Source organism: Rhinopithecus bieti, unplaced genomic scaffold (assembly GCF_001698545.2).
Source record: "Rhinopithecus bieti isolate Rb0 unplaced genomic scaffold, ASM169854v2 scaffold_27010, whole genome shotgun sequence".
Lineage (NCBI taxonomy): Eukaryota > Metazoa > Chordata > Mammalia > Primates > Cercopithecidae > Rhinopithecus > Rhinopithecus bieti.
Genome location: NW_016812757.1, coordinates 3,594,163 through 3,653,638, shown reverse-complemented (window position 1 = coordinate 3,653,638; position 59,476 = coordinate 3,594,163). Strand labels below are relative to the sequence as shown.

The 59,476-nt window shown below is 40.7% G+C and overlaps 1 long non-coding RNA gene across 3 annotated transcripts; it reads right to left on the bottom strand.

Annotated features, from left to right (window-relative positions):
* Positions 1-13,491: 13,491 nt before the first annotated feature.
* Positions 13,492-37,813, bottom strand: LOC108545156 (uncharacterized). Of its 3 annotated transcripts, none has more exons than XR_001890066.1 (4): positions 37,713-37,813; positions 28,665-28,799; positions 25,451-25,538; positions 13,492-13,528 (listed from the first exon to the last, which is right to left on the bottom strand). It is a non-coding gene; the product is annotated as an uncharacterized LOC108545156 (long non-coding RNA). The 3 variants fall into 3 exon arrangements; XR_001890065.1 differs by lacking the exon at positions 13,492-13,528 and adding an exon at positions 22,190-22,411; XR_001890064.1 differs by lacking the exon at positions 13,492-13,528 and having other exon boundaries at positions 22,190-25,538.
* Between the last annotated feature and the right edge of the window lie 21,663 nt (positions 37,814-59,476).

Here is a 59,476-nt window from a genome sequence, read left to right as displayed (position 1 = left end):
ATTACAGGCTTGAGCCACCACATCCGGCCAGACCTTATTAATAAACAGACGTACCATGTTCATGGATAGCACAACGGAATTTGTGTGTGCGTGTGTGCACTTAAAGGTGTGTCTGTTAACTTGACATGCTGATTCTAAAATTTATAGGAACATACGTTTTTGTATTGAGAGCTGTGAACCCACTAATCAAACATCCTTGCCATGTCAGAAGCCTCATGATTAATAGAAGAAGCAACAGAGCAATAGAGAGTATTGGAAAACTTCTTCCTTAAACTGCAGTGGTTTGGGTACCTACTTTAATTGATGGCTATTTGTGGTAAAACCCAGCATAAACACTGTGATCCTTTTAAAATTTGGAATTAATTTGAAAATTGGCCAGTGGAAGGTCTCACAGACAGTCAGTTCGGAGCTCTGAGTCATTTAAGGATCCGAGTCCTTGGTAGAAATGACTATCCAATGTTGTTCTTACTATTGTTTCCCTTCTCATATATTTCAGTGAAAATATAAAAAAAATTGCATTACATGAACATTGATTTCAAAACCTGGTTTTGCTTTTAATGTGGAAACTGGTGTTCAGGTTCTGTTACTAACTAGTCATAGAGTATTTAGCTAAAAACCTAGCAAAAGTTGGTATGTATGACTTTAATTATCCTTTTATTAGAGATTGATACTACACACAAGACAGCCCAACAATCAAGAGTGAAGGAAAAGTGTCTTCTATTGTTTTATGACAGCCAGCAAGCATAGGTGAAAAAAATGACAGTCCAGAATCCTCAGCCTAGTCCTGAGCTCTAGAACTAAATTGTCACCTGCTTCTTATCTCCATATGTAACTCATTGCCAAACCTTATTGTGTTTACCCCTAAAGTATGTCTCAAATCCGCCTGTCTCCCCATTCCCAAAGCTTCTATTCAAAATCCATCATCACTTTCTTAAATATTTGCAAGGACATCCTCTAAAGTCTCCTTGTTTCTAATGCCATTCTCCCATTCACCCATTTTCTACCCATAATTTAAAGTCATATTTGGAAAATTTTTATAAATCTACTTATAACCTCTGAGTAAATTCCCAATCCACTTCCAATTGAAACTCAAAAGCATGTAGGGCTACAAGACATACATGATCTAGCTACCATCTATCTTCCCATCTTCTACTCAGACTCCTTTGCTTTTGGGTCATTATATTCCAACTATACCAATATGTGTGTATTTCTTCAAACACGCCAAACTCTAAGGCCTGAAATTTTTTGCCTAACTACTATTCATCTTTCAGGTTCCAGCTCAAGTGTCACTTCCTCAAAAAGAATCTGCCTGAAATCCAAATGTTCTCTTTCATTATTTTTTCTTGTAGTACTCTGTTCTTTCTCTTTGTTGCACTTATCACAATTTGTAGCTACGTATTTATTTGTCTGATACTATATGAAATGTCTCTTTCTCACTGGTGTTGAAGGTCCCTGAGGACAGAACCACAAAATATTTATTTATTTTGCTTGCCACTGTATATCCAGTATACTTAGAAATAGTAGACAGTGAATAAATATTATTGAATTAATTAATAAGCAAAATCATATGATCTCAAGCAATTCATTTACTTTCCCTGCTATCTAGCTTATTCAAATGTATCCAATGACCTACTGTTTTACAGAGTATTAATGGGACAGCAATTGATAGCAGTGAGAAAATAAATGACATTATCTGACTTTGTTTATATAATATAATTTTCATCGCTGTTTGAAGAATAAGTTGTAGGGAGGCAGGAGAAAACAACGAATCTTAGGATGAATGTGGAGACAAAGATGTCATTAGATATGACACATGCTTTGATAAAAGAATCGATTAATTTTGCTAATAAGTTGGGTTTGGGAGTGAAGCCAAGGAAGTAATTAAGGATTCTGAATATTGACTTGAGCAACTGAGAGGCGATTTATTTTGACATGAATAATATGAGGATGAACACATTGAAGGACATATGACTTTTGAAATGACTTCTACACCACGTGGATACACCCAGTAAAGACTTGATGTTCTTCACATCTCCATTATCCTGAAATGTACGTCCTTTTCCTGGGATAGTTCTTCAACTTCATCTTGTATCACTCTGACCATACTGATCATGATTTGAGTAAAGCGAATATATTCCTCCTAAGGGTGTTCTCCCCCAGTGATTATCATTGGCTGGCTCCTTCTTAACATTCAGTTCACAGCTTCAATCTTCTGCACAGAGCAGCCTTCCTGGACCACAAAATGTAAAGTATCTAAAGCTTGTTGTCATCTCTACAGCAGCTCTCCACATGCCATCTCTCACTATCAGATGTGTTCCCCACTTGCTTATTTTTACCTATGACCATTCTTTCAAGTAATGTTTCCATGAAGGCAGAAACAATACTGGTTTAATATGGAAATAAACAAACACACAACCTGAAAACACCTGAGAGGTTGGCCAACCTTTCCAGGGAACCAGGTAAACTGTTCTTCCCAAGATGAGATAGCAGAAACCAGTGAACATTTTTACAGATGCGGGAGCAATGAACCAGAGTTTCTATGATTTATTTTGTAGCAGATGTTCTTTCTGTTCTCTGACCTCTGTCCTGGGGACGGCAATTTAGAAAATGAAGGGGTGGCAGCACATGATTATGTCACATACACTTATTTAATTGAAATGATCTCATTTTGTAATAGAGACTGAAAACTGAGAGAGAGCTCTGAATGGCAGCTGTTGCTGTCCTCCATGGGCCCTTCACCTGACTCTGGGCTCATGGATAATTCTTTATTAATCTCTTTTCTAGCATTCTTGGTCTTTTTTTCTCTCTACTTCTCCCATCCTCCATGCTTTCAAGACTACTTGTCTTCCTCTTCCAGCAGTTAAATTTTAGTTATCCCTTTCCTCAAAATCTCATGGTATAGAATTTGCTTTACTTACATAAATTCTGTTCAATCTCTAATTTCAGGCATCCTGTTACAGACTGTGCACAGAAACAACCTCAGCCCGTGCTCAGAATCTACCTCCCTTGTTGCTCACCAAAATCCTCCAGCTCTGTAAGTTCATGAACTAGGACTGAAGCTTCTGTGCCCTGCAGTGTGTTCTCCTTAGCCTAGATGTGCTATAAATTATTTGATAAAGTTGAAGATTTTGCCCTCTATCCCTTTCAGAATTTCTGTTTTTTGGGTCATTTGCTATTCTCCCATTATTTCTTATGCCTCTCTACAAAGCATCCCTGGACTACCAGCTAATGCGGAAGAATAAGAACGGTTAGCTTCTGCAGTGATTGTGAATTTCAGTCACAAACACAGATGTTCAGTTAATAACATTTTCTTTTCATGTATTCAAAGATGTTCAAGCACATAGTTTTTAGAGTCAAGTAGCTCTATAACGTTTATAACAAAAACAGCTAATTCTACCTTTCTCAAGTCTCTTACCATCTCAAAGAGGTGGCCACTTCCAACCCATCCAGCTGATTTTTCCTGTAGTAGAATATATTTACTATATATTGACTAATGTATTTCTATAAAGTATCCATATACTTCTATTTCTTAAGTCTTCAGTTTCAGATGGTACCAATGGCTTCCTAAGGTGTAAGATGAAGATTCAGCTTTCTCGTAACACCACTCCAATGCAGACATATGTGTACATGCCTGTATAGATGTGTCCCTTCCCCCTTTCCCAAAAGTGTATTGATTTGTGTCCATTATGATGATCATTTTCTTTCTTGTAGAATTTGTTTTCCCTTGGAACCAATGCTTTGTCTCTTTCTACCCGTTTAGATCTCTAATTACTGTTAATTAATGCATGGTCTACCTTCCTGACAGAAGGATAAACCTCCTCTTAACATATTGAGGTTTTTTCCTTGAAGACATCCACTAGGAGTCTTCTGTAATCCTCCTCGAATAAGCCAGGCCTGTGCATAGTTGTTCCCAGGGGAATTTTCTTTATAAACATACTGGAAATTTACTTATTCACATATTTTTGTATCTTTTGGGTTAGATATTTCTTTTCTGGTGTAAGAGCCAAGGAAAAGCTTTCACTTTCACACTATGAGGAGTCACTGAAAAATCACCTGACAAAAGGCCTATTCACTGGAGAAAAGTCATAAAAATGTATTAACATACATATGGGGGAGAACCACAGTGATTACCCTAACCCCCCAATGGGGTTCAGAAGCTTGTATACCATCCCGAGGTAGAAAGAATTGGGGTTGGGTCCTGACAAAAGTTATGAGAGAGAGAGAAGAGGAAGCCTGAAGAGCAAAGATGGTCCTGTTGTATAGGTGAAATCTCACAGATCACAGTTCTCAGAGAAAATAGATGGCAAATTTTGGGGGGGCCTTTAAAAATGCCAAACTCTTAGTCTTTCCTACATCTGGACAAGGGAAGGTGTCAGAGAAAACCTGACTGCATTGATGTAGATTCTCCCCAGATGCAAATCTCCTCCCAAGAGACAGATTTTGGGGGCTGATTCTGGTGGCTGGCTCTTTGAACACCCAACTCAAAATATGTCACAGAAGTTTATTTTGGGGTGAAACATTTTGATTTTCTTCACTGTAATCCATCCTTTCCTCTTTCTTGGTTTAATTCCTTATTTATTGTAGTCCATGTTCCATCAAAGATTTCATGGGAAGTAAAAATTTGAGAACTTGTTTGTCTGAAGGCATCATTATACCCTTTCACTTAATTGATGGTTTGAATGCAAATAGGATTGCAGGTGAAAAATAATTTTTCTCATTATAATGTTAAAGATGCTGCTCATTTTTTTCTAGATTCTTCTGTTGCTGTTGAAACCTCTTGTTTCGATTACTTCTTGCTAAGTAGCACATCATCTCAGATCTTAGTGTGTAAAACAATGATTTTTTTAAATTTTATTTTATGTTCAGGGGCACATGTACAGGTTGTACATAGGGAAACTCGTGTCATGGGGATTTGTTGTGCAGATTATTTCATCACCCAGGTATTAAGCCTAGTACTCTTTAGTTATTTTTCCTGATGCTCTACCTCCTCCCACCCTTCATCATCCACCCTCCACCCTCCAAAAGGCCTCGGTACGTTGTTCCCCTCTATCTGCCTATATGTTTTCATCACTTAGCTTCCACTTATAAGTGAGAAAATATGGTATTTGGATTTCTGTTCCTGTGTTAGTTTGTTAAGGCCTCCAGCTCCATTCATGTCCCTGCAAAGGACATGATCTTTGTTCTTTTTATGGCTGCACAATATGCCATGGTGTATATGTACCACATTTTCTTTATCCAGTCCATTGCTAAAACAATGATTTATTATCTCTTACGATTCTCTGGGTTGGCTGTCAGTCTTCTGGCCGGATTCACATGTGCTATCTAACATGACACACTCAGCTGAACTGGGCTGAACGGGGAGGGTGAGATGGTTGAGTCTTTCTCTGCCTGTGATACTTCATCCCTGAGGGGACTTGTCTGGGCTGGACCTCTTTCACATGCAGTCAGCAGTGCTCCAGAAAGGCAAGACCCCAAGCACAATAGCAGTTTTTTAATCGTCTGCTTACATCACATTTGCTGATGCCCCATTGGCCAGAACAATATCCATGGCCAAACCCAGCATCAGTTTGAGAGATGATTACACATGTGCATGGATACCGGGAGATGTGATTCACCTGGCAACTTTAGTGTAACAATCTGCAATAATCTAGCCTCTGGCCCCAACGGTACATGTTTCTCCATGTGCAAAACATACTCATGACCCTAAAAACTCATCAAACCACAGCATTGAGCTTAAAATCCACTGCTCTTATTACCTTCATCAGCCCAGGTGTGGATTAGGCTTCTCGCTTTGATTCAGAGATGCATGAATTTAAAAAAAAAAACATGCTATCGGCCTTCTACACATCTATACATGATGGTGAGACAAGGGCAGGATATGTGCAATAGACATTCCTATTAAAAAGGAGGAGGAACAAGAAGAACATAGAGGTCACTGGTCCATAGCATTTCTGAAATCCAGCTGATCACATATTGTAAGGAACCTGTGTCTGACCACAGAAATTTTTTCTTTATTAGGGTCAATTCTGTCCCTTGAAAGTAGTTCTCTGGTTAATGGTTTACCATGTTTCTTAAAGAAATCCTCTGGGATTCTTACCTCTGAAACATGTATTTCTTCCTATATAAAATAGGTCATATTTTCACCTGAAGAGCCTCCTTGTTTCCTGTGGAAAGTTGAGAGCTCAAGAGCATCTTTATTTTTTGAGTGATTTCTACCTCTTTTGTTCCAAACTTATACAACTCCTTTAGAAAGTTTGTGGGCATTTTATAAATCTGATTGTGATTCACTCCATGTCCCAAAAACCACACCCATGATTCTTTTGGGGAGAACCATAGGCCATATGTACAGCTGCAGTGAAATAACACTTTTAAGAGTCTTAGAATGATTTTTCTCTAGCTGAAGGAGTCTTCTAAGCAGAGGTCTTTTCAGGGTCTTAACAAAGGATCTTATGAACACATCCTTGATTTACTCTTTATCCAGAGGCCATTTCTTATTTTGAGAGTCTTTTGCCAGCTAGAGAGCCTGGAAATGTGAAACAGTTTGATTTTCCAACCCAGTAAGTCTGAATTGGAAATTCTTCTTGCATACTGAATAGTTCTCTCTTTAGCTCATATTTATCTTCCCATATCTTTTCATACGGAGCTAACAGAAGCCAATTGGCACTTTCAATACTCTGCCTAGAAATCTTATCTGCATGCATAGGTTAATTTGGTACATTTTCTATTTCCCAGGAGTTTTACCACTTCTTTCATAACTATAAAACACGGGTCATCATCTTTTAAGCTTTCTATCAGTTTCATTACTGCACCTCCAGCCTCCATTATCAAGCTCCTCACCGCGGTGTCAGCCTCCACCACTGCCCCTTCCCAAAGCCAAGAGTATATACATCTTAGGTCTTTGTGATAGCAATGCCCTATTTCCGGACCCCTTTCTGTTTTAGTTATTTATTGCTGCCAAACAAAGCACCCTAAAATGGAATAATGCATGTAACTATAAAAAGCTGCATACAAATGCGGGAAATAATATTAACACTATTATTTCAAAGAACATTTAATCTGAAGATACAAAAATTGTTCTGTTTTGTGTGAATGATAGACGAGAGTGGACACCAGGCTATTAGCATCGTTTACTGATTTTTGGAAATGTGATACTTGAAAAAGTCCAATTAGAAGCTTTCATCCTCTTCCATCTCAAACAAAAGGCATGCTGCAACTCAACCGAGTAAATGGCATTTTGTTGTGAGAGATGTTTTTAGTTAGAGAGCTGATTAAAACTGTGTTTGTCTGGAACTTAGAAAAGGTGAGTTGGTTTGCCTTTGCTCTTGTGAGTGCATTTTGGTAACAAACACCAAGCAGAGAGTTGGAAAGGCTGGTTCCCAATGCCGTTTCTGGCACTCAGGTGACCCTAGGCACCTCATTGCTCTAGCTGGGGTTCTCAGTGTTCTCATTTGTAATGTGACAAGCTTAGTCCATCCGCTCTTCATCATCTCCCCTAACCTTAACAGTCAATGACAGAATAATTTGAGGCTTTAAGTAAATCTTCTCCATCTGGAAATTGGACTTATCCTCAAAAGAAGTCATGGTGTCAGTACTGGAAATAACTTCTGAGATGATTTTTATAAAATACTTTGAGTTATTTTTGGTAAAGGACCATGACAATCCCAAGCTTTCATTTACTAACAAGTTTGATCCTAAGGTAAAAAAGTAGTGGTAAATCCTGTCCTTAAAATATATTGATCACTCCTCAGAGAATAAAGTGATTCAGATAATCAATCCAGCTTCAATTTAATTGCATTGAAGACCGAATGTAAAAATTGCCGGGTTAGTACTGAAGGAAATGTTTACCTAATAAGCATAGGTGCAAGTTTGCCCATAACAATCTGTGTGTCTATGCCTGTATCTTTATCTATTTAATACATTCTTTTTATTCTAGAGAATTTGAGCACAGACAAGCTATAAAACATGCAAAAGAACATACTCTACAGGGATTAAAGTATCTCCAAAGACATGAAAGTAGAAAGCATCCTTTCGACTACAAAATGAATTTGACTCTCTAAATTAACAGTGTTGACTGGGTGCTGTGCCTAACACCTGTAATCCCAGAACTCTAGGAGGTCGAAGCAAGAGGATCATTTGAGCCTAGGAGTTTGAGATTAGCCTGAGAAATATAATGAGACCCTTCTTTATATAAAAGTAAAATAAAATAAAATAGCTGTGTAATTTATTTTGAGTAGTTGAATTATTTATTAGATTATTGCAGCTTATCAGACAAAGATGCAAACTCAGAAATAAAAAAACTCATGCCACCTCTAAGATCTTACTAAATTCAACACCAATTTAAAAAATGACAGATATAACAGCTGAATTCTCTTTGGGGCTATAATACTGGAAAAATACGTAATTTTGGTCAAATAATTTTATTACATTAAGTTTTTATCTTAATAGATAAAAAGAAAGTGAAGATATTTGTAAATGAAAAACTACTATTAAAGTGTGGAGGGCTTAATTTCATTTACAGTGTTTTTTTTTATTGAAGACTTCTTAGTGGCGACAAAAAACTATAACAAATGTGAAGCAAGTTTTTTTAAAATTCCATATTCTATAAGTTATTTTGAATATTGATGAATATGAATATTATGTATTCCTAATATGTTTATATGGCATGTAATTTATATATAATATATCCATTATACTAACAAAATATATATTAGTTAAGTATATAAATATAACATAATATATGACATTTATAATAAAATATTCATGATATATCTATATATAATATAATCACATATGTTGTATATATAATATGGTCTATACGGAGAGATATTGTATTTTTTAAAAATTGCTATGTTGTTTAAATATTTTGTACATTTAATGTAATAATTCCTTGTGAACTTGACTTTAGGTGAGGTATAATAGTTAACTTCTCCGGTTCCGAAATTTTCATTACTTCTATTTTTACTATTTAATTGGTAATTATTTCTATTTGTTGTAATTTTAATGTATCTTTATTTTGCTTTTAAAATCATAAAAGATGTGGTATTAATAGTTTTTATGCACAAATTATTATCAACATCCTTTGGACTATTTTGATAGGATTCCTAGGAAGTTCCAGAGTTACTGGGCTAAAGTTTTGTTACTTGATAAAATTGACACTATTATTCTAAGAAAGATTGCGAATAGTTTGCTAAGATATGATGGTTTTCCAGCTGGCATCCATGCCCCTACAGAAAGAGACGGCAAACTCATTCCTTTTTTATGCTGCATAGTATTCCATCGGTGGTATATTGTGCCACATTTTCTTATCCAGTCTCGTCACAGATGGATCCATTTCGGTTGATTCAAGTCTTTGCTATTGTGAAATAGTGCGCAATAAACATTACGTGTACATGCTGTCTTTGTAGTAGAATAATTTATAATCCTTTGGTATATACCCAGTAGGGGATGGGCTGGGTCATATGGTACATTCTAGTTCTAGATCCTTGAGGAATTGCGCCGCATACTGTTTTCCCATATTATGGTTGAAACTAGGTTTAACAAATCCACCAAACAGTGTAAAAGTGTTCCTATTTCTCCACATCTCTCCAACACCTGTTGTTTCCTGACTTCTTAATGGATTGGCCATTTCTAACTGGTAGTGAGATTGTTCTCATTGTGGTTTATTTGCATTTCTCCTGATGGCGAGTGATGATGAGCATCTTTTTCATGTGTCTGTTGGCTGTTATGATAGCAAACTATCACATAGAACAGAAACCAAACACGCATTGTTCTCACTCATAGGTGGGACTGAAACAAGTGAGATCACTTGGACTCAGAGAAGGGGAACATCACGCACTGGGGGCCTATCATGGGGAGGGGGGATGGGGGTTAGGAGGGAGGATTGCGCCATTGGGAGTTATTACATGATATAAATGAGGATGATGGGTGCTGACGAGTTGATGGGTGCAGCACACCAACATGGCATAAGGTATTACATATGTAACAAACCTGCACTTATGCACATGTACCCTAAACTTAAGTATAATTAAAAAAAAAAAAAAAAAAAAAAAAAAGAAAGATTGCAAATGTGATACAGATTTGAGCTTTTACAGGTAAATGAGAGAATCTTTCACATTGTCATGCTCTCCAACATTAAGAGGTTTCCAAAGTTACTTCTAATTTGTAATGCAAAAACAGCTTTTATTACCTTAATTACAAGATTTTATCATTATAGAGTGGGCCTGTCCAAAGCTGTAGCCACCAGCCATATAATTTAATTTGAAATTCACTAACTTACATAGAATTAAAAAATTCAGCTCTTCAGCTGCACCAGCCACATTTCAAGTGCCCAGTAGCCACATGTGGCCACAGTGTTGAGCATCTCAGAACAGGACACTTCCATTGTTGCAAGCATTTCAGCTGGTATAGAGGCCAGATTTTAGCTTTATAAATTAATAGCTAGTTGTAATTACGTTCTTTCATTCGCAATTGACAGACACAGTCACATAACTCAAATCTGCTTAGAAAATAAAAATAAGGACAATTCTCTAGCTCATTTCATAGGCAGTCAGGGTGGATATGGATTTCCAGGCATGTTTTAGCGTGTTATTTTAAACAATGCTTCCATCTCTCTACAAAAATCAGTAACCTATTTTTTTTTTCCATTTTCTTCTATCACTCTCCATTTGGTTGCAAAGATGACAGCTTGTGGTTTATTTCATTCTCATAAATGTTCTGTCATTAGCAATTTGGTCTGACTTATTTTAATCACATAAATTAATTATGGAAGAATTTTTTTAAAGCTTGTTATAAAATTGTTTATAGTATTCAATTTTCCATTCAAACTATAATAAATCCCTGTGTATTATTTGTATTTTATAGATCATAGAAATATTTTGTTTTCGTATATTTTCTACATAAATCTTACAAAATTTATAGCTAGGTACTTCATGTTTCTATTACTATTTTGGATAGGGTCTTTTTTTTTCATTTTGTTTTCTAAAAGCTTACTGTTCATTTCTCAAAAAATTATTGAATAATCTGTATCTATATTTTATCTGTTTACTTTGCCTATCGAAGTTATTAAGTCTAATATTTTTTCAATTGATTTTCTTAGGCTATCTAAGGTATAATCTAAGTAAATTCTTTGAATTATAAATGGACTGTTTTTTAATTATTATTTCAAATAGTTCCAGTTATATTGGTTCTTGCCTTTTTTCATTCACTAGAACATTCAGAACTATTTTTTAAATTTGATTTTAGACATTAAGAATGCTTGTAGTTTTTTACTTTGAAAAATTCACCTTGAAAAGACTAAATACAAATTTTAAATGAGTTCTTTACATCTTTATTTGGTTGTATATAGAACAATGAAAGGTCTTTGTTGCCATTTTTTTAAGAAAAATCTTACTGCTAGAGTTTCACTTTTCCTTCTTCTTGTTGGATGACTAAACAGGAAGAGCGTAGAGCTGCCAAGCCAGCCTTTGCTCAGCTGCATCCTGCCCAGCCTCAGGCGCTCAGTGATCTCAGTAGGATCTGCTGCTCCTGTCTTCTAGCTATCTCGTGGGGGAGGGTTTCCCAGGCTCCTCAGCAGGCAGTTGAAGATGTAGCACCAGGGTACTCCTGTCCCTTGGTCACATCCCTTTTTTCAACGTGACCTTCTCACTCGGGTCCTCTCGAGGCTGTCTTTACTGAGGACAGGCCATGCAGATCCCTGGTCAACCTTGCTCTGCACTCAGGTTGTCAGCATCCTCAGGGTCCACATCTTTCTCCCCTGCACAGAGGGGCTGGAACCCCACTGTGGCTGGATATGGGAACAGCCATCCGCTGTGGTGGGAACAGATATCATAGGGCTGGCCTTCAGGAACTCTGGCTGAGCTCTCATTTCTCCCCACACTTTCACACTATTAGCTGTTCAGAGGCACTATACGGCTGCAGAGCATCTGTGACGGCTAAAACCGTCTGTTTTACTGGTTACATAGGGCCTGTTCCAGAGTCTGAATTTTAGTGGAACCTCCATGCTCTCTTGGCAGCCCCACAGCCTCTCCAACGCAGCATCACGACGTTTCTGGATGTGGATTGCTTTGTAAATGTCTTTAAATTCACTTTTCACTTTCAAAATACCAACACTTGAAATGTACATGATAGGTTACTTGTTCAACATGTAATGCACAATTATGATCAGTAGACATTTCAAAGAAAAGACCTTGGACCTATACTGAATTAATGATGAACAAATGTATTTTTGCATGTTTTAAAGTAACACAAAAATTTTAGCTTAATAGCCTACTTTTAATTCCCAGTGTTAAATTCTGCTGAAAAAGTTTAGTCTAAAGCTGCCTCCTTATATATTTTAAAATCAGCCTGAAGGTTTATTCATACATAGTGAACTGAAACCTAGCTAGATGTATAAACAGACTGGAACATACCCTTGTGCCCATTACTGAGTTTTGGCCAATCAAAGGCAGCCAACTGTCCAAACCAAGTTCAAGTAAGACACTGCCCAGCTGTAACCAATCTGGCTGTTTCTGACCTCACTTCTGTCTTTTGTACCTGGGATTTCCTTTCTCAGTCTTTTTTGTTTTAAGACAGAGTCTCACCCTCTCTCTCTCTCTTTTTTTTTTTTTTTTTTTTTTTTTAAGATGGAGTCTTGCTGTGTCGGCCAGGCTGGAATGTAGTTGCATGATCTCAGCTCACTGCAACCCAGCCTCCGCCTCCTGGGTTCAAGCAATTCTCTTGCTTCAGACTTGAGAATAGCAGGACTATAGGTGCCCACTGCCATGTCCCACTAATTTTTGTATTTTTAGTAGAGATGGGGTTTAACCATGTTGGCCAGGCTGGTCTCGAACTCCTGATCTCTGGTGATCTGCCCCCCTCGGCCTCTCAAAGTGCTGAGATTGCAGGTGTGAGCCACTGCACCTGGCCCTTTTTCAGTCCTTAAATCTTCCCCAATCACCCAACAGCACCAGAGTCTCTCTGGTTCAGGGAACTGTCCAATTTGCAAATCATTGTTTACTCAATTAACCTCCATGAAATTTAATTCGTCTAAGGCTTTTCTTTTCACAATTGTTATTTTTATGCATTCTCAAATCTTGATAGAAATCTTTTTGAAGTTTTATAAAATTAATTGGGTAGCAGTCCATGTGTTTGTGCTCTGGATTTTATTAAATATTTTACAATTAATCCTTTATTAAATTTTGAAACAAAAAAATCCATAGTGTTATCCTTGTTAGCATTCTACTCATTCTTTCTACTATTTTGGCAACTTAAAAATATCCAGGACAGGCATGGTGGCTCATGCCTGTAATCCTAGCATTTTGGGAGACCGAAACAGGAAGACTAAAGATTGCTTGAGCCCAGGAGTTCAAGACCAGCCTGGGCAACGAAGCAAGACCCAATTCCACAAAAAAAAAAAAAATAAAAGAATTACCTGGACATGGTGGCATGCTCCTGTAGTCCCAACTACTCAGGAGACTGAGGGTAGCTTGAGTCTAGGAGGTCAAGACTATGGTGATCCACTGCACTGCAGCCTGAGTGACAGAGCAAAATCCTATTAAAAAAAAAAAAAAAATAATATATATATATATAGTATACATATACTAAGTGCAGGAAAGTATCATATCAACAAGATTGTAAAAGAAAAGTAATTGGCATTTAACCCCGTATCTGACAGTCTTTCAGGTTTCAAACACTACTGTTATTACTCACTATTATTATATGAACTTTATGACTTCTAATACTTCTATTTTTCTGTGTCATAGATTTGCCCTTTCATTTTCATTATTTCAAAAGATTGATCCTTAAAATTTCTGATCTATTTTGCTATGTTCTATATTTTGACTAGTTTTATTCACTTTCAGTTCATTCTTTTGGTTTTCCTTAGAGTTGTCTTTTATTTTTCAAATTTTTCTGAAATCAATCTCTGTTTCATATCTATTTGTTATTCTGTGATAAATAGGGTAGTTTAGGATATGAATTTAACTCTGGGTATAAATTTGGCAGCACCCCTTATGGTGTATAACTGTAACGAGAGGCATTTTTTTAATTTTAATTTTTATTTAGTTTACGTATGCAGTTTCCATTTGTTTCAGAGCTACACGTGTGTTTCTCATCTCTGACTAGATGAGGGACCTCTCCTGGGTTTTAGCTATCCATGGACTAATGTCTTTCCTATATGATTCTAAGTTCAGATGGAAGTGCATAGCACTCCCTTAATTTATGTTTGGTTGAAGGATTTCATCAGTTTTATTTTGCTAGCTTGAGTTTGAATATTCCAATTGGTCATTGTTCGACTATAGGAGAGAGTTTGAAGCATCCTGCAATTCTTTTTTGAGCTGATTTTTACAAGAAAGTGAATACAAGCTGCATCCATTGCCTATGAGCTTTTTCTGCCACTGCCTAGTTCCTTAAGTTAACAAAAAAGAAAAAAACATTCTTCTTAGAAGGCCAGTATCCCAAGATGCAAGGCTACTCTGCTCATGCTCTTTTTCTTCCTTGTCTCATGGGCTGGGAGCCTGAATGGGAATAGACGGGGGGAACGTGAGCAGGCCTGGGACCCTGGGCCACTTAGGTAGCGTGTTCACTCAGCAAGAGGATCTCTGTCTCTGTTCATCAGTATTTGTTTTTGTTTACTTATTTTTTATTGTTTGGTTGTATCTTGGCTCATTTTACAGACACTACAAACCCTGAGATCCCTAAGAAGAGGCAGGCAACAGAAGAGTGTTCAAAAGTCTTTTCCTACCATTTTTGGAGCCATCTGGCTTATTTTGACATGCAGGATAGAAAGTGAGATATTTAGTCCAAGAATATATTTCTTGGTACCTACACACATAGAAGATATATGTAGGGGAAATATTGCCCCTTCTTGAGTCTATTGTCCATTTTTATCTTTAACCTACTGTGTTGATAGATTTCATTTCAATATGCCTTTATGGGTATTTTAATTAGATGGAAGGAACATTATCTGCCATTCTAAATGGAAGCTTCCTTTAATTCTTGAGTAACATGAAGAATTGGTAGAAACTTCTACTGATTGGAAGCATCTGTTTTGTCAGTATGAGATTCATTTCAGTCTTGGAGATAACCCTAAAAGCAGTATGAGAGAACAAGGAGGAAGAGAAATCACTGTTACTTTTGTAGCCCTAAGTCTATTGTTTTCCACAGTCTTGAAGCTGTTCTAGCAGTTTCTTTTGATCGGTACAGATATGAAAGTGGAGCAGTCCTTTCCTTGGGCTATGTGCCTGTGATTTATTTATTCAACAAGTATTTATTGTGTGCCAGGTTGCATACTCATCACTGAGTACAAAATGGTGAGAAAGACACTTGGCTCCTGCCTTTTTGGTTCCATATCTTAAAGAGGAGACACCAAGACCAAAACCAAAAACTCTGCAGCAGCAAGAGTAAAGAAAAGTCGACTGAATAAAACATTGGCAAGTTGCATTGTGTAATGAATAAAACGAGATAAGTTTTAAAATATTAAGTAGAAAGTCGTTTTCCTCTGGTCAGGGAAGTCCTCTTCAAGACAGTGATATTTAAACAGAGCCAAGCTTCGAGAATTAGAAGGGGTTAAATGAAAGGTAAACAGAAACCACTATCGGTATAGGTAACAGCATTTGTAAAGGCCCAGAGAAACGAAAAGAAAACAACGACAACAACAACAACCACAACAACAACCAAAACCATAAAGCTCTATGCTTGAGAGTCAGAAAGATAACCACTGTAACTGGGGGTTCTGACCAAACAGGAGTGTGGCAGGAAATGAAGTCAGTGAGACAGGCAGGGGCCAGATCTTGCCTGGAATCGTAAGCATGGTGAGTTTATGATAAGAAGGTCCTAGTGAGAACGTCATGGTAACAAGGTTGTCATAAGATGGTCATGGTGAGAAGGTCATGGTAAGGAGGATAAAAAAGTATTGGAAGGATTTATATAGGACAGTAATATGATATCATTTTGTAATTAACAAACATTACTTTTACTGCTGTTGTAGAACAAATTAGAGAAAAGTAAATTAGGAACACTGTTAGGATGCTGCTGCAATAATCCAGTGAGAGTTCATGGTGACCTCTGTTTTGACAGGCAAGGGAAAAGATGAATTGGTGCGTGTAGAGAGAGGTCATTGGCTTAGCGGTAGGCGTATAAGGGGTTTTGAGCCTGACGACCTCTATTTGGAATGATCATGAGGGTGCATGTGGATGGAGGGTAGAGGTCTGATTAACAAGAAGGTTTGAAAAACTAGTACAGGGAAAACATAATTTTTTTTTACTACTATATAGCATCAGTTAACGTTTGAGATCACGAGTTTAAAATGGATCCAAGCCAATTTAAAGTTATACCCAGCCATCAGAGAGCTTTAACGTGTGTTGACACAAGTCCTGGCCCTATTGCTACATCGGCTGCTAATTCCTGGGCTGGTGATAACTTTGCTGGCACTTTTTTTGTGCCCTGGGACAGCAGGGCTTGGCTATTTGGCATGCTTCTTTCAAGAAAATGCCAACCTTTACCCCAAAAGTTCCCAAATAAGACTGTCTGCAAAATAATGTCAGTGTCTACTGTCCCACTTCTCCAAGAAACCTTCAAAACTCCTGAAATCTGAACATCCTCTTCCCTTCCCCATGGTAGTTTTTGTGTCTTTCTACTAAAGCACTGTGACTTTGTGCCACTGTCTGGCCCCACCAACAATCCCTGAGCCATCTCATGCCGAACTGGCTTTCTCTCTGAGATTGCGCTGTTTCCTTTTGTCTTTGGTATATAACACATGTTGACCCTTTTTCTGAAAGTACTAACACCCACTTATTTTCTGGTTAAAATGCCCATGAAAAGATCTTTCTTAACACTTCCTACTAGTTTATGTACCCTCTGCATTCAAAAATATGTACCACTTTTCTCTGGGAGAGGACAATCCCTTCTCACCTATAGGTATCTCAGAGCTTAGTCATGTGACTCACCTTTTCCCAATGAGGTGTGAGTGGAAGAGACACTTGTCACTTCCAGGTGGAAACTTTCAGAGCTGGCGCTTTGTTTACATACTCTTTCCTCTCCAACCCCTGAGCTCTTAGATGCATATGTCAATGATGAGATAACCACCAGTACAGATCCTTTTTTGACTATGATGAACAGAATACCACTGTTTACGTGTAATGGGCATGTAATGTGGGAAATAAACTTTTTTTTTTTTTATCATTAAGTTGCTTGGTTTTTTGGATTGTGTAGTATTGGAGCAGAACAGTTGGTACCAAAGAAGGAATATATTCATAACAATAACACTAAACTATGTGACATTGACATTAGGATGGACAATGAGCAGAAAGAAAACTCTTAACATTTGTAAGGATGGTGATCCATATTAGGTTGTAGTGAAACACTTAGGAAAACTGCCATCCATGGTAAGTTGGAAGACAAATCAGTTTGTAATAAGAGCATAGTTTTAGGCAAATAGATGGGAAGAGAGACTTTGGTAACATGATTTGGTTGCTAATGGTTACATTGGACAAAGGTCAATGAAAAAGAGATGAGATCAGAAAAAAAAATTGTTCAATTTACAAGCAGGAAGAAAAGGAATGGAAAGTTCCTAATTCAATGACTTGAAGGCTTGAGAAATATAACCAATTCTCAGTCTCCAAGCTTTCAGACTCAGATTGATGAAAATTCAGTCTTGAGGCAAGGAACAAATCAAGAAGGTCATTATCCTCTTTGTTAAACTACCAACATTTTACTGAATTACTTTAATGAGACACAATGTTTCAGGTATAAAGAGAATTGGCTTGGTTCTTCCATGAAACTGATAGGCTCAAAATACTAGCAATTAACTTTAGTGAAACAAAAATGCATGTCTGAAAAATAATTTTGAATGTGACTACTGAAACAAAGTAGATTTGAAAGAGTTGTATTTTTGAAGATCCACCAGTGTGGTCTAAAAGCTACTGACCCTTCAGGACTTAAGTTGAGGCTTGGGCCCCCAACCTTCTCTAGGGAGAGAGCATGCTGGGAAACCTGTGCAGCCCTAAAGACAGATATTTCCTATTGACCTCCTCATATGTGGTCAATATGGTAATTAAAAAGAAGAAACAATTTGAACAATGGCTCAAGAAGTTGAACAGAATCTTAAAAAGCAATGTCTGTCAGCAGGATTTCAGAGTGTTCATTGAAATTATGTAGTCCTTCCATCACCGTGTTTTGCTTGTAGGGAAGAAAGTAGTTTTGTTTGTTTTGTTTTGCGTTTTGTTTCATTGGGTTTGTTTTGGTCAGTATATAGATCTCCAAAGCAAAAAGAGCTGTAGCCAGACCTGCCTGTAAAATAGTCATAAGCTCCTGGACTTTGAGCCTGACCCAGGAGTAGGCTTTGGATGGTTTCTTTTGGAGAAGGAGTGAAAGTATTTGCAAGTGGAAAATAAAAAGTGAATGTAGTATTTGTGACCAGTAAGGTCACTGTTGATAGCTGTCTGCTGTCCCTCATGCATGGTGGATGCTTCCTTCTTCATTGATGAAGGGCATGGCTGGGAAAGCGGCAACGCCTTCGCTGAGAAGTGCACAGAAATCACTTGAAGAATCAATGTGGTGATTCACTCTTTATCAGATACATGGTTTGCATTCGTTTTCTTCCATTCCCTAGGTTGCCTTTGTAACCTGATTGTTTCCTTTGCTGTGCAGAAACTTTTTAGTTGACCTAGCCCCACTTGTCTATTTTTAGTTGACCTTGTCCCACTTGTCGATTTTTAGTTGACCTTGTCCCACTCATCTATTTTTAGTTGACCTAGTCCCACTCGTCTATTTTAGGTTGACGTAGCCCCGCTCATCTATTTTTAGCTGACCTTGTCCCACTCGTCTATTTTTAGTTGACTTTGCCCCACTCGTCTATTTTAAGCTGACTTTGTCCCACTCATCTATTTTTAGTTGACCTTGCCCCAGTTGTCTATTTTTAGTTGACCTTGCCCCACTCGTCTATTTTTAGTTGACATAGCCCCACTTGTCTATTTTTAGCTGACCTTGTCCCACTCATCTATTTTTAGTTGACCTTGTCCCACTTGTCTATTTTTAGTTGACCTTGCCCCACTCGTCTATTTTTAGCTGACCCTGTCCCACTCGTCTATTTTTAGTTGACCCTGCCCCACTCGTCTATTTTTAGTTGACCGTGCCCCACTCGTCTATTTTTAGTTGACCCTGTCCCACTCGTCTATTTTTAGTTGACCCTGTCCCACTCGTCTATTTTTAGCTGACCCTGTCCCACTCGTCTATTTTTAGCTGACCTTGTCCCACTCGTCTATTTTTAGTTGACTTTGCCCCACTCGTCTATTTTAGTTGACTTTGTCCCACTCATCTATTTTAGTTGACGTAGCCCCACTTGTCTATTTTAGCTGACCTTGTCCCACTCATCTATTTTAGTTGACCTTATCCCACTTGTCTATTTTTAGTTGACGTAGCCCCACTTGTCTATTTTTACTTTTGTTGTCTGTGCTTTTGGTGTCATATCCAGGAAATCACTGCCAAAACTGATGTCATGGAGTTTTCTCCTATATTTTCTTCTAGACATTTTACAGTTTCAGGTTTTAAACATTTGTCTTTAATCCATTTTGAGTTTGTGTGTGTGTGTGTGTGTGTGTGTGTGTGTGTGTGTGTGTGTGGTGTAAGATATGGATCCAACCTTATTCTTTGGCATGTGGATATTTATTTTTCCCAATACCATTTCTTAAAGAGACTGTAATTCTCTCATTGTGTGCTCTTGGTACCCAGAGTTAAGGCAATTCCAGAGCAAAGACATGAAAATTCAAAATTTGAAATAGCCTTTAAAATAGGCAAAGTACCTGAATAGAGATTTATCAAAAGAAAACATACAAATAGGTAGCAGGTACCTGAAAAGGTGCTCAGCATCACTAATTATCAGGGAAATGCAAATTTAAAGCACACCTGTTAGAATGGCTATTATCGAAAAAAGCAAAATATAACAAGTTTTGGCAAAGAGGTGGAGAAAGGGAACCCTTATACACTGTTGATGGGAATGTATGATGGTACAGTCACTATGGAAAACAGTTTGTAGATTTTACAAAAAATTCAAAACTGAGTGACCATATGATCCAGCAATTCTACTTCTGTGTATACACCCAAAAGAAATCAGGATCTCAAGGACATCTCTATATTCCCATGTTTATTGCAGGATTATTAACAATAGTCAAGGTATGCAATAAACTCAAATGTTCATGAACAGATGAATGGATAAGAAATTTTCTATATACATATTATCGAATATAATTTAGCTTTCAAAAAAGAAGTGAATGCTGTCATCTGTGACAACACTGGATGATCCTGAAGGACATTGTACTAAGTGAAATAAACCAGGCACAGGAGGACAAATACTGCATGATTCCACTTATATGAGGTACCTAAAATAATCAAACTCAGAGAAGCAGAGAACATACAGTGGTTACCAGGGACCCGGGGGGAAGAGAAATGGGGGATTGCTGTTTAATTGGCATAAAGTTACAGCTATGCAGGCATTTTGAGCACTAGCGGTCTGCTGTACAGTGTCGTGCCCATACTCAACAGTGCTGTGTTATGCACCTGCAAATGTGTTAAGAAGGTAGATCTCATGTTAAGTGTTATAAACACACACACACACACACACACACACACACACACGGACCCAAGGAAGCTTTGGGGGATGATAGTTATGACTATTGCCTTGATTATGGTGGTAGATTCACAAGTATATGTATGTGTCCAAGCTCATCAAATTGTATACATTAAATATGTGCAATTTTTGTATGTCAATTATACCTCATAAAACTTTTTAAATTAAATTAAAGAAAGAAAGGGAAAAAAGAAAGAAAAAGCAAATGAATTAGTGTGTGGTGAGCTATGCTCTTTTTGCATCTCAGCTCTTGTGATTACAGAAGTGTGCATTGAGACAGCACCTCCAGGAGCCTGGATTCCTGAGTGACTAAAAGTGATCCTTACTGACCAGCAACACATATGGGGTGGGGTGGGGTTAAATAACTTTGCCACCCTCCAGCCAGGTCAGTTAGCTTCCGCTTGTCGGGTTCCCCTGTAGGTCCCATCCTATTCTAACTGATCCACCTTATTACCACTCATGACATCCTACACATTCTCTCACCAGTAAGTATATCATTAGTTTTGTAACTTTATACATATTGGGGTGAAAAACAGTATTACTTCATCACATAAATATGCTTCATGAAGGATGCTTTTTTTTTTTTGTTTTAGGAACTTGCACAGATCAGACACTTAGAGACAGCAGGTAGGGCCCTAAGAGCGTGAGTTGGAGGTACAAGAAGAGATGGAAAATATGGGTCATTATAAACCACAAGCTGGAATTGGGGGCTCATCGGGAGATGGGAGAGCACAGAGATGAGCAAAGCTCTTGAGTAATTTATCAGACCAAGCTGGAGATGCCAGAAAAGGAAGAGAACTGTTCCAACTACAGGGAGTTTAATGCTCAGCTCTAAGTCTCTTGGTTGTCTTTGGAATGGTAACAACGTCCTCTGCAGGGCAGCGTCAGAGGAGTTCTGTGAGAGGGGCCGTTCTTCCAGAAAGTATCAGGCCTGGGCTATATGTCCCTGCTTGCTTTCAGGGACATGTGAAAGAACAGGCCCCCAACAGAAAAGTAAAGAATAAGAACACCTTTAGAAATCAAAGGTGATGAGAAGAGCTAAAATTCCCAGGACTTACAGAGATCTTGAAAACAAAGGGCTTCTCATGGTTGATGAGATGTGCATTTGGGCAGGACTTCTCTGGATCTCAAGGGCGTGGTGATCCCAGCTGGTATCTATCTGGCTTACGTTTATTTGATATATATATCCCCTCCACTATTCTGCAAGCTCCCTGGGTGCAGGGCCGGGTCTGACTTGTTCGATGTGTTTGTTCCCATGCCTACTACAATCCCAGGCATAAAAGTAAGTGATGAATAAAAGGCTGAAGAAATGAACAAATGAATGAATTATTTATGTATAAATCTATCTTCTCCACTCGATTGGGAGTTTCAGAAAGGCAAAAGCCACATCCCATGTCTTTCAGCATCCTTCTAACCAGGAGAAGTGTCAGTGTTTGGGGATGTATCAGTCTGTTCTCACACTGCTGTAAAGACACTGGGACTGGGTAATTTAAAAATAAAAGAGATTCAATTGACTCACAGTTCCACATGGCTACGGACGCCTCAGAAAACTTACAATCGTGGCAGAAGGCAAAGGGGAACCACGGCACGTCTAACATGGAGGCAAGAGAGAGAGATTGAAAGAGCGAGGAAGTGCCGCACTTGAAACTATCAGCTCTCGTGAAAACTCCCTCACTCACATGAGAACAGCATGGGGAATCCTCCCCATAATCCAGTCATCTTCCACCAGGCCCCTCCCTCAACATTTGTCTGGTGAACTTCCTTGTGTCCTCAGAACTCAATGTCTTTGCCTGGAAACACGGATTGCTATCTCTGAAACGGAAAACAAAACAAAACAACAGCAACAACAAAAGAAGCAAAACACCAGTGAAATAGAAAATTATGGCTTTTGAGGTCAGATTGGGTTCAAATCCTAGCTCACCCCAATATAATCTCAGGAATGTTCCTTAACTGCCTCAAGGGATATCCCTTTAAAAGAAGCATAGTAATACCTGCACTGCAGTTTTGTTAGCACAATTAAATTAGACACTATGTTCAAAGCCCCCTGCAAAGTGTCTGATGCTTGGTAGATGTGCAATCCATTTTGGCATCTCAGTAAGGGCCTAATGCCACATCCAGAAATAAGAAAATCTCATCCCCAATTCCACACAACTTTGGCATAGTAAGTCCTCGTATTTGCAAGCCCTTGTTTGAAAACGCATTCTTTTCACTGCCGCTGGGAGAACATTCTTAATATGTTACTACTGCCATCTTGATTACTGCCAAGCAAAGGTAATTTAAGATTTCACAATTGTGATAGCATCCTTTACTCGGAGCAAATCATGGATTCTCAAACAGACAGGCAGACAGAAAGGGGAAAATAGATTGTAAGAAACTTGGAGCATTTTTGAAACCTGGACTCCACAAATCAAAACAAAGAAAAATACCCTCTCTATGGAAACTGTATTTATTTGTCTGAGTTCTGGATTTGGAGAGATAACATGGGGAGAGAATGAGAATGGGATGGTATTACCGTTCTATACTGTCTTTTGGAGTTCACAGCTGGTTTTAAAAAAAAATTCCAATTATGACATTTAGACTAAAATTTAATTACACATTAGATCTAAGACCAAGCATGATGGGTTCATTGCCATCCTAGACTAGGGCAGAGCTGAAACATTTAGTCACAGGTAGGTAACTAGGATTGTTGCAAACGATCATCAATCCCACAGAAACTTAATACCATGAGAAAGCTTGCAGTGTGATGCTGTGAAAATATTAAAGGCCTAGAATCCCAGCTCAGTGGCCTGTTCCCAGGGGAAGTCTAGTTGTGGGTCTGATATCACCAACCACAGGCTGCAAAACTTTTTCTTTCTTTGGGATCTGGGAACCTAACCAAATTAAGGCGATACCATGCAGGCTGTGGGATACCACAGAGAGCCAAGGGATTGGCTGCAGCCTAAAACAGGAAAGACACTTCACAGACACAGGTGGGAGGCCATTACTCACGACATCTGAGCTAGGAGCAGGAAGTGGTGGGTTCTCTAGAAACACAGTTATTCTCTTGTGGCTGTTAGCAAAGTTCAGAGATGAGGCTGTCTGCTAATTAAAGAAGTTAATAGGAAACCTGCCCCTTATTCCTTGTCAGATCCCCCAAAGTTTAGAAAGTGAGGCCCTTCAGGCAATGGGCTTCACTCTCTGGTGCGGTTTGCTGTACCTCTTGGCCTGACTCAGAGATAGGGGTAAATGAATGTTGGTTTTAAAAGAATGCATTTGGATTTAAGAAGACATCTTTGGTGTTCATATGGCATATTTTCTTTTGTTTAATCAGCAGCTTCATTATAATCCTGCCCCCATTGAAACCTTTAATTGGCTCTCCATTGACTGTAAGATGATGCCAACCTCCTTTCAGCTGATATATTCAAGCTCCTCCACGGGCTGGCCTCTGGCACCCCAGCCTCATTTCTCTCTGTGCTTTCTCTCAGATTCTCCATACATGACATGTGAAAGTGCTTGCATTTCATGGATCAAGGTGCTTCTGCACAGACCTGTATGTTTTCATTTGCAAAGATGCAAGCTTCTGCTCATCGTTCAAAACTGAACTGAGGAATCTCCCTCTCTGTGCTCCTTCCCTAACTTTCACACACAGAATCGATGCTTCCCCCTTAGGTAGTGACACTGTACCTGGTACATACCTCTAGAACAGCCCTTTGCATTGTATCATGGTCTATACATTACCTGCTTTCATGGCCTGTGGTTTATCTGAGGAGAAGGAATCAGTCCAGCTAATGATGAATACCATGACTGGAGCACTTAGGAATGCTTGTCTAGGGGCCTCCATCTCACTGTGAGACAGCAGGAATTCTAATGGCTGTCACAGGCACAGCTGTGGGGTGTTGTCCTTTGCAGCCAGGTACTCAGGACCCAAGAGGATGGAACCATACAGTGCTGCAACCCCTTTGCAGTTGCCCCTTTGTGCCTTGTGATTTCAGCAGAGATATATATTGACAATTGCTGGAGAAGAGTTTTCAACGGTCGCTTCAGACACTGAGTGAAAGGTTGTCAATGTACAGCCAGGACAGCCCCAAGTGTTAGAAATTAACAGACTCAGCAATCACTGGACGCAGTGGTTTTTGTGGAGACTGTCTTGCCCTGACAAAGATTATTGAAGCAAGATTGAAGATGCATAAATATTCCATTAATAAGGTCCTGACTGCAGGGGCCATTCCTGCAACACTGTCTATGATCCTGTTTTCCGGGTGCTTCTTTTCATGCTAAGCTTGCATCACCATCAGAGCCTTTGATGAAGAAGGGCAGGGAGCATTGACCTGGTGGAGACCTCCCAGAGAGACTCCTTTAGGGCTGCTCTGGCCCCTGCCAGATGCCCGGGTTGGTGTAAAGAACACACAGAAGGAGGAGCCCGCCCTGCTGTCCTTGGACGGAGCCTTGCGACTGGTGAAAGATGTCTCCATTTCTGTGGCCAAGAGAGAGGTGTTGACTGGAGATTCAGTCAGGATTTGCACTGTGACTGGGGAGGGTACCAGAGAGGAGACTGCTTCCCTGGGGAAGGCCTGGATCTGGCACTGTTATCACGAATCAATTCAGAACTGGTTAATTTTGTGCGTTGGCACTCTTGGATAAATTTGTTTATTGGAAAAGAAACCTGGGGAAAATGTTTATCTAATTGAGATAAATTAACCATCAAGTAAAGTATTAGGTTGGTGCAAAAGTAACTGTGGTTTTTGCAATTACTTTTAACATGTTTAATCCTTAACGAAGCTGAAATGTCACACAGAGTAAGAATAAAAGAAGAAAATGGCAATAGCAAAAGAACCAAGCAATGTACATCTAAGGCTAAGTGACCCTGCTTACCATTAAATCCTTATTCTAGGTTTCCAAATACTGTGGACATATTGCACAGAAACATCATTTCAAAAGCCAGTTTCATTTCTCCATTCATCTGAAATAGAGACCATAAAATCAGGTGGTCCAAGGGAAGACTGAGACAGGCATGACCTAGGATGAGCCACAGCCTGGGAGAGTTAACATAACAATCTAATAAAATGCTGTTTCCTTCCATCTGGGGACAAAGAAGTTCATCCTCACAGATATGAAAATCAGTCCCTCTGCAGCTGCATGGAGAGTCCAGGAAGAGGTTTCTCCTTAGCTCCCCTAGACCATTTGTTTTCTGTATTTTTTGAGACAGGATCTTACTGTCATTGCCCAGCCTGGAGTGCAGTGGCATGATCACGGCTCACTACAGCCTCAACATCCCCAGCTCAAGCTATCTGTCCACCTCAGCCTCCCAACTAGCTGGGACTACAAGAGTGCACCACCACGCCCAGCTAACTTTTTATATTTTTAATAGAGATGTGATCTCTCTATCCCCCTGACCATTTCTAAACAGCAGCTAGATTGCTTTTCTTTTCTCCTTCCAACATGTTTGATGGGCCATATGAACAGAATTACTCACAATGACCTCAGCAGCCTTCACTCACTCACTGTAATCATTGGGTTCTTTGTGTTGACTCTAGTTCTTTCCCTTTCAGAATCTGACCTGAATGGAAGCTCTCTGCAGCCTGACTTACAGGCATCGTCTCCACCTGCCCCCTGCAGAGGGGATTGCCAGGATTGCCCCTCACTCAGTTTTTGCAGAGTTGCCTTAACATTTTCAGATACTTTGTTTCAGGCACACGACATACATGAAGTGGCATTTCCTTACTTAATTCTTATTGAGTCAGAGGTATAGAGATGCAGCTGAGCTCATGAGCTGATCTACTGGTAAGCAGAGCAGTATACCCAGGCTTCTGACTCTGAAGTCCATTCTGCTTAAATACTGCACTTCCTTATTCTCTTTCTTCTGCTCCTGCTCCTTAAACTTCAGCTCTTCCATATGACAGTCACTGAGGCAGGACCAGTCCATAACCCCACCCCATAATATTTCTTAGCAAATACATAGCCCCAGAATCAAACACAATCAAACAACACTTTTCATAGTAGACAATATCTGGCAAATTTCACTCTTACCCCCTTAATACCATGCTGTTGCTCTTAACGTAACAATTGAATCACTTTTACTAACTTTTGACTAAGAAGTCTGCTTTATCTTTGCTAATATTAAAGCAATATTATGAAATCATGAAAATATTACTCAAAATCATAACAAAATATTGAAAATGCAGAAAAGAAGGAAAAATGTCCCCCTCAGAACACCGATCCAAAGTTAGTGACTATTTCACATAAATTACATGTTTTGTAGTCATGGCAGGCACAGATCTTTCTGTGTCAAGGTGGCCCATGGGCTCTAGGGGCTGTAGACCACCAAAGCCAGTCACCATCCACTGAGGACCCTGTTTTTCTCCTGCTTCAGTCTCCTTAAAAAATTAAGTGTGTACTATATAACACATGATTTAAAAGCCTACTTGTAGATTACGAATTCCATGCCATCAAAACATCTGACATAGATTTGCCTCCTGTGAAGTCCTCAGGAAATGCTGTCCCCATTACCCCATGTCAAGGACTAGGGTCACCCCCCAGACTGGACTGGACATGAGTGTTCACTTGGAAGATCTCTGAGAATCAGCAAACCAAACAATTTTTTTAAATGCCCACTCTCTCTCAAGTGTATTGACGAGGGATCTTAAGTTTTACGAGAAGAAGGATTGGGTTTCTCTTATTCGATGCTGTTTCTCTAAGGCCTAGGACTGTTTCAAATACACTAGAATCTTTAGAAAGCACAAGAATTTGGTCAGGCACAGTGGCTCACACCTGTAATCCCAGCACTTTGGGAGGCCGAGGTGGGTGGATCACGAAGTCAGGAGTTCGAGACCAGCCTGGCCAACCATGGTGAAACCCTGTCTCTACTGAAAATACAAAAATTAGCTGGGTGTGGTGGTGCTTGCCTGTAATCCCAGCTACTCAGGAGGCCGAGGCAGGAGAATCACTTGAACCCAGGAGGTGGAGGTTGCAGTGAGCTGAGCTCGCACCACTGCACTCCAGCCTGGGCGACAGAGCAAGACTCCGTCTCAAAAAAAAAAAAAGTACAAGAATTCATTGCATCTTGACCACAACAAATCCATAAGAGAAGCATTTCTAAAGGCATTAAAAGATCTGAAAACTAAGGCCTGTAAGAGTTCAGCAAGTTGCTCAAGGTTATATAGTATATGGCACAGTTGCCATTGAAAGTCTGTTTGATTTCAAAGCCCATCTTTTCTTGTACAATGCCATTCTGCTTTTTTCCCTGTCAGTGCCTTTGATATACTGATAAATGGTTTCACATACTCTGATGTCAGTCCTAGCAAAGAAAAAGCTATCATCAAAAAGGCCTTATTCTAGTCACCATTGATTCATCCCTTTCTCAATTTGTTGCCAATTTTCCTTACGTGCTGGATTTCCTGACCAAGCATTTTGTGTAGATAATAGTTTTTTCTTCCGGAATGTTCTAAACAGTACTCTTTATATTTAAAAAAATAAAATATGTAGTAGTTTCTGATTCTTCCATCTTTATCAAGTACTCTGTGCTTATCTTGTCTCTTACAGCCATTAAGCCACGTGAAGGGGTTTGAACTTGATCCTAAGAGTAATGAATTCCCAGGCAAATGCTAATGGATGAGTGACCTTATCACATTTGCTTTTAAAAATAACTATTTATTAGAGAGATGGAGAATGGATTGGAGAGAGGCAAGCCTGGAGTCAGAGAAACCAGTGGAAAGAATATTGTGTGACTCCATGTGAAAGACTAGGTGTTTTACGTAAGGAATCTACTCTTTCCAAAAAGAAGTCTGACACTTGTCATCAGGTCCTGGGAAGGAATCTCTAGGCTCTGGGAATACTGTGCCCAATAGGACCAATAGGAGGGTTTCTGTTTGTTTGGGGGCCTTGGCTCACACCTGGAGGATCTAACAATGTGATTTCAGGTGAGGTCTTTGGGTCACGAAGTCATCCCTCAAGGGACTAGAGACTGAGATCAATGAAAGGAGAGGCCAATTAGCTTCATGTGATTGAGTACAGTGAACACTCTGGACACCAAAGCTCAGGGGAACTTCCCTGGATGGCAATGCTCTCTGCATGTTATCACACGTCTTACCTGAGAACTAAGGCTGCCCACCATCCACCAGAGGGCACGCCAGCAGCTCCATGTTTGGAACCCCTCTGGACTGGTCCATGCACTGCTTCCTGTGGCTGACTTTCATCTGTGTTGGTTAGCTGTACTCACCTGTAACTAAGGGTATAACCACTTTCAGTGAGTTCTGTGAGTACTTGCAGTGAAGTACCAAAATGAAGAGTGGTCTTGGGAACTCCCAAACATGCAACTGGTGTTGAAGGTAGGGAAGCCTTAAGGACTGTTCCCTAATTTTGCAGTTGGTGTCAGAGGTGAGGGCAGACTTGGGATGTTCTCTCAAACTCCACAGGGGTCCAGACCAAAGGAGCAGAAGTGGAAATGGAGAGGAGCAGGGGAACCCAAGAGATATTGGTATTCAGAAGCTGCTACAGCAAGGTTCATGGATGACTGGATAGGTAAAGGGGAGGTGGAGGAAGATTCCTCAAGAACATCATTTAGATTTCTGACTTGGCCACTAGTTGAGTGGTTTGTGATACTCACTTGACTTGATTTATTTCTTCTAAGACATTTTACTCTTGATGCTTAGAAAAGCCTGGGACATTTTAGATAAAAAACAAATGTTGAATGAAGAATAGTCTAAGGCAGTGGAAAAGATCTTATTGATTAATAAGAACAGGAAATGATAGTTAATTGACAGTGGAACAGTAGTTGGAAGACAAACCCCCACTCTTAAAATCCATCTAGGAGAGCAGATTGTAGATTGAACGGATGCTTTGAATTAAAAGAAGGTCATCATCATTGTTGATTTGCCACATGTTTATAAAAAGGGAGTAAGGCAGTTTCTAAATAAATAAATTTGATCTTTTGAAAAGCTAATTCCATCAAGCTACGGTGGTGAATATTGTCCCACTTCAACTTTGGATTATGCTGTTCAAACAATAGATGTTGTTCCTTGACTCTCCCAACACCTGGGAATTAAGTAGAAATGATACTTTTGTTCTTTTTAAATGTTTCTGGCTTAGTTTTGATGTACCAGATACTGAGTAACAATAATAATTTGTTTCCTAGAAATAATAATTGCAAACATCATAGCAAGGTGCCAGTATTATTGCATCTCATTTAATTAGAAATGGAGAGACTGAAAGTAAAACTGGTAAGTCATATATTCAAGAGAGACATATTGTCCACGGCAGCGCTGCATGCTGAACCCAGGCACCTGACTCCACAGCTCTGTTGCTCAGCTTTGGCCTTTGGTAGTGTGACTCCAGCTTTTCTTGTTTCTCTTTGGTCCAGACATGACCACAGGAAAATCATTCCATAGCCAGTTTGAGATGTTAGATCACAGTTACTTTTGCATTTTCCAATTGTATTGAGAATGCCTACAGCATGTCATATAGCAGTCACATTGTTTTTGTCTCATAGATACTTCAGGGAGAACAATGCAATTTTGCTAACTTTTCCACTGAAAGCAGTCACCTCTGTGTGGAGAAAATTCAGGAATCCCAAACCCAGGACTGATGTCTTGGTGGAAAATTGAAATGTTTGGAATTGGAAATTCAGAGCAGAAATGCCCTCCTAAATTAAGAGAGGCTGCTCTTACAATGGCATTAATTATTTAAAAACAAGCAACAGAAAATAAAAAATATCTTAGGAAAATTGCATTCATACATGACACAGGAATGGTGCTGCCTTCTCATATGAAGTAGTTAGCAAAGGAACCCCTGTGAGAATTTGCATGCTGGGTATGAGGCCACCACTAGATCTGAGGTCAGCCAAGGGCCACAGCCAGTTTTATACATTGTTCTCTCCCATTTGACCAAAGGCTCAGGGAAGGGGTGGGACAAAACTGGGCTTTTCAAGCAGACTGCTTTGGTTTGGAATTCTGTCTCTAGTACTTGCTAACTATGGACATAGGGAAGTTCCTTAACTTTACTAAACCTCAACTTTCTCATCCATTTAATTGGGTTTAAGTAACAGCCATGCCACAGGTTATACAGACAATTCCCACAACATCTTTGCTGCTTCTGTTTCCATGCTAAGCCCACTGCACTGAGAGCTACTTGAGAAAAGGATCCTGGGTGTTGTTTCCTTCCTATTTTCCTAGTGCTTAGTGCATGGTAGACATTTAATACAAGGATGATACGCAGGGATCATCTGATTTCTGCTTGGGGGACAAAAATTCTAAAGGTCGGGTTGAATTGAATGGTAAAAAGGGAAGACAGGAAAACAGTGATGAATGTTTGGATCCAAGCAAAGTTAGCACACTCATTTCTGGCTTTAATTTATTTAAATGGGCCCCAAAGTCATAGGTGTTGTTCCATCTAATTTAGAGAGACTGAAGGACATTCATTGAGTGAAGAGTAAGACTCGCCTTCAGTGGGTCCATTACTGTTAATACCAGTCCTATGTAGTTAATCTTGTATTTTCCAAAATTGTATTTTCCATAGAGCAATTATGAGTCAGGCAAAAAGAAAACCTGTAAATTAATCAGGGCTTACACAGTAAACAATGTACCTAAAAAGAATCTTAATGAGCAAAGCATTGTCCAAGGCAGCTTGCTTTTAAATATACATTTCTGAGTAGATATGGCTTATGATGACTGCTCCTTTCTTAATTTCATTCATTTTGTTGGATGGATGATAGGAGCACAGTTATGAATGTACTGATATATCTTACACGGCTGTATTCTGGTAGTGTCCTGGATTCATATAATGTCCCTTTCCCCAAAAACAGAAGCATCTTTTCCTCTGTCAGGTTCATTACCAATGGGGGCTCGGCTGGAAGGGCTTCATCCTTGGGAGCACTGCTGCTCCCCTTCCCCATGGAGGATCGCACAGTGTGCACGCACACATGAACCTGTGCCCTTAACTGTAAGGAGAGCCGCGTGCGGTGTGGGGGTGATTTAGCCTTTAAGCAATTCCACTCTGGGGGTCCCTAAGAGTTTAGCTCTGCTCCCCTGATATGCAGTTTCCTGAATTCAGGCCAGGAGGACATCACCCATTTCTCAGTCACACATCAGATCGGGCTAACCATTTGGCTACATGGTGTTCTTTAATGAAGTTTTCCGAGGTGCGAAAGGAATGTGCAACGGCCGCCCTTTTCCAGGCACTTTCTTACATGACATTCTTACACGTATGAATGCACGGAGCCGAGAATCTGCTGGTTCTTTTGCATGTGTTGTCTCCAGTCCTCACCAGGCCCCTATGAGTGGCTACTGTTATTACTGTGAAGAGGGCAAGCCCCAGACTGACCATCCAGAGGCATATCTCACTGCTGCCGTTTCCTCTGTCTGTGCCGTTCAGCAAGTCAATCCTTCCAAGCTTCGGTTTCCTTATCTGTCAAATGGGAAGTCTACTTCTTAGGTTGTTATCAGGACTGCCACACCTAACATATTGCTGGCCACATGGGAAAAGCTCAATAAACACTGTCATCAATCTCATTGTGAATCAGACTGAGTTCAAAAAGGTTAAAACCAACAACAATAATTGCATCCCTTTCCCTACAGCTTTCTTGTCTCTCCTAGACAAAGAATAAAGTTTTATAACTTTTCAGTCTTAAGCATAGAACTCATTTTATTGGTAGGACTTTATTTTATTTGTAGGGTAGTACAGATTGAATATCCCTTATCAAAAGTGATATTCAATCTGTACTACCCTACAAATAAAATAAAGTCCTACCAATAAAAGCAGTGGCTCAAGCCTGTAATCCCAGCACTTTGGGAGGCCGAGGCGGGCGGATCACGAGGTCAGGAGATCGAGACCATCCNTTATAACTTTTCAGTCTTAAGCATAGAACTCATTTTATTGGTAGGACTTTATTTTATTTGTAGGGTAGTACAGATTGAATATCCCTTATCAAAAGTGATATTCAATCTGTACTACCCTACAAATAAAATAAAGTCCTACCAATAAAAGCAGTGGCTCAAGCCTGTAATCCCAGCACTTTGGGAGGCCGAGGCGGGCGGATCACGAGGTCAGGAGATCGAGACCATCCTGGCTAACATGGTGAAACCCCGTCTCTACTAAAATACAAAACTAGCCGGGCGAGGTGGCAGGCGCCTGTAGTCCCAGCTACTCGGGAGGCTGAGGCAGGAGAATGGTGTAAACCCAGGAGGCGGAGCTTGCAGTGAGCTGAGATCCGGCCACTGCACTCCAGTCCGGGTGACAGAGCGAGACTCCGCCTCAAAAAATAAATAAATAAATAAATAAATAAATAAATAAATAAATAAATAAAACAAAAGTGCTTGGGACCAGAAGTGTTTTGGATTTTGAATTATATCAGATTTTGGAATATTTGCATTATGCTTACCCATTGTGCATCCCAAATCCAAAAATTTGAAACTTGAGATGCTCCAATAAGCATTCTCTTTGAGTGTCATGTAACTGCTCAAAAAATTCTGGATTTGAGAGCACTTCATATTTTGGATTTTTGGATTGTAATGCTTAATCCATAGTAGGTAAAGGCACTTTATTAGCTCCATCAGAGCAAGCCTCCTCAGAAGCACTCCCTGGTGATCACTCTCATTCCTTCCAAAAGTTTCATTTCTTTCTCTCTCTCTCTCTCTCTCTCTCTCGACAGTGTCTTGCTCTGTCCCCCAGGCTGGAATGCAGTGGCATAATCATAAGTTACTATACCCTCAACTTCTTGGGCTCAAGCAATCCTCTCTCCTCAGTCCCCTGTGTAGCTGGGACTATAAAGGTGCACCATCAAGGCTGGCTAAGTTTTTTAATTTTTATTTTAGCAGAGATAAGGGGTCACTATGATGCCCAAGCTGGTTCTGAACACCTGGCCTCAAGCAATTCTTCCATCTTGGCCTCCCAAAGTTCCTAGATTACAAGTGTGAGCCACCATGCCTGGCCTTAAAGTTTAATCTTAACATGGGTTCTGGCCCTGTTCTACTTGTAAAGATCTCTTTTGAAGTCTCAACACCACCTTTCTCATGTGTTTCTGTTCTGCCCTTCAGAAAAGCCCACCAGAACCAAAGATACAAGTTCCAAAAATGGTAAGGCTAGGGACCCCCATTCACTTGTCCTCCAGTTAAAGCTCAAAGGGGTAAGGGGACTCTAGAGCCAAAATTATCTCAGTTGCAATAAGGAGTCTTGCATAAAAGCCTAAAAAATGTATTTATGATTCTGCTAGGCACCTATGTGGCACTGTCCCTCTACAGGACAGCTTCAAAGTCCTCTCTCAGCCTCATAGTATACATGACTTTTGCTGCCATAAATTCTTTGTGCAGCAGGCTTCACATCGTGCATCCAGAGACCTCAACGGGGGCTCTCCCCTCTGCACATTTGCCTCTTGTTCTAACTATGCAAGTTAGAACAAGTTCTAACTATGCAAAGGGCTGAGTTCCATGCAACCACCTGCAGCTGGGTGAGCTAGTGAAGCTGACCTTGAGATAAAGATTTAAAGTGAAGGATGTTTATCAAGGAGTGCGTTGGGGTAAGCACAAGTCAAAGGGACAGGAGAAAGCAGGAGGGGCAGAGGGGAAAGCTATCTTCCATGCAGGCTCAAGACAGCCTTACTTACGTTTTAGGAAGCTCAGGGACTCACGTGGCTCTTCAGAAGAGTGTCTGAGTGAGATTGAGATAACCAAAGCTTTATTACTCCACTACCCTAACACCTGGCATGGATCAGTCATACATGTGGGTCTCCCCAGAAGAGACAAGATCTTGGGCCTGCTCTCTGCAGCCCAGGCAATCCCTGAAGATGGGACAGGATAGTTCCCATGACCCTTTCACAGGACTTGTGACAGGGATGTGGCTTGTTTACTTGGCCGCTGAGCTTAACCCCTTACTGGAGGGAACATGCCATGGACAGGAGCAGGATCCAGAGTGAGTGAATGCTGGAACTGTCAGCTGCGTCTCTCCAGCAAAAGCAGGCCCTGTGCAAGCCTCGCGGCAGTGTTCAAGTGTGTTACAATCCTCTTTTAGCTCTGCTGTCCGGGAGGAGGTGTCTGCAACCCCTGATGTCCCAGAGTGCATTTTACCAGCTCAGTGGGCCTTTTGCCTTATTATGTGGGGCAGCTGTCCTCCAACAGCAAGGACAAAGGGCCAGTGTGATAGCCTTTTTGGGTTCCCATACCCAGTGTGTCTCGAATTCTTGTCTGGTGCTTGAGAAGAATGAGGCCACATGGACTTGAAGGACAGTGAATGTGGAGGTTTTATCGAATGGTGAAAGTGGCTCTCAGCAGGATGGGGAGCTGGAAAGGGGATGGAGTGAGAAGGCAGTCTTCCCTGGAGGTCAGCCATCCCTGGCCAAACTCCTTTCCCAAAGAAGTCTCCAATGTCCAGCTGAATCATCTCCCCTCGACATTCAGATGCTTCTCTCTTCTGTGTGTATGTCCTTCTCTGCCATGCCACTCTGCTCCTCTGTCAGTGGAGCTTGGGGTTTTTATGGGCACAGGATAGGGGTGTAGTGAGCCAAAAGGCAATATTCAGGTGGGAAAATAGATTTGAAGTTCTCATTTAGGGCCGTGGCTTAGGCTTGAGGGTGGGAGCCTTGTCAAGGATCCCACCCTTTTCTACCTAGTATGTCCCTGCCTCTTGTTCATATGAAAAGTGTAGTCCACCAATGTCCCCAGCCCCAAGGACAGTTAGTTCTTTGCTGAAGAGCAACCTGGGTAGAGCATCATCATGTCCATACACCCCCACTCCATGACAGGCACATTCTACATCAACTACAATGAGCCAGTCACTTTCCCTGTGCCAGTTGTCATGCTCAGAACCATCACATAATGCATAGGATTTGGGTAATTTTCCCATGAACTTTGACTTTGAGTGGCCCAGGGTTAGGAGAGGACAGAGGTGGGGAGATAGAGGGAGGAAGAAGAAAAATGCATTAGTTCGTTTTCACTGCTAATAAAAACATACCTGAAACTGGGAACCAAAAAAGGTTTAATTGGACTTATAGTTCCACATGGCTGGGGAGGCCTCAGAATCATGGTGGGAGATGAAAGGCTCTTCTTACATAGTGGCAGCAAGAGAAAATGAGAGAGAAGCAAAAGTGTGAACCCCTGATAAACCCATCAGATCTCGTGAGACTTATTCACTATCACGAGAATAGAACGGGAAAGATTGGCCTCCATGACTCAATTACCTCCCCCTGGGTCCCTCCCACAACACGTGGGAATTCTGGGAGATACAACACAAGTTGAGATTTCAGTGGGGACATACCCAAACCATATCAAAAGGTAAGAGGAAGAGTGGAAGGTAAGAAAAGAATGAATATTTATTAAGCATCAAATTGTACCTGGCACCATGATAGGTGGTTTATAACCTCAATTCAATTTAATTTTCACTATCCCTTATAAAGCATAATATGGCTTATTGCCATTTTGAAGTTGAAGAAGCTGGGGCTCAAGAAATTAAGCAGCAACAACAGAAACTCTATATCATCTCCTTTACATTCCTGTGTCTAGAGCTGCAGAAACTCCAGTCTGGGTGCAAACACATCAAGGCAGTGATACAATGATGAGCAACTCCCATCCACTGCCCAGGCTTGGATACTCCCCATTTCTAGCCCTGTCCTCAGAAACATCAGGCTTTCTCCCAACTTTGAAAGCCACCCAAGTTTGGAGCGTGACTTGCTATTCCCATCTTAGTTCTCACTGCTTGCCTACAAGCACACTATTCTTTAGCTTTTGACCAATGAAAAGTGCTCAGCACATATTTGTGCAACAAAACTAACTGTGATAGCTCCAGGTGCAAAGCTGCCCAGTAACCACTGGACACAGTTCCTGCCCCACTGTGCTCACCCCACCTGAACTAACCAAATTCCCCTGGCATACCCATGTTAGAAAAGGACTCTTGGGGACTGCTAAGGGACAGCCAAGGTGGCTCAGGGATGCTAGACAATGTGCATCTCAAAGTGCTTCACAGATGATTGCTTATATTTAATAGTACATGCTCACATAATGCAATAATGGTTATCATTTTACACATAGTAGCTCAATCTGCACAAATAACTCTAAGAGACAGATTTTTCCTCTTGTTTTAGAGACATAGAGAGATTAAGGAACGTGCCCAAGGGCAATTTGGTTAGGCAGTGGTGAAGCTAGGTTGCAAATCTGGCTCTTTTGGGCCCTGCACTTTAGGCTTTAATTCTGCCAAGCCAAAATTCCAACACAAACTGCCACACTCCATCTACCATATATATATATATATATATATATTTTGAGACGGCGTTTCACTCTGTCCCCCAGGCTGGAGTGCAGTGGTGTGATCTTGGCTCACTGTAACCTCTGCCTCCACCATGCCGGCTAACTTTTATATTTTTAGTGGAGACGGGGTTTCACCATGTTGGTCAGGCTGGTCTCAAACTCCTGACCTCGGGTGATCCACCCGCCTTGGCCTCCCAAAGTACTAGGATTACAAGCATGAGCCACTGTGCCTGGCCCCATTTAGCACCTTAGCTCTGAGACCCGCCTACCAGAGCGGTTCCCTGTGGAGTGAGATGTGCACATTCTACTTTATTCTCTCTTCTAGGTCAAGTGAGAAAATGTATTTGAAATCACTTTGCAAGCTATAAGCTACCCTATAAAGAGTATGTGTATAAATGCACACATATCTACACACACGAGTACAACTACATCCCTCACAATTCACAAGCAATGTGTGATTCATGTTAAATATTCAACACATGTTGAATTTATTGGGAGTGTCTATCTTGATATAGATACTTGTTCACAAGCTATTAGTATGCTCTATTGACATTTCACACAAATAAACACAATACACACACAGACACACACACACAACCAGGTTGCTCTTCCCTCTTGGGAATGTTTGGTCAAGAGGCTGAGGCTGAAGTTGGCCTCCTGTTATATCTGAGGGCAGCCCTTGCATAGGTGTGAGTGTGAGCAGGAATTTGTTTTCTAACCAAGGGAGAAAACAGCAAAGTGAATAGAAAAACCACAAAAGCATCTAAGTTAGATTTGGGCTCCAAAAAAAACGCAGACAGAAAAGGGAGACTGTGAGGGGAGAGTTGATAGGTGGTTTCAGGAATGTCTGGAGAGAGGCGAGGAATAGAGTAAAGAAGAGAAAAAGTAATAAAAAGAACTGCAGCACTCACCTCTGAGAACAAATGACTGTAGTTGCTGCGTGCTTAACGTCCCCATCTTAGGAAGCACCACACATCAGCAGAAATGCGATACACAGCAGGGAGGTGTTAGAAATCTGGTTTTGCAGATGGTTTTGACAAATCACCTACAGCTTTGCTCCAAACCAGGTCCAAAGACTTTAACCACATGGTTTGCTTATACGCACCTATTTCCTGAGTTGCTCTAAATTGCGTGACTTAGGGTGTAATGGCAATTCTTTGTGTTTTTGTAGCTCCATTTCTATGAGACACATGATTAGGAATCCTATTTGTTTTTTGTTTCTCAAGCCTTAATCAGCTACCACGCTGGGCTTGTGTGAGAGTCCCGATAATCAGCCTGCTTTATGGAGAAGGCAGAGTAGAAACAGGACAGGAGACTTCCCATGACACAGATATCCTTAAACTCGGAAAGTATCTCTTGTCTGCAAAATTGAAGTCACAATCTCTAATTAATTAGCTAACTAGCTCCCCCTCTTGAAATGTCTTTCAGATAAAAGCTGCATAATGCTACAAAGCGATGGCCTAAAATCAGACTAATCTATGTCTATGGCAGTCCGTAGGATCCATTGTGTCAGAAAAATACATAGAAATGTCTTAAAATCTGCCCAAACACAGAAACTGTATCTGTGCTATTACTTTTGTTAGGTTTATACCTTTCAAATCATCTTTTTTACTTGAAGGTATTTTGACACAGCTTGAAAAAGAAAGGCATCAAACAGCCTTAGCCTGTACAGTGAGCTATACAATTGCTGCCAGCTTAAACAGTTAAGGAAAAATGGCAAAAGTCATGCCACCAACAAGTAAGTTTGTGCTTTTGTCAGAAATGAAGACTCTTAAAATGTGATGCCATCCCATGACTTATTTTGTATTATTATCTTATTTTTGTTTTGATCCAGTCATTCTCTCCCTTTATCTTACATCGAAAACAAGAAAAGTTTTGCCTATGTCTACAACTTAAGTGAGGAATCTATTATGTGATGTATGATATAAAATTCAGAGCCAGTAATAGGCCATTGTGTGGTGTAAACATTTCAGAGGATAAGAATAATAGCAAAGAGCTAAATTGAAATGTAATCCATGCTGAGATACTGTAACAAAGCCTTATACTCTCTTTAAGCCAGCTGCTGGCAACTTTGGCTGCCTATCTGAATCTTGCAGAGACCTTAAATCTTGATGCCTGGGTCTCACCCTCCAGGGATTCTGATTTCATTTGTCTGGGTTGTGACCTAGTGTCATGGGTTTTAGCAGCTCTCCAAGTGATTCAAATGTGTGGCCACGATTGAGAACCCTCTGGTCAGCTGACTGTACTGTATACAGGCATTTCTGACAGTAGAGGCCATCACCTGGTTCCCTGATCTGTTCTGGTCCTGTTTGTGTGCCAATGGCTCTTTCTTGGACTTCCGAGTTTTATCTGCACAGGTGATTCTGATACTGCTTCTGGAACTGCTGACCCAGTGTGGGCACTTGGTCATGATAGCTTTTTGACCCTATGCTGGTCTATTAGGTGGCTAGGGGCCCTGTAATTAAGTATGAAGAATGGGTGGCTAAACAGTAGAAATTTATTGTCTCATAGTTCTGGAGGCTGGAAGCCCGAGATCGAAATGTCTGCAGAGTTGGTTCCCTCTGTGGCCTCTCTCTTGCTTGCAGGCAGTTCCTTCACCCTGTTTCCCTACGTGGTCTTCCCCCGGCATGTCTGTGCTCTAATCTCCTTTTATAAACACACAAGTGAGATTCGATTAGGCCCACCCACATGACCGAATTCTAATTCAGCAACCTCTTTGAAGGCCCTGTCTCCAAACACAGTCGCATTTTGAGATATTGGATGTTAGGGCTTCAACATATGAATGTGGAGGTACAGAATTCAGCCCTTAAGAGCCAAGAGGATGTCTGCATTAGCAACATGCATACTTTTGTTGTAGCTCTGCTCCAACTATGAGTTGGGAAAAATGTCAGAGATAATCAGAATGCACAAACCATTCTCAACCATCTTCCTGGGCTTGCTTTATCAGTCAAAGTAGCAACCACTGGGGGTCCCTTCCCAGACAAACTCTCCTGTGTGGCGGAATCAGCCAGCAGGATTAACCTGTGGAATGGCCTGGAAAACTCCAGGCTGTCTATCTCAAGGATTCTGGAAAATGTCTGGGTGCCCATTTCCAGGGCTTCGGGAAGTGGGAAACCCCAACCCCACAGCCCCCAGCAGGTGCAGCAGGAGTTCTTTTCCTCTGCTGCTGGTGTTTCAAGGCGGCTCAAACACCTGACCACCCAGCTGACCTCAGTGACACCGTGTGCCATCAGAGGCTACAGGTCTGTTGGAAAGAACATGTTGATTCCTTCTATTAATAGGAGATTAGTTCTTACATTCGGTGGTTCAATCTCTGGACTTTTAGTTTCTTCTTGGTTTTCCCTAAGTTTGACTCTCAAAATCTCCTTGGTTTGGACTTATTCTTCCAGTTGGATACGCTTCCACTTTCATTCCTGTAAAGGAAGTTGTAGTTAGATTCAGCTCCTGCATTTTCAAATAGAGCTTCTCTAACTCCTTCTGCATTCCCACGTTCTGCACCCAATTCACCTTCACCTCTTCCCAAGCTGGCTTAGCCTAGCTTAGCACTTGGATTGTTTAGCATTGTATTGGGTTCCAGGTATTTCTGGAAGTGCCGATTGAGTCCTCTAATTAGTCAGTGCTTCAGAATGTCTATGGTTTTTCAAGTCCTCTTTTTTGACTTCACACTCTTAAAAATTACACTTAGTATCACGGGTAAAATATTGATGATAGTAGTGCATTTTTTGAGTTCCCTGAGAGCATGTACCCGTCAGCTTCCGGCATCTAGTGCATGCCATAGTCCTCGCTTTGAGGGGTCTCTTTCCAAGGTTTCAGTTACCCTTGGTTAACTGTGGTCTAAAATAGTCCATGGAAAATTTCAGAAATAAACAATTCAGAAATGTACTTTGCTTGCTGTCCTGCGTCATGTGATGAAATCTCGCCTGGAAAGTGAATCAGTCTCTGTCCAGTGGATCCACGCTATCCACGCTCCCCACTCATGACTCACTGAGCATCCACCTCAGAGATCAGATCGACTATGGTGATGCCACTGTGCTTTGTGTTCAAATCACCCTGATTTTACTGCATAACCATCCCACAGCGCAAGAGTAGTAATGCTGGCAATGTCGATGTACCGAAGAGAAGCCGTAGAACGCTGTCTTTAAGTGAAAAGAGGGAAGTTCTCGGCTTCAGGAAAGAAAAAAAATGTATGCTGAGGCTGCTAAGATTCAGTCTTCTACTCATGAAATTGTGAAGAAAAAAAGAAATTCATGCTAGTTTTGCTGTCACACCTCAAGCTGCAAAAGTTACAGCTGCAGTGCGTGTTAAGTGCTTAGTTAAGATGAAAAAGGCTCTACGTTTGTGGATAGAAGACATGAACTGAAACATGTTCCACTTGATGGCAATAGGGTTCGGTACTGCCCGTGGTTTCAGCCACCTACAGGGTGTCTTGGAATGTATCCCCTGCAATTAAGGAGAGACTACTGTACTAATAAAAACCCAGTGATTCAAATTGAGACAGACTTACTGAATTAAACCTATCATTTTCTGTCAAAACTCATAGGGACCCAAGACCATTTATGTTTAGAGATGGATAAAATCCAGAGAAGAGACTTGAGTGGTCTGAGGCCATACAGTGAGCTAAGGTCAGAGCCAGGATTTGCTCTATGTTAATGTGTCCCATGCTTCAAACTCATGAGCATTTTGCCTTAGGAAGATGGCACAGTCTTGCATTTAGCATACTTCTATATAGCACTTAATTTTTAAAAATAGAGTCATAAGTCGTATGGATGTTTGAATTTTTAAACACTCAGTCCTTCGGAGGAAGCCATGCAGCCTGCAGGCTGTGGGGAGAAGATTGCCTGTAATAAAAGAGCTGGCCCGAGCCTCCCGATGGCCAGCTCCTCTCAACTCATAACAACCATCTGGATTGTCTGTGTGGAGGCCAGATTGCCTGTTATGTCCACCAAATGAGTTGCCTTGCCCTAGAAAAACAAAATTCAAACATCTATCAAAGAAACCTGTCATCTCCTTGTCTTCCTCTGCAGAAATCAACTTCCTTCTCACTTCCACCGGAGGCCCGGTAACAGAGTTCATCCCTGCAAATCTGTAGGGTGACAGCTGCCAGGGGGGACTTCTGGGCCAGAATCTGACTGGCAGGAGAAGGCTCCCAATGAGAAAGTCAAAAGGAGGCATTCTACGTAGGTTTTCTCCTGCACAGTTGTCAGTAATTTAAAACAACAATCCGTATGTATAAGTTGAGTAAAATCCTCTTTTCCTACTAGTCCCTTTTGCTGAATAGAAGGTGGAAGTTGGGATATTTTGTCTGCAGAGCTCCATGCTCTGCACCTCCCTCTCTTTTGTTTCTAAGAATAAGAGAATTACTAAAAGGCTAAAATCTCTCCAAAAAAAAAAAAAGAAAGAAAAGGAAAAAAGAGTTGGTTTGGTTTGGCATTTAATTAGGGCTTTCTGTCTCCGTTTTAGATTAGTGGATCTTCTCCTGCTTAAGCACATGGTTGTTCTGATTTTCAAGTTTCTTCTTAAGTTGCTTTAATTTTGCTGTGAATTGTTTTGTGAGGCCAGCTCCAAGGAATGAGCAAATGCCTTCCTGGCATGGAGCTTTGCTATCAGCAGAAAAAACAACACAAATATTTTCCCAAGGAAAATGGCAGCCATTTAACAAATCAGTTGTAGCAATTGTACGTGACAGGCCTGTGAATTTTATACCTGTTCATAAAATATCTATTTCAGAAGCCCACAGCAGAATACATTTTGCAAACTGCTATACAGAGGAAGCATCCACTAAATCATTTTATTTCTTGTAAATTTTTTTGTTAATATTTAATTGTGATGGTATGTATCACACTGATTGCCACAGCAAGAGGGGGCATATAATAGGATAATCAGTTAAAAGAACATTCAAAAATCCCTATAGCCTACAGGATTTACCTTGAAAGTTACTTTGCAGGTAGACTGGTAAAGGCATGCCGTTTTATTAAAATAGCAGAATATTTGTGGATAGTTCAGATACAATTTTCTCATGAGGCTCAGAATCTTACTTATATAAAAAAACCCATATTATTCTGCTTTCTTACTCAAAGATTTCAGAGGTATACTCAAGGACGCTGTATGAAGAGAATAAAAGCTTATTCCCAAAATAAATGCTAAGTTCCAAAGCCTTGTTGATATGGTTTGGCTTTGGGTCCACATTCAAATCCTGTTTCAAATTGTAATCCCCAGGTATTGAAGGAGGGACCTGACGGGAGGCAATTGGATCATAGAGGTGATTTCCCCACGCTGTTCTCCTGGTAGCAAGGGAGTTCTTACAAGATCTGGTTGTTTGATAAATGTCTGGGACTTCCCCCTTCTCTCTCTCTCGCCTGCTGCCATGTGAGACTTGCCTGAATTTCTTACCCCATGACTGTGAAGAAGATGCCCCTGCTTTCCCTTCACCTTCCATCATGATTGTAAGTTTCCTGAGGCCTCCCCAGCTGTGTGGAACTGTGAGTCAATTAAACCCCCTTTCTTCATAAATTACCCAATTTCAGACAACACTTTCTGGCAGCTTGAAAGTGGACTAATACACTTGTTTGCATATGAAGCATCATGCTAGACCAAGGGACATGGGGAGTAAAAACAGGAAGATGCTGACTGTTGTTGAGGAAACATGAAGTACGCATGTGTACATCTATAATTATACACACATACACAGTAGCAGTCACAATACCAGTGTTACCGGTGGAGAATGTTCAGGTTCTTGGTGTCTTGAAGAAATAATTGAACAAAATGCACAAACAAAGCAATAAAAGAAGCAAGCAACACAAGCAGAGATTTGTTGAAAACAAAAGTACACTTCACAGGGTGGGAGTGGGTGTGAGCATAGGGGCTCAAGAGCCCTGTTACAGAATGTTCTGGTGTTTAAATACCCTCTAGAGGTTTCCATTGTTTACTTGATATAAATGAATAGTGAAGTCAAGTTACAAAGCCATTTACTTGGTGTATACCCTATGTAAATGCAGAGGATATTTCCTATCATAGCTGAAGTGTTTCCATTTGATTTAGTTCTTGAAAGTCCTTAGGTTCCCTGCCTCCAGGTCCTGTTCTCCTGCCTCACTAGGCCATACACACATGTGTATAAATATATAAATATACATATACATTTAATGAATCCAGGTTATACACGGTTACTCACAGGTTTGCTTGTGCTTTCACAAGCTGACAAAGATTACTCAGCTGGGCTCAGTGCCTCACACCTGTAATCCCAGTACTTTTGGAGGTCATGGTGAGACGATCACTTGAGGTCAGGAGTTTGAGACCAGCCTGGGCAACATAGTGAGAACCCTGTCTCTACAAAAAAATAAAAATAAAACAAAACAAAAGGCTGCTCTATATGTCTGCAATACTTTTCCCATATACACAAATCTTCCCCACTGCTTTTTGGTGAATTCCTTTTCTATCTTAAAATTGTTGGCCAAATAGCACTTCTTTTAGGAAGTCTTCCCAGCTGTGCTCTTCCTTCACCTTCTGATTGACAACTATTTCATTTGCACTCGATTAATTGCTGGGGCATTCCTTCTTGAAATTTTATTATGGCATGTCCTTGATCACACTTGATTTAAAGCACAAAAGTACATCTCTGAAGAGTCTCATTTTATCTCTCCCAATCCCTTCCCATTAGAAGTTAACAGGATGGGAAGAGACGTGCCTGCATCATGAAGGAGCTCAGGCAGCTGCAGAAGAAAAATCAGGTCTAAAGAGGATGGTTTCCACTGGGCTGGGGAAGCACAGTCCTGGGAGATGAGATTGGGAAGTTGTATAAGGACCACTGGAAAATGTACTTTAAAGCTAAGAATATCTTTTTCGGATGTAGTATAGTTTAGTTAATAAAAGCATAAATTTTAGAGCTAAATTGTGATAGAGAATCCAAACTGACTTATTTACTAGTTGTGTAAACCTGGGACAAATTTCTCAACTCACTTTTCTCACCTATAAAATGGAGTTAAATTATCACCCACCTCCTGGGGCTGTTGTAAGGTTAAGATGAGTGAAACTGTGCAAAGCATTTAGAACAGTGCCTGGAATTAGTAAATACTATGCAAGTATTTACCATTGTTATTATTGTTATTGTAACGTATTCTTTAGTTCTGAAGGAAATGGGAAGCAAATGAAAGTTTGGGGAACACAGAAATTAAAATTGACAAAACATGCCCCAATGTATCAAGTCTATTTACTGTTTTACTGGATCCTTAGGCTGTGGAGAGCTTAGATAGGTAAAATAGGGCAAGGTACTGGATCACTTTATCCCAGCTCCACATTCGCTCTGGAAAAGCACACAGCACACACTATGTCCAAACTTGGGTCAGCCCATGATAGAAACATTTTTTTTTTTTATGAAAAGTAAATTGACCTGATACTAGCATTCAGTTGGATTAATAATATACATATCAAATGGTATAGTAGAATAGTTAGGAGTAAATGTTCCTAATATGAATTTAAAATGCAAAAACAAATAGATCACTTTGTATGTAGACAGTCTAATGATACTGTTGACTACAGATTTTTACAGCTTAAATAATGCTGATACATATTTAATAAATATATAAAAGAAAAAAGTTGGCCAGGCGTGGTGGCTCATGCCTGTAATCCTAGCACTTTGGGAGGCAGAGGGGTCAGATCACAAGGTCAGGAGTTCGAGGCCATCCTGGCCAACATAGTGAAACCCCATCTCTACTAAAAATACAAAAATTAGCTAAGTGTGGTGGCACATCCCTGTAATCCCAGCTACTCGGGATGCTGAGGCAGGAGAATCGTTTGAACCCGGGAGGCAGAGGTTGCAGTGAGCCGAGAGTACAGTGCCACTGTACTCTAGCCTAGCAAAAGAGCAAGACTCCGTCTGAAACAAACAAACAAAGAAAAAAAAGCAAAGCACTGGAGGAATCCACAACTTACAGAGATTCAGCTTTTGAAGACCCCAGTTCTGTCTGGGAGGTATGACACAGGGAAGGACAGAGGAAACTTGAGCCATCCCATCTGATTTTCACTCCTTTGCAGGAGTTAGCTCTTTAATTTGGCACAACAGTGGAAACGTTAAAATGGGACAATTGTATTATCCCAATCAAGTGCCTCAAAATGCTGTCAATAGCAGTGACTTGACTTCTAGAAGGCCTGGCTATTGCTTCCTCTGCTGCCCATCAGTCCTTTGGGCTCGCCCTAGGCCATGTGATGTTTGTGCAGAAGAAATTCTCAACAGACTGGAGTATAAGTCAGGCTAAGTTGAACTGTTTGTTGAGCTCTGAGGCCTCTGCACTCCAGCCTGTGGACAGAGCAAGACACTGTCTCACAAAAACAAGCAAGCAAACAAACAAACAAACAAACAAACACTATCATATATAAAGAAAATACATGCATATATAGGCAGAGGTTGCAGTGAGCAGAGATAACACCACTGCACTCCAGCCTGGGGACAGAGCAAGACTCCATCCCCCCCCGAAAAAAAATCTGTCATATAGAAAGAAAAAATACACACATATATAGGCACTCATGTATGTGTCTGTGATACACACAGGCATACATATATAGGCACATACACAGGTGCCTATAAAGTCTGTTGAAATTTGAATAAGGCAATGTAATCAGTAGATTGCATGAAGGTCAATTTCCTGGTATTGATCTGGTGCTCCTGTCATGTAAGATGCTTCCATTTGAGGAAGCTGGGAGAAGGGAATAGATTTCTCTGTACGATTCTAATAGATATTTCAAATTATTTAAAAATGTGTCATAATTATTCAGATAAAAACCTAAATAGTAGCATGCTGCTATAAATACCACGATCTAAAATTGTTTCTTCATATAAAAGACTGGAGAAAAGATGCCAAAATGAATGTGATTTTATTGTAATGCTGGGATTGTGGTCTTCTCCCCTTTTAAAATGTATTTGCATGCTTTATACTATCTTTTCCATAATATTTAAATATAATTTCAGTTCAATTTAATTAATATTTAAAAGAAAATGTAGTTTAACAATGTATTTCCTTTAGAAAAGAGTCTATTTTGAATAGTTGCTTCCTAAATATCAAGGAAAAATAAAAGATATTGTACAAATTCTTGCAAAATCTAATCCATTTTATCAACCTAACTCTTTAAGCATATTTTCTGTCATGACATATCAAATAATGACATAAAACTGTGTTGAAATATCTAATAAATCATCATTTTGGATTTCAAGCATGTTCTCAAAATTCTAGGTACTGCTCATAAAAATGAAGCCATAGGCTTATCTTGAACAGGACTCAATTATTACGGTAACTGTCCTAGTTACTCCTTAGCTGTTTGTTTGCAGTTTGAGCAGTCAAAATGAATATCAACAAGTCACCATCTTTTTAACTGTTAATGGAATTATTTTATGTGTTTGTATCTTACCAGAGTAAAACTTTTTTTTTTTTTTTTTTAAATAGAGTCTCGCCCTGTCACCCAGGCTGGAGTGTAATGACACAATCTCAGCTCACTGCAACCTCCACTTCCTGGGTTCAAACGATTCTCCTGCCTCAGCCTCCCGAGGAGCTGGGAATATAGGTGCATGCCTCCATGCCCAGCTAATTGTTGTACTTTTTAGTAGAGATGGGGTTTCACCACATTGGCCAGGATGGTCTCGATTTCTTGACCTCATGATCCACCCGCCTCAGCCTCCCTAGCTTTATCTGGTGTTCTTAATAATTAAGATGTTCAGTATGAACACTATACGATCACCTTATTGAAGAAAATCACACAAAAAACCTTCAGCTATAATTTCAGTTTTCTAAAAGATTGTCATCAATATCGTAAGTTTCCATTCAACTAAAGATAATTTTATTTACTATTATTTTAAAAATTGGGTCATTGGCTGATACCTACTTGTTGAATGACTGCTACCCTGGAAGATTGAACGTGCTACATGGGGAGGGAATGTCTCTCTTTATTGGCCACCGTATCCCCTCTCGATCAGATATTTTTAGCTGGTACTTTCTCTGGTGTTCCTATTTTATTTGATATTTTTAGTAGATATTTGTTGAATTAAGTAGTTATCAAGTAAACATAAAATATAGACCCTCAAATTGGTATCATGGCAAAAATTCCAGATTTATCATTATCTACATGTAGGGTCAACAAGAAACAACATGTCACCCTTTCAGGTGGACATGAGGGTTGAGGCAGGATAAATTTTTCAGCCTAAGGTTACGTAAACCCCACACTATTCCTGGAATGCCTTGGCATCTCAGTGATGCTCAGCCTAACGTGATTACATTGAGTTGAGACACCATCCAGGTACTTTTCAGAAGGACCAGAAACAGAACTTAGACTTTCCCTTCATTCATGTACTGCTTTGGCAGAACTTAGACTTTCCCTTCATTCATGTACTGCTTTGGCATTTAAAGAGAGCCTTGCATGTATCAGGAACTTGATCTGCTGAAAGACATGTATTTTATGATTTACTGGAAAAGAGACAGGAAAAACCATCGTTAGAAGGATTCTTGCTAGCTAGAAGTAAACACAAGGAATCTCAGGAAGACTTCTGAAATCCCTGTGAACGCGTTCATTTAGAAACACGCATGTGTTAAGTGAGGTGTACGTGTCTAGTACTCTGCTGAGGTCTGGAAAGACAACAGGCAAGAGGACAGGCATGTGGAGACTGCAGTGGGGTGGAAGGACAGGTAACTGGGTGAATGTCTATTGCAATTTTTTAGCAACACTAGAATAGAATGAGTGCAGGATGCTATGGATGCATCATAGTGAAGGGCAGATCCACACCAAGCTGTGTGATTAAGGTTTCATGGAGAAATGATGACTACCCCTAGCTCAGAGTGGAGTGAGGAAAGCAGATGAAAACAAATCACAAAGGCACAAAGGAGTAGGTGAGAAGGCTGCTGGGCAGGACAGGGGAGGAGCAGACCCAAGCTACAGGAGGACTTCTCAAGTAGGTGATGACAGAGCAGAGTGTGGAAAGATACCTCGGGTTGAGGGCGGGGGAGGAGGAGCAGATATTAAGGATACCATCGAGCTAACAGGACATTTTCACAGATTTGTTTATTCCCAGGGATCCCGAGTCTATTTCCTTTTAAGCGAGAGGGTTCTCTACATCTTGGAAGCATCCACACTTGACTTGAAGGCAAGAAATGTAACATAAGGGCATGGAGATTCTGGCAGGGCATGCACCTAGATACTATTTTCTCATTCTTCAACCATTCATTTATCTCTTCTTGTGCTTAGAGGTGTTAAAAAGAAATAACTTAGACAAATTACATTTAACAGAGTTTAACTGAGCAAAGAACAATTCATGAATCAGGCAGCCTCCCAAGCTAGAATAGGCTCAAGGTAGACTCAGAGAGACTCCAGCGTAGCCAAGTGGTGGAAGAAGATCTATGGACGAAAAGGAAAGTGATGTACAGAAAAAGGAAGTGAGATCAGAACAATTGGATTGTTTACAGCTTGGTGTTTGTCTTACTTCAACTGGTTTTAACAGTTGGCCACCGCTGATCGGCTAAAACTCAGTGATCAGCACAGGAGTAGGTTAAAGTCTGTTTATTCATCCAGCTAGGTTGCTGTTTACTAGGTATGGAGAACTTAAAAATTTAGGCTGGACATAAAATATATAAGGAGGCAACTTTAGGTTAACCTTAATTAGTAGAGGGCAGTCACGGGTCCCTGCTAGTTAAAAGCAAGGGTGCTGGGGCTCAAGGAGAGACCCTAACACAGAGTCTTCCCTGGAAGTACTGGAAGTCCGGGTGGCAAGATGGAAATCTGCTATCCCGTGTGGTGCCTGGCCATGGTGGATGGAATGGCTTGCTAAATCAAGATGATGGAGACAATTTGCCAGGGGAGGAGGGCTCAGAGGCAGGGATGACTGGAGAATGGTGACAGCCTTGCTGACAGAGGGATTAGCAGCAAGCGAAGAGGCCATATGGAGGATTTCACTTGCATTCACAATGGTCTCAGCAGACAGAGAGGGCAAGCCACATGCTTGAGGTTGGGTAGGGAGATATTTGCAGAACCAGGATTCAAGCACACTTTTTTTTGACTCCCATTCTAGTTGTGTGCCTTCCATGGCAGAGCCTTCTAAAGGGAAGAGAAGAGGCACAGTGGTGTGCTCCTGCCACATTCAGATGAACGAGTGATTCAAGGAAGAAGAAAGGGAATGAATTCAGGGAAGAGAAGAGGATGAGTAGAGTCACACGTGTGCCCTTGGTGCTTTCCTGCATCCCTGTGTCCCGCTGTTTCCCCACTCTGTGCTCCCTTCCTGCTCACAGGCTCTGCATGCCCTCACCTCTAGCTCAGGATGGGGGACTGGATCCAGCTTCTATTGCTGAGCCGTCATGAAATTAAAAAGTTTAACAGGGTCAAGCATTGTGGCTTATGTCTGCAATCCCAACATTTTGGAAGGCCAAAGTGGGAGGATCGCTTGAGCCCAGGAAGTCGAGGTTGCAGTGAGCCATTATTGCACCATGACATGCCAGCTTAGGGGACAGAAAAAGACACTATCTAAAAAAAGAAAAAATTTAATAGGTGCTCAGAACACCTAGAAATTCAAGGGTTTATAGGCTGTAAACAGGGCTCTAGAGGCCATAAATGAGTCTAAAAGATCAGGCCTTCACTTAATTATAGGGGAAAAGGTACATTTTGATGTGAATTCATGAACTGTGATAGAATCAACCAGGCTGAGTGTCCTGGGTACTGGAGTCTCTTACAACAAATCAGGAACATCACCAGGGCCTGAATTTTGGCTGGAGAAGACAAGACCGTCCTGTTATGCTGAATTGGTCAGAGATGAAGAAAGGCAGTTTATAGTGGGGCTGAAGGAGAGAGAATCAGCAGACCCTTCCAAACGAAGATAAATAACACTTCACAGTACACATCATGCCCTCCGATAGTGTCAGTATGTCTGACTGTGTCAGGTGTGTCCTGTGATAGGAAATGCATGGGCTGTCAAGACCCACAGACCTCAGTTCAAATGATGCTTCCCATACATACGCAGATCTCTCCAAGTCTCAGTGCTCTCTTCTCTGCAGTGGGCATGACGGCAGCTTCCTCACAGGAAATCCACATGGATCCCAAGAGATCTCATGCACATCAAGTGCTCAGTAGATGGTGGGTGCTTGGTAGCCATCCTTCCTGTCCATTGCTGTTAAAGAACTGGGAGACTTTGCTTTTCTCCCTTTAGCTCATTTCTTAGTTAACTCAGACTATGGTAACAGAATACCACAGACTGGGTGGCTTAAACAACAAACGTTAGTGTCTCACAGTTCTGGAGGCTGGGAAGTCAAAGATCAAGGTGATGGCAGATTCAGGGTCTGGGGAGGACCCGTTTCCTAGTTTGCAGGTGGAGGGTGGAGATGGCAGAGAGGGAGAAGCAAGCTTTCTGTTATCTCTCCTTGTAAGGGCACTAATTCCATCACAAGGGCTCTATTTTCCTGATCTAATCACCTCCCAAAGTCCCCCTCTCCTAATATCATCTCAATGGGAATTGGGAGTTCAACGTAGGAATTTTGGGGAAACACAAACATCAGACCATAATAGCTCACCCTGCCCATCATCATTCTGAAACTCAGTTCACCTCCTAAGTGCTATGGGAGTGCAGCATAGGGTGTGGATTCACAGCTGGGAGGAAAAGGGTGGCCTGAGAGCAGGGGTTAGTGACCATGTGATCTGCTCTGTTTATTCTCAGTAATGGGAGACAGACAACCCAGTGCTGCAGCACAGAAACCAATACCCCAAAATACGGCATCTTGACATGTTCAACTGAAGAAGCCTCAAGGTCTCTCTGACCCCACCCACACCCAACTGTCTCTCTGGAAGAAGCTGACATTCCTTTAGCTGCCTAGGCTCCAGACCCACCAAGGAGAAGGATTGTTTTTTCTTCCCCTCCCTGTTATCTCATTATCTATTGCAAAGAAGACCAAGATGTAAGCACACCTGAGAAGACCCTTTTACAAGCACAATCACTGTCTCCAAGGATCACTGATATTACAAAAATAACTATTTACAAATTGGCCAGGTGTGGTGGCTGACACCTGTAATCCCAGCACTTTGGGAGGGTGAGGCAGGTGGATCACTTGAGATCAGGAGTTTGAGACCAACCTGGCCAATATAGTGAAACCCTGTCTCTACTAAAAGTACAAAAAAATATTAGCCAGGTGTGGTGGTGGGTGCCTGTAATCCCAGCTACTTGGGAAGCTGAGGCAGGAGAATAGCTTGAACCCAGGAGGAAGAGGTTGCAGCGAGCTGAGATAGCACCATTGCACTCCAACTCCATCTCAAAAAACAAAACAAAACACAACAACTATTGACAAGTTAATCTCTGTTTCTAGGATCCAATCATTCTTCTTAGTAATGTGTATTGCCATTCAATATAATTCTATGCTTCTTCTCCCACCTCCCTTAACCCGTTTGACCAGGATCCAAGCCCCGATTCTTTTTGTAACCCAAGGTGGTGTATAAGCTTCTGGGTCTTCATTCTGAAGGCTCCTGTGTATATGCGTAGAATAAATGTGTATGCCTTTTCTCTTGTTCATCAATCTGCCTCACGTCAGTGATTTTTTAAGTGACCCTTTAGAGAACCAGGGGGCTGTGGCCCCATATGAGATCTTTTGGGAAAGTCACAGAGGTTGTGTTTTGTACCTAGGTCATTTGGAGAGAGAAGCTTGCAGCACAGATGCTATGAAGCAAGACAAGGAGACAGAGAAACGTCAAGGAGGAGGAGGAAGAGGAAGCAGCTGTTTTCCATGCTGGAGCCATGGGAGGTGCAGGCCTTTCCAGGCTGAGATATGTGGGTGTGCAACTGGATTCCAGTGAGCGGAACTCACAGCTCTTCCACCCCTACCCACCTCACCTACAAAGATGTTTCTGTCCCTACTAGCTGAGCTGAGTGACTCACCCCAAGCAGTTGAGTCAGGCCACAAAGAAAGCTGTCTCTACTATGGGGATACTATGAACTTTGGGGATGTTTCTACTTGAAGATGATGCTATTGTTGGCTCTGTGGGAGCATGAACTTTAGCCTCCTGCTGAATTCCGCATGTCTTAGTCTGCTCAGGCTGCTATAAGAAAATACTGTAGACTGGGCAGCTTAAACAACAGACATTTATTTTTCATGGTTCTGGAAGCTGGAAGTCCAAGAACAAGATGCTGGCAGATTCTGTTCCTGGTGAGGGCTCTCTTTTCCTGGTTTGCAGGTGGCTGCCTTCTGACTGTTCTCACACAGCAGAGAGAAAGAGAGAGAGAGAGCGCTCTGGTCTCTCTTCCTTTTCTTATAAGGATAAAAATCCCATCATAAGAGCCCCACCCTCATGATGTCATCTAACCCTAAGTACCTGCCAAAGGTACGACTTCTAAACACCATTACACTGGGTGTTAGAGCTTCAACATATACATTTTGGAAGAGCCCAGATATTCAGTCCATAACATTGCACCTTCGTGTATGTCTTCTTATTGTGGGTATGATGGAGAAAAAGAGCCTGGGAGAGAAAGGCCAGGCTGGCTTGGCCTAAAATGCCTATACATTGAATGGAGGGCGGTGCTGCGTGGCCCATGATTTATGATGATTCTTTCAAGATATATAATATTTCAAACCTACTTGAGAGTGACTCTTTCAGCTATCACTGTTTCTGGAACTCCAGTATTTTGCTGCAAGAAGGTGAATATTTAGAACTTTTAATAACCTTGTGGGTATGGGGTTGAAGCAGGGAGTAAACAACTCTCAGATACTGAGCTGGAGCTTTTCCCAGGTGAATCTGGTTTTCCGACAAACATAATTACATGCCTCAAATACCTCTTCTCTCCGCAGCCAAATCTGTTTATTGTATATATGAAACCGATATCCCATTAAATGTTAGCTCAGTATTAATCTTTATTAAAATTAAACAGCAAGGAAGGAGACTAAGGTCTGTCAGTCACTTACCTTACTAGCGCACTACTCATTTTCCTCCTGATGTTTAGCATAAGAAAGTGGGACTAAGGGGAGGTTCCTAGGAAACTTTTTTTCTTCTTTTCTTGAGATAGACTCTCACTCTGTTGCCCAGGCTGGAGTGTCATGGTGTGATCTCGGCTCACTGCAACCTCTGCCTCCCAGGTTAAAGCAACTCTCCTGCCTCGGCCTCCCAAGTAGCTGGGACTACACGCAAGTGCCATCATGCCCGGCTAAATTTTGTATTTTTAGTAGAGACGGAGTTTTGCCACGTTGGCCAGGTTGGTCTCGAACTCCTGACCTCCAGTGATCCACCCACCTCGGCTTTCCAAAGTGCTGGGCTTACAGGCGTGAGCCACTGCACCCACCCAGAAATGTTGATGAGGGAATTAATTGGATGCTGATATCATAGCCCATGACTTCTTGAGAAACGGGGCTAACTGAAATCACAATTAGTGGGCCATGGGGCCATGAAGAAAGGGCTAGTAAGGTAGATAGGAGGATACTCCATGCTCAGCAATATTTCAGGAAACTCATTCTCACCCTCTGTCCCTTCCTTCTCCTGGGACCTGGATGTCATTCTAGTACAGTTCAAGTCCATCATGGGTTCATTAGGGTTTAGTCAACTGACTGAGGACTGAAGCATCACGTAGAATGTTGACGTGACTAAAAGAAAATGTGGCTTAGGCTCTCAGTAACCAAATTTCAATTTAATTTTTGTACAATAGTCAGTGTGGAAAGAAAGAGGGACTTCTTATTACACTTGCAAATGTATAAAGCCATGTTATTTTCAGAACAGCTTGGGATGTAAGGACCATATGTAACCCTCTGGTCATCTAATCCCAAACCCTTAATTAAAAAGGAGGAAAGGGGTCACCAGAGAAGATGAGTGACTTGCCCTAAGCCAAGCTACTGACTGAAGAATAGGGACCCCAGAGTTCAGCTGAGGGTCTTCTCTTCTGTCTGTGATGTCTCCCTCAATCTACCTCCCTTCCCATCTCTTCCTTCTGCCTCTAGTACTGCTCCCACCCAACCCCACCCCCATCTCTAGATCCTCCCTATCTACACTTGCTTCTGATTCATGTGGAAATAGCTTTGGCTCTACTCATCTTTTGCCCTGGCTCTACTCATTTCTTGTTAGTTAAGACATCTTGACTTTAATGAAGGTAAAGAGCCTGCAGAGGTGGGTGGAGTGGAACTAAAATGCCAGTGGGATAAGTAGAGCATGATTCATTCTTAAGTCTGTCCTGGCTCAGGGAGACTTTGAGGAGAAGGAGAGTCGAGGGGCTTATAGACTCATTACTTAGAAAAGCGTTATGATGAAGGATATGCATCTGTGATAGACCCACAATGCACACAGGAATGATAGGAATTAACATTATGTTTTAGGAAAAGCAGATTTGTCCTTGACTGGAAATGGAAATGGTGATAGTAAGAAGCAATTCTCCATTGAGCTATGAATATAAATCTCTAATTTTAATACGTTGAAAAGGTTTGCTTTTTGGAATTAAAAAAGTATATATTTTCCTAAGTAGTGGGTGCATGTTTAATTAGACACTACCTTGAATTCACTGGGCCTGCCATGCTTCTGAAGTTTGACACTTTGATGTCTGGATGGTGGGTGGTGGGAGCACCAGGGCCACAGCTGAAGTGGTAAAGGGAGACTGATGTCCAGGCTAGAGTCAGCAATCCTGGGTCTTTAAACCCTTAGAGGATGTCAATAGACCGATGCTGAGAAAGCCAGACAGGTAAAGGGTGAAAATGAGGAGCAGCTGCAGTGTATTAAGAAAAGCACAGAATTAGAGCCAAGCTGCCATGGGTTTGAATCTTAGTTTCATACCATACAAGTTGTGTAACCTTGGAAAGGACTTGTCTTTTTTTAATCTCTAAAGAAAAGTTGTAATGATAACCACTTCTTTCACAAGAATATATTTGACACTAAAAACTAACATATGAGGAAAAATTTAGCACAATACCCGGCATGAAATAGATGATTAATAATTGCTGAACACATTTGAATATTAAATAAGTAGGCAAGTAGCAGAAGTCAAGATGCAAGCAGTGAAGAAGCCAAGATTTGTTGTGAGTCATGGTGATGTGTATGGACAGTCAAACCTCTGTGATCAGAACCATGGAAAGAATCAAGACTATAAGGGTAAGAACAATAAAAAATATCTAACAAGCAATTATGTATAGCTTTTCTACATTCTCCTATATGCATTCTCATGGAAACACCAGAAATAATAATTTTTGTCTCATTTTATAACAACTGTAATCAAGAAAATGAGACTTCTAAGAGCTTTTCCAAAGACACACAGTTGGTCAGGTAGGTAGTGAATGGAACCCAAGCCAATTTGATTCCAAAGCTCAGGATTATTCCATGCTGCTTAATGTTTCACTTAAGCCAACCTCTAGGGCTCTGGTTCTGTACAAGATGGAGCAGGCTCACACCTTCTTCTCTCTCCCACTGAATGCAATTTAGAGGGAAATAAAAGCAAGGGCTCAAGTCAATCAAAGAAACCAGAAATAAGAGAGCAATATAAACACAAAGCAGGCCAAAGGGAGGAAATGAAAAAGAGCAGAAATCAATGAAATTAAAAAGAACAATAACAGAAACCCAGTAGAGACAAATCAATAACATCCAAAACTTGTGGTTTGAAAAGGTCAATGGAATTGATAAACCTCTAGCAAGAATGACTAAGAAAAAAGGAGGAAAAGTATAAATTGACCAATATGAGGAGTGGTAGAGAAGACGGCAGCAGACTTCACAGACATTTAACAGCAAATAAGGAAAGTCCATTTATGATCATTGAGATATTGGGAAAACTGCTCAACCTTAGTTCTTCACTCCATCACCCAGGCTGAAGTGCATGGTGTCATCATGGCTCACTGTAGCTTTGACCTCCTGAGGTCAAGCCATCTTCTTGCCTCAGCCCCAAAGTAGCAGAGACTACAGGAACATGCAACCTGAAATTAAAAAATTAAATTAATTGAAAAGTTAATCTTTCAATTTTTTTTTGAAGAGTGGAAGTCTTACTGTATTTCCCAGGCTGATCTTGAACTTTTAGGCTCAAAGGAAACTTCCACTCTGGATTCTTAATTTAACTGTAACTCTTACATCAATAAAATTGGAATATATTACCATAAATAATCATGGAAGATTGTTTTAGGGATCAAAAAACATAACTAGGTAGATAGGTAGGTAGATAGATAGATAGATAGATAGATAGATAGATAGATAGATGGTAGATAGATAGATAGATACAACTGAAGGAGATTCCTGATATTTGAGAGGGTTCCACAAGGATAAGAAGGCATTTCCCTTCTTCCATGGAATCTTTGTGTTCTTGGAGTTTGGAATCACATACTGAGATTTTGCAATTTTAAGATTATATTCATGTTTACTTCTTCCTCCACATTTCACAGATATCCTTTATTTTTTGTTGGTGGATAAATACCTGCAGGTTTTCACACCTGTTTCTTTTTCAGGAGAATGCAAATCTACACAAAATAATCAGTTTCTTTACTGACAGGTGGACGTTTAGTAAAGTTTCATGGTAATTAAAACCATATTCTAAATATTTAAATAAGCAGCATAAAATATGAAAATAAGTTTATAGTCATTAATTTCCTGCACATTACTCAAAAATATCAAATGTTTCTTAAAAGCCTTTTGTCTGATTAGGGAATTTGTGCCTTCAAAGAGCTGACTTAGAAACTGATGAGACTGTAGGATATCCATTTCCTGTTAGAATTATAAAATCATACTTCAAAAATATAAATGCTAGAATAATGTTAACCACTGGTAATGGATAGGGAAATACGATTTCTTAAAATTCACATAAATCTGGTAATTTTATTATTTTAACATTTATCTCAAATCAAGCAATTTTTAAATGTAATTTATGTGGCCATCCTATTCCAGAGCAAATTAGAAGATAAACATGAGAGGAATATATGGAGTTGAAATAAATGGAAAGCTTATAGAGCAGTCACCATCACACAAAACAAATTTGTACTTTTAGAAAACGTACTCAGCATGCTGTCTTGTTATATAAATGACCCTGTGCTTGTTGCACAACTTCTAATATGCAAAGATGTGAAAAGTCCTCCCTCCCTGATTCAGGAGGCCCAGTGAAGTACAGGCATTTAGGTACTTGTAATTTTCTTTTCATCTTCTTTCTCCTTTCTTCTGCAGGCATATTCGAACTGTTAGCAGTCTATTTTTGAGGCATAAGAAGTGAAGGTCAGACGTCTTCTGCAGTAACTCACCTTCAGCCAATCAAAGCACAGAGTAATATCGCTCTTCTTTCCTTTCCCCGTTAGCAATGCATACCATACGCCAGTTAAAACTGTCTTTTCTCCTCTCTCTCTTTCTGATATTTCAATACACACAGAATCTCTTCTAGATTATTATTACCAATCAGCTCCATTTATAGACAATGAAAAACAGAAAGATGTACTCAGAATAGACACGCGGCAAATCACACAGTCCAAATGCCCAGAGTGAGGACATCGTGCTGCAAAGCAGTAATTCTCCTGGACAGACTTGGCCATACCAATCTTGACACTGGGCAAATTAGCCAGGCCAGGAGCAAATAAAAAGAGGAAACAGGTGTGAAATCACCTTCCTGCCTCCCAGGATGAATATGTTGCACACTGAAGCGCGATGCACCTGCACTATTGTTTCTGGGGAAAAAATAGCTTTTAAGAGCAAATATTCTTGAGCCTAGATGGAGACAAGCGACTCCTGTGTAATTTGAGTATAAATGGGTCCTTTTTTCCTTTTATGATGGTTCATATTATGTTAACTCTTTGAGGAAATGGCTTTAAAGCTCAATTTAAACATTTATCTGCTGCTTGCTTTACATAGAGAGGGGCCAGGAGGCCAGAGAGAGATGTAATTTCTGGAATGGCTGCTATTCTTTAGGAACGCCTGCATCAGGGTATCCCACATGCAGCGCAGCAGAACCCAGCCCTGGGTTCTGCGTAGTCAGAGCTCTATCCTGATTTCTTTGTGACCAGAAGGTAGAGGTAGTTGGTTTGGTTCTGTGCTCTCCATCCTCCTGGCTGCTACGGCATGGCCTCCATCCACCCAAAACCAGATCACGTGCTGCAAGGGCTGAGTACCCACAGTGGTAAGGTGACCCTCCTCAAAATAGAATCATTAACAGCAATGACAAGAACTCACACATCCCTGCTTTTTTTCTCTGCTGACTACTTCAATGTCTTTTTAAAATACAATTTTGTATAATTTCTTTTTTTTTCTGGTGGTCTTACTTGCTTATGCCATAAACACACGAGGTAAAGGAAACCAAAAATATTTGACCCCAAATACACTTCTTTGACACATTTTGAGATGACTATTCAGTGAGCCTGCAGAGAAGAACAGCCCTGCAAAGCCGCCTTTTGTGGAGGAGATTTGCGTCGGATCTACTTTGGTGAAATAAACAGCCAGGCTTTCCCCTTGGTCTGGACCTATGAAAAACTAACTCAACCACAGGCTGCTACCTCTGGTTCTGAGAGCAGCTACCTGTGAGGTTTCATCTGCATAACAAGCCCACTTTTGCCCCAGATGTTTCCTCTTCTGTTTCTGCCATGACTGGTCTTGTTCATTCCAAGACACTAGCCTTTCTGTAACCTCAGGATGTTGTAAAGCTTCAATCATTCTGACCTTTCTTTGAGTTTCATATTTTTTTTGTAACTCCAGTGTTCATATGTGCACATAATATATTTGTATTTTTATTTATATTTAAATATAAAACATA